At 45.2% G+C, this 72,089-nt stretch overlaps 2 long non-coding RNA genes across 2 annotated transcripts; one reads left to right on the top strand and one right to left on the bottom strand.

Annotated features, from left to right (window-relative positions):
* Positions 1-19,781: 19,781 nt before the first annotated feature.
* LOC119132896 lies at positions 19,782-23,479 on the bottom strand. Its single transcript, XR_005099981.1, has 3 exons — positions 23,440-23,479; positions 22,656-22,657; positions 19,782-20,176 (listed from the first exon to the last, which is right to left on the bottom strand). It is a non-coding gene; the product is annotated as an uncharacterized LOC119132896 (long non-coding RNA).
* A 7,552-nt stretch (positions 23,480-31,031) lies between these two features.
* On the top strand, positions 31,032-49,405 carry LOC119132917. The gene is made up of 3 exons (XR_005100003.1): positions 31,032-31,042; positions 36,346-36,348; positions 49,252-49,405. It is a non-coding gene; the product is annotated as an uncharacterized LOC119132917 (long non-coding RNA).
* Positions 49,406-72,089: the final 22,684 nt, after the last annotated feature.

Raw genomic sequence — 72,089 nt, 5'->3', positions numbered from 1 at the left:
GCAGGATGTCCGGGCTCTCCCTTAGAGATAGGGTGAGAAGTTCGGTCATCCGGGAGAGACTCGGAGTAGAGTCGCTACTCCTCCACGTTGAGAGGAGCCAGATGAGGTGGCTCGGGCATCTCATCAGGATGCCTCCTGGACGCCTCTCTGGGGAGGTGTTCCGGGCATGTCCCACCGGTAGGACACCCCGGGGACGACCCAGGACGCGCTGGAGAGACTATGTCTCTCAGCTGGCCTGGGAACGCCTTGGGATCCCCCGGGATGAGCTAGATGAAGTGACTGGGGAGAGGGAAGTCTGGGAGTCCTTCCTGAAGCTGCTGCCCCCGCGACCCGACCCCGGATAAGCGGAAGAAGATGGATGGATGGATGGATGAATACTGTCTTACACGCATTCGCGACATCGATGAAGCTCTCGAGCGCATGAAACTGGAGTTCGACAGTTTCTATGACCGATTTAAGAGGAAATGCAACGCACTTGGCCTGATAGAGAATAGAAGCGAACAATCAGTCACAAATGAACGAAAACGATTGTTCTGTAACATTATGGACAACATCAGCTGTCAAATGAAGGCCAGATTTGACCATTTCGGTGAGCTGGCTTTCCTTGGTTTGGTGGACTGTACAAAATTCCGAGAAATGTCCCAAAATTTTGATGACATGAAACTGCAGAGCCTGTCAAAATACGCCAATTTTTTTGACTTTGTGAACCTAAAGACGGATCTCGTTGGACCGTACGGCTCATAAACGGTGAGAGACGAATGTAAATCTCCTGGACACCTTCTCAACTTTTTGGTCCAGAAGAAGCTCATTCAAACGGCATGAAAATGAAGAATCGAAAAAGCTCGATTTTTTTTCAACCAGGGCGCAGGGAGTCCTAACCGGGGCGCCGCCCCGGCTCGCCCCGGCTTGGCTACGCCTCTGCTCTCTTCCATCCAATTCACATAGCATGAAAATGGCTTACTCAATCTGCCTGATATTGTCATTTGTTATTGCTTGTCTTTTAATAAAATGTCAACAGACTTCGATGTGTGTGGAGACAGACGGCAAACGGACCCTTTTGGCTGCCCCAAAACATGCCTGACCTAAATTAATGTAACAAAGGACCCCTTTGGCTGCCTAAAACATGCCTTTCTAAACAAACAATACTTTCTAAACAACACGCTTTCAAGGTTAACGAGAGTCAGTATGAAAAAACTTCTATCTTTGAATTTACACGTGTATGCACTTCACTTAACAGATGACAAGTAATAAAAATGTGACTGTTTCTTAGTTTATTGAAATAGTGTACTTATGGATCTAGAAATCAAGTATTGTCAACCGGTGGTCTAGTGGTCTGTGGCGGTATGGCAGGTGGTCCGCGAAATTCGAAATGGAAAATAATTGTAACATTTTTTTAAATAAAATGATTTTATTATTTAGAGTTGATTTATCCATCCATTAATTTTCTGTACCACTTGTCCCCACAGGGTTCGCGGGCGTGCTGGAGCCTATCCCAGTCGTCATCGGGCAGTAGGCAGGGGACACCCTGAACCGGTTGCCAGCCAATCGCAGGGTACACAGAGACGAACAACCATCCGCACTCGCACTCACACCTACGGGCTATTTGGAGTGCTCAATCAGCTTACCATGCATGTTCTTGGGATGTGAAAGGAAACCGGAGTGCCCGGAGAAAACCCATGCAGGCAGGGTGAGAACATGCAAACTCCACACAGGGCGGGCCGGGGATGGAATCGAACCTGCACCCTGTGAGGCGTTCCTGCGAACCAGTGCGTCACCAAGCCGCCAAGTTGACGTATTTTCCAGCTAATTTTGTAACTCACATATCCACTCAAATTATATCAAATGGAGCCGAGCTTCCCAAAATAGACATACAGAGCGCAAATAAATAGCCTGTATAGGTCTATCCTTCATTGGTGCAAAATAAAATAATATTCCGCCAAAGCAGTGATCCCCGGGTTGCTTCTTGGTGCTAATGGTGGTCCCTTGGACTAAACCAGTTGAAAACCCCTGAACTAAATGAATGTTCTCATCTAACTTAGATACCGTTATAGTTACTTACCCCATCTAAACATCATGTGTATGTAATACTTGATTTTTTTGTGAAGCCTCTTGCTATTTCTGCACCTCAAAGTTAGGGTTTAGTTTTGCTCCCATAGTTCATGCACATCCCTGAATTTGATTTTGAAACCCTAAGTATAGTTTGGCCATTATTTAATGCTTATTGTTAGTACCTGTATTGGAGCAGAAACTGATCACTTTGCGCGAAGGGCCCTTTCTGCTCCCCATTCCCTTACAATGACTGCAACCTGATCTGAGGCATATTATTGCCCAGTGATGTCTTTGAGACTCTATGAGTGGTGTGAGTTCATCAGAGCGACAAGCTGGGGAAAGAAGCTGTGTCTGTGTCTGCTGGTTTTGGCGTACAGCGCTCTGTAACGCCGTCCGGAGGGGAGTAGTTCCAACAGACTGTGACCTGGGTGAGAAGGGTCTGTAGAGATGTTACTTGCAGGTTTCCTGGTCTTGGACAGGTGCAAGTCTTGGATAGACTAACAGAACTAACGTATTTTCTGGACTATATGTTGCAGTTTTTTTCAGTTTGGCCAGAGGTGTGATTTATCTTCAGAAGCAACTTATGTGTGAAACTATTAACACATGATAACATCATTTCACATGTTATTTTCACACTAAACCACATGAGAGCCCTCTCGGCCTGTGGAATAATTGGAACTGCAACTGACGATGAGTCTGACATAAGCCACGTAGAAGAGGAAGCGTTGCATCTTCTACCTCCAGAGTTAGCGGAGTTGTTTACAATTGACACAGAGGATGAAGATTTCATTGGTTTTAGGAATTTAGGAATTAAACTTGTTAGCATGTTATTTACGTATATAGATAGATATCTATATAGATATAGATAGATATCTATATATCTATCTATATCTATCTATATATATATCTATCTATATATATATATACTGTATATATATATATATATATATATATATATATATATATATATATATATATATAGATATATATATAGATAGATAGATAGATATCTATCTATATACAGTATATATATATAGTATATATATATATATATAGAGAGAGAGAGAGAGATATCTATCTATCTATCTATCTATCTATCTATCTATCTATCTATCTATATATATAATAGCAGTTTTGGGGCGGCGGGCATCGTGTGTGGCAGCCTTCCAGCAGTTCTCACTCTCTTTTCTAAAAACTTTTAAAAACTGTTATGGGGGCTATTGCTTACTCAAGGGATTTCCTATTTAACCTGAAAGCCCAGTCCGGGTAGGTGTTCCACACTTGCCTGTGGAGCTGAGGAAGCCCTATCGTGGCTGCAGAGCTAAGGGCCAAGTGGCTCGCTGAGAAGTGGCATTTTAAACCTCCTGTACCCTCTGTGATCATGGCGAACGTCATCTCGCTGCAGAACAAGACTGATGAGCTGGCTGCGCTGGTGAAGACTATGAAGTCCTTCAAAGAGTGCAGTTTGCTGTGCTTCTGTGAGATGTGGCTAACAGAGAGCATACCGGATGCTAGCATTGAGCTACCGGGCAACAGAGCCAATAGAGACATCAAGGCCTGTGGAAAGAGTAAAGGTGGTGGTCTCACCCTGTATGTGAATGTTAGATGGTGCCATCCTGGGCATGTGTACATCAAGTCTTCCATCTGCTGCTGTGACATTGAACTTTTAGCAGTGTGCCTGCATCCTTACTATCTGCCCAGGCGGTTCGGACAAGCCATTGCCGTTCTTGTTTACGTTCCTCTGCTTGCCGACATGAACGTAGCATGTGGCGCCACCTACTCCACGGTTGCTGACCTGCAGATGCAGCACCCTGAGGCGCTGCTGCTGATCTCTGGGGACTTTAACCACGTGACTTTGGACAAGAATGTACCTGCCTTCACCCAGTATGTGGATTGTTACACCAGGGAAAACCAGACGATTGACATGCTGTATGTGAATGCTGAGGATGCACACAGTGCCACCCCTCTGCCTGCACCTGGGAAGGGAGATCACAACTTGGTCCTGCTTCAGCCGCGTTACAAGACAAAATGCGGTGATTGATTGACGACGCAAATCTGGGGAGAGAACGCTGGCACTGATTGTTCGCTGCTTCTCCACCAGAATTAGTTTAATTTGAGTGTTTTTTATTTTTTTAGTCATTATTAAACTTTAGTTTTTAGCATCTAGTTTTAGTGTGCAGGCTAAAGCGGTCGGGCCGCAGTTACCAGGACCGCAACGGGCCGTAAGTTGAGCGGAGAGGCCCTGTCGGGCGGAGCTGGCGAGGAACGAGAGGACGGTGTTGGTGAGGCTGGCGCGGTCGGGCCACAGTCGCCTGGACCGCAACAAACCTCCACAATCAGCCGGCTGCCTACTACGGCGCACCCCCCCACCCCCGCCAAGGCATCCTGGCTAGCCTAGCCAACGGCTAACACTCAAGTTCAGTGTTCTCCAACCGGCACTATGTTAACTTACTCCATCCCGTGCTTGCTGGAGCGGAGTAATCACACCATTCCAGGGTGTGTCTCAGTCATCAAACAACTCGGACTTCTCCGCAGACCACATTACATCCACAGAAGCACCCGTCGTAACTTTGTTTTCTCCCAACCCGTCCACTGTAGCATCCATCTGCTCCTCCTCCGCCCGACACCCCGTCGCATGTCCAACACGTCATCAGAGACCTGGCGCACTTGGATCTTATAGTAGCAACCATGCGGGGCTGCAGTACTCCAGGTGGCCTGGAAAACATGGTGTGTTCATGCCTACACGGAGCGGACTACGACACAAGACAGACGGGAAAACACGGAGTGGAGATTTCTCCAATACGGAACGGACTCCAACAGGGAGCGGACCCCGGGTGGCCAGGACAACACGAATTGGGTTTCACTCCAACACAGAGTGGACTGCACTTCATGTGGCACAGAAAACGTGGAGTGGATTTATCTCTACTTCGCCCCCTACCTAAACACAGCCCCACAGGCACAATCAAAATGGATCTCCTCAACATCCAAGCACTCACCCGTAAATCATCATTTATTCACGACCTCATCCTGGACAAAGGCTTCGACATAATGTGCCTGACTGAGACCTGGCAACCACCAGATGTCTATCAATCCCTCAATGAAGCCTGTCCCTCTGGTTATAAATACATAAATAAACCTCGCAGCACTGGCCGGGGCGGTGGCCTGGCTGTACTCCACCGTCTTGATCTAGAGCTGTCCCCCCTCCCTCTACCTGACCACTCCTCATTCGAATCCCTTGCATTCAAATGTAAACCTCCATATCCTACGACAGTTTTACTCATTTACCGCCCTCCTAAACCAAACTCCGCTTTCATTCCAGAACTACACGATCTACTCACTACCCTCTGTACCTCCACTTCCTCCAATCTAACCATACTAGGTGATGTTAACATCCATGTCGACACCCCCTCCCGCCCTCCTGCCTCTGACCTGTTGCAACTATTGGACTGCTCACACCTCACTCAACATGTAAATGTCCCCACTCATGACAAAGGGCATACACTTGACCTTGTTATCTCCTCATCGGCCATAAGCAACCAACAAGTTCACGAGGTCGGTGTGTCTGACCACAAACTTATTCAAATGGATCTGCCTTTCCACCGCCCCCACTCCAAACCCAAGCGGTAAATCTCATTCAGAAATTTCAAAAACATCAACCAAGACACTATAGCACAGGACCTCCAGCTTTTCTCCTCCTCCTCTGCAACCTTTCCATCAGTCAGCAAGGCAGTGGATCATTACAATAGCTCTTTGGCCAAACTTCTAGGTATCCACGCCCCCATAGAAAACAAAACAGTCACTTTTTCACGCTCAGCCCCCTGGTACACCAGTGAGCTGCGTCTGATGAAGTCAACTGGACGCATCCTGGAGCGTCGTCTCAAAGCCTCAGGACTGACCGTGCACAAACAGGCCTACAAAGAACATCAGAAGGCCTACTCAAAAGCCCTTGGGACTGCACGTGCCCAGTTCTACTCCAATATCATAAACAATACCCCTGGAAATTCAAAACAGCTCTTTTCAACCATCAACCACTTTCTCAAACACCAACCCACCACTCTAACAGAATACTCAGAGGTAGTGTGCAATAACTTTATGACCTTCTTTACCGCTAAGGTTGACAACATCCACTCCCACTTCCTCTCCTCTTCTGGCCCCTCCACTTCACCTCCACCCCCCTACCTTCCACCCGGGACAGTCCAGCTTCTCCGCTACTTCTCCCCTATCTTGCAGTCGGAGGTAGAGGACATCATCAAAAAGATGAAACCCTCCACATGTGCCCTGGACCCTCATTAAACAACAAACCTCAGCCATTAGTGTCAAGGTTCGGAGTGGACATGGAGCAGGGCGACCAAATGCAGCTTGGACCAGGGTTTATTGGAGAACTCAAAAGGCAAACTGACACGACTTAACAAAACAATAACTTGAGTGACTGACCGGGACGTGAAACAAGAAGACAGCAGGACATGACGACAGCAACAGGAACCAAAAAGACATCGTGACACTAACACACAACACACACGCACACACGCACAACAACAGACAATGATTCGACAGGGAGTGACACACAGACAGGAATTAAATACAAGACAGGTAACAAGAAGCAGGTGAGAATGATCACACTAATCATGGGCACACAGGAGGGGAGGGGCGAGCACACAGATACACGGACAGAAACCACGGACATGAGCACACAGGAGGGGAGGGGCGAGCACACAGACATGATCGGTCGACCCTACTGGTTTGTGAAATAGCCTGAACCGCGCTCGGCGGCGACTGGGGAAACAACCGCACTCGGCGGCGACTTGGGGGACAGAACTGCACTCAGCGGCGTTCAGGGGCCCAGGGCCACACTCGCGGCACACACTGGGGACCTGAACCGCAATCAGCAGCAACTTGGGGAACAGAACTGCACTCGGGCGGCAACTTGGGGAACAGAACCGCACTCGGGCGGCAACTTGGGGAACAGAACCGCACTCGGGCGCCAACTTGGGGAACAGAACCGCACTCGGGCGCCAAGTTGGGGAACAGAACCGCACTCGGGCGGCAACTCACACAGAACCGCACTCGGGCGGCAACTCACACAGCTATACCTCAAACTCCACCCCCCGCCCACCACAACCCAGCCTCCTCCATCTCCCTCATCCATCCTCTTCCTGTGTCTGGAGGAGATAAAGGCGTGGATGAATCTCAGCTTCCTGCAAGTCAACAGTGACAAAACCCAAGCCATGTTAATTGGCACTCCCCATCAGATCCATACCTGCCCTATAGAGGCTTTGCAGTCACGTGGTTTTATCACGTGATTTTGTGTTATGCCGCCATCTTGGCGGTCAACTAGTCAGCTCGTTCCTACGTGTTTGTATGGATTGTCTGATTTCTGCGCTACGTTTTCACCGATTTCTTCCGAATTATGGCTGATTTGCTATCCAACGAAGTTAGGCATTTGGATGAAGACTCCAAGAATCGTCACAGAGAGAAGTTGAACCTTGTTGGCACAACGGATCCGTACCTTTTACCGAGAAGCATGCTAAAATCGCCCGAGCATTTTGCAACAGCCGACCTGCCTGAACGCTCATATCCAGATATTTATAATTACCTCGTCGATTTGTTTTGTAATGGCATTTCATAACTTGACATATTAAAAAACTGAATAGAGTGAAATCATTCAGATACTGTACCTGTCTGTTCAAGTTGCTACCATTTTTATTATTTGTTTATTTTTGCATGATGCCACATCTGATTGGCTTGAAAACTTAACCAATAAATATAATTCAATATTTACATTGATAACGTTTTCAAGCATCATGAAAAAATAAACACAAAATAAAAACGGGGGGGTGAACTGAAGAAATCATCCCATTCCCTGCCTTGCTGCTCTTGCTGCCTTTCTAAAAATGCACCCAGCATTTTCAACAATCATATTTGTATCATCCCATATTGTATTATTTCACATTTTGTGAAACAAATCAGGGGTGAATAGTTTGTTTACATACCTGATATGAAGTCCTCATTGCATATCCTTGTGTAAATCGTAGGTTTCCATCGTTCACGACGAATATCCGCGATCCATTTATCACGTTTTTTCATGTTCGCCGGAAATCTATAGAAGCTAAGATTTGGTTTATCGCCTCGTCTATTGCTACATCCAACAGCACAGCAGGTATCCGGCATTTTTAAGCTCAAATAGCAGCAGATATAACAAGAAAGCGTGTGTGAGTCGTTGACCGGCACTGAAAAGTTGACCGCCATGATGGCCGCCAAGCTAATGTGGGTAGCTTGATGACGTCAGCTGCAAAGCCTCTATAACAAGCATCTCATTCGCCGGTCACACTATCCCCCTCTCAGCCACTGTCACCAACCTGGGTGTGAAACTGGACCCTTAACTCAACCTAGAGTCACACATAAAACACATCTGCATAACCTCCTTCTTCCACCTCAGGAATATTTCTAAACTCCGCCCCACACTTACCCTGACGGATGCTGAGAAACTTGTCCACGCCTTTGTCTCCTCCAGGCTAGACTATTGTAATGCACTATTGCTGGATCCCTAGCAAGAGCCTCCAGAGGCTACAGTACATCCAAAACAGCACTGCTAGGATCCTGATGAGGGTGCGGAAAAGCGACCACATCACCCCATCCTCCGTTCTCTGCACTGGCTACCCATCAAATTCTGAACTGATTATAAGATCGCCCTCCTCACTCGCCAGTGTATCCTCGGACATGCTCCCCCATACCTCAAAGAACTCCTTGCCCCAAAACCTGCCACCCGAAGCCTCCGCTCATCCTACTCACACCTTCTCCACGTCCCGAAAACCAAGTTGCGCACCATGGGCGACCGGGCCTTCTGCCATGCAGCCCCCACACTGTGGAACTCCCTCCCCGACCACCTAAGAGCACCCCAATCCACTGACTCTTTCAAAACCGGACTTAAAACTCACCTCTTTACGATAGCATTTCCGTAATCCTGTTCTCACATCCTGGTTGTCGTCCAGTTGTTTTATACTTGTCTTTGCTTTGTTTTCTTGTTTTTACTCACCATGTAGCACTTTGAGATTCCTCTGAATGTAATTCAGAATGTATATTTAAAGTTAAAAGTTAAAGTCCCAATGATCGTCACACACACATCTGCGTGTGGTGAAATTTGTCCTCTGCATTAAACCCATCCCCGTGTGATTTTGATCCATCCCCTCAGGGAGCGCAGCAGCGGTACCGCGCTCGGGAATCATTTGGTGATCTAACCCCCCAATTCCAACCCTTAATGCTGAGTGCCAAGCAGGGAGGCAATGGGTCCCATTTTTATAGTCTTTGTTATGACCCGGCCAGGGTTTGAACCCACAACCTTCCAGTCTCAGGGCGGACACTCTACCACTAGGCCACTGAGCTTGACCAAACTCTCCTTTCAAAAACACATTAAGAACATATCGTAATTTCTGGACTATAAGACGCACCTGATTATAAGACACACCAGCAAAAATTTGAGGATTTATTTTTTTCATAAATAAGCCGCACCGTACTAAAAGCCGCATGTGCACGCGAGTTATTTACAAAGAAAGATGGTACACAGAAAGCCTTTTTAAAGTTTTAATAAGATACTTTAACATTTCTTTCCAAACACTGCCTGTGACGCGGCAGTAATACTGCAACAACACGGAAGTAACAGCACTAATAGGGCTGGATAAAAAAACATACCAGTAAAAGTCACTGAGACGCGGTGGTAACAAAGCAGCAACACGGTGGCACAGCACTAACAGGGCTGGTTAAAAAAAATACCAGTAAAAGTCACTGAGAACCGTCTTCATCTTCCTCCTGTGCACTGAAACCATCAAAGTCTTCCTCCTCAGTTTGCGATTGGAATCCTTGGTACTTCGCCACACGCTTTCTCAGTCTCTCTTTCGTTGTCGCTTTTATGCATTTCTTCTAGCATTTTCCATGATGAGGGTCTGTTCATGCTAATTTTATTCATGCACAAAGAGCTAAGTTACATTAAACTAGCAAGCTACACGTATAGCTCCAGAGTAGACGTGACCAGAAAAGAAAAAAAGAAAAGGGTGACGCAACAAGATGTCATCAACAATAGCCCAGTGACCCCTAGTGACTGGAAGAAACCTCTACAATGCATGAGCAGCTGTAGTTCCTACGTTAAGAGCCAAATCGACTGCCTTGAACTTAAAAGTGGCATTATATGCATTTCTTGTGTCCCCCATAATGACGGTTTGTGTATAAAAGCTTCCTTTCTTCAGTATTGTCCGTCTTGATGCCGTTCTGTCTTTTCTTTGTGTGAATTGTACAGCACTATTTGCCTGGCGGATGGACATGCGATCAAGATTCAAGATTCAAGAAGTTTATTGGCCATGTTAGGGCATGCCAAACAAGGAATTTGACTCAAGTAGAGCTCAGCCTTTGTTCAACATTTAGGTGACTAACAACATTCTGGACATGTGTGTAAAATGACAATTACTCTCAAATATCCTGTCATGTCTTTGTAGTCTGTGATAGTGTTGGCTCGTGAGTGAACGATTCATTCAAAAAGAACGAGTCTTTTCAGTGAACGAGAGTGAACGAATCACTTCCTAAAGTGATTCGTTCTTTTTTTCCTTTCATATATAACTTCAACCAGTAGGTGTCAGTAATGCCCATTGAAGCTGGTGCTACCTCGCCGTAAAACAAAACGAAGAAGAAAATGATGTAACTTCCCGTTCACGAACGAGTCGTGAATTGCATTTCCCGTTCACCAACGAACGAATCTGTGAGTGAACGAATCACTCAGTGAGTGAATCACTCACTGAGTGATTCGCATTTCCAGTTCACCGCGAGAACGGATCAGTGAGGGAACGAATCCTGGCTTTCCCGTTCGCGAACGAGTCAATGAGTGAAATGCCTTCTTGTGCATCAACGGATCAGTCAGTGAATATGTTGCGTCTCCTGGCGTGAACTATGGAAGCCAGAATGTAGATTTACGATTTACTTATAGTAGGTTTTAAATAGCGTGTATGCATATATATGCCTAGATGTTGTTATCCAATATATCGACTGCAGTTCCACATCAGATTGCTGGTTTGAGATGTACTTTTATTATTATTATTATTATTATTATTTTAATAAACATTTATGTTATAACTTGTCTGGTGTTTTACTCCTTGTTTTTATATTCGCCAATCAAAGCATAAAAATGAGACATTTGCTTAACTGCTTTATATGACAATATGTATATGTGTTTTACGTTGTTATATGAGTTGGTGTCCCCAAAATTAACAAATGTCGGCAAAACAGTTTTTTTCAACCTTTTATTCAAACACAAACACATTCGATATATAATAACACCATCAACTACAAGCCACCAAAAACAAAATTAAAACATCAATGTCGGCATAAAATGTGTCGGCTGGCAATGGTATAGCGGCAATGCTGTCTGTCACTCACTCGTGAATCTTCGCGAACGACCAATCAGCAGCGCCAGCGAGCGATAGATGGAGGAGGGACTTTACGAGTCAGTGACGTAATTTCCCGTTCATGAACGAGTCAGTGACGCAATTTCCCGTTCACGACCGGGTGAGAGACTGTTGCCAACGGATCAGTGTGTAAGTGTTGTATTATAGAAAGAAATGTGTTAATTACCCGAGCCAATTATTATTATATATAATGATTTGGGGGGGGGGGGGGGGGTTGTGTAGTTGTATTGCTTGATGTGAATGGGTTACAAGTCAGTGTGTGTGTGTGTGGGGGGGGGGTTAGGGGAGATTCATTGAACGATTCGTTTGAACGAATCTTTTGAGTGAACTGATTCTAAAGATTTAGTTCACCTAAAAGAACTGGAATGCACATCACTAATGGGCAATTGGTCAGGACAGGCAGCGTTTGGGCTTGGTCAGTGGACAGGCGATTCATCAGAGCAGGCGGCGTTTGGGCGTAGTCCGTCAGTAAAAGGAACAAGGTCGACAACTGTGAATCAGAACAAGAAGCAAGGTACGAGACACAGGAACATACGGGTGGCATTCGAGGACAAACTGACAAGGAAGTGACAAGTGTGTGGTGTTTAAATAGGAGCTTGCAGGAAAAGGTACAGGTGATTGAGTTGCTGAGTGGCTGTGACTGATAGAGTGTGGTGGAAGGTTACCAGCTGGGTGACATGTAGCACGGCACATGACACTGTTGGATGATAACAGAACCTCCTGAGAACCATATTCAAAACACAATTAGTATATCCAGTACAACCTAACCCAGGGGTGGGCAAACATTTTGACTTCCGGGCCGAATTGGGTTCTAAATTTTGACGGGGGGGGGGGGCCGAACCAGGAGCAGATGAATGTAGTGTTTGTATAAAGTATTATAAATGACATGTAAAGGTCATTGCATAAAATGTTTTTGTCACGGATCGGAATGGAAATGGAGCAGGGCGACCAAGTGCAGCTTGGACCAGGGTTTATTGACGAACACAAACTAACAGACTCGGTAAACTGACATGACTCTCTAACAAAACCAACAACAGAAACTGAACAGAGACGTGAAACAAAACGACAGAGTGACATTGACATTAACAACAATGATCCGACAGCGAGTGACACACAGACAGGACTTAAATACAAGACGGGTAACAAGAGGCAGGTGACTGAGATTACAATGATTGTGAGGTAACACACGAGGGGAGGGGCGACGCGAACAGAAACCATGACAACCTACATAATAGAGCAACCCGGGACGAGTCCTGACAGTTTTGGCCTTTAGTAGGTAGTAAAGCATGGATATTCGAAAAAAAGGTTTTTGAAAACAAATGCATTTATTGACAGCATTAAACAAAATATTTCACCCAAAGACTACTATCAGTGATTCTCATTAAATACGACACTGCTATTATGAATAACAGTTTCCATCACTTCAGCGGCTGCAGGTCAGATTTATGAAAGATGTTTATCTTATGAGGCGAAATCACATACAACGGCAAACATTCTGACCAAATACATCATCATGAAGAATCACTGAAAGAATACATCTAAATAAAGTACTAAAGAATCAAAACGGCAACACGGTGACGGATATCTGAATATCAGAGCAGAGCTTTAACTCACAAACACCTGGTGACAGAGGTGAGGAAACGGGAAACACCTCCTTAAAGTCGGCCTTAAAACCTTTAAAAGTTTAGATTAGTCGCAAACAGGTGGCGCATCAATGTCCTTGAGCATCCTGCATTGTTTGAAAATGAGAATGGTCGCTAGTTTCAATCCCTGCTATTTGTACAATTTATTTTCAAAATGCATTTTTTTTTTACAACAAACTAGAGAAACTCCCCTTCATTTTCAGTGGGAACAGTGTTGTTGGTCTCCCTTTTTTTGGTGGTGCATCATAGTCTGGAGTAAAATTTGTTGTGGCAATTCTTAGGATAGAGCCGAGGTGTTGGTCCGTTAACCTAGATCTGTGACGGGGCTTTGTTGATGTTCACGTGGCTGAACGTCTGCTCACACTCGTCGGTAGAGCCAAATTGTCCACTCTTTTTTAAACACTCGGTCGGCACTCAGTGTCCGCCTTTCTTCTCCTTGGGCCCCTCATTTTAATGGAAGGATTCCAGGGGAAGGTTTGTGCGTGCGTGGCTTTAGCATAAAACTATGAAAAATCAGCGTGCGAATTATGAGAATGCTGACGTCACAGCCCACACTCGAAATTCGGCACTGATAGAAATATAGCGAGGAGTGCGTCGGATCCGTACTACTGAGGACGTACACGCCCTTGTGAGTGTGCTCTGAGCTTTCTGACACGGCTTCCGGGAGTAAATGCGCGGGCGGGCGTTTCCCCATCTACTGGGGAAACACAGTCATTGCAGGGAAAATGAAAAAAAAAAAAAAATCATAATACAATTTATTCAGTTACTTCACTGGTTCTTCTATATCAAACAATTTGTTTTAGGTTCATTTACCTGACATGTTTCGGAAGGATCCGCCGAAACATGTCAGGTAAATGAACCTAAAACAAATTGTTTGATATAGAAGAACCAGTGAAGTAATTGAAAAAGAAAAAACAAGATGAACTTAGTACAACTACAATTTATTCAGGTTTGGCGGGCCGGATTAAACGACCCCGTGGGCCGGATGTGGCCCGCGGGCCGTAGTTTGCCCATGTCTGACCTAACCCTACACATGTCTGAGTTAATCTCCTTTAGCACTGATCTCAGTTTCTCGGCAGTTGACTTGACACAGCACGAATTCTGCAGGAAGGTAGCCTCGTGGACACGCAATGGGATCGGTAGTTTTCATAAAATGTAGCTTATGATTTTTTTCTATCATACCGCTTTGTCACAGCCTTTTATTTTTTGCGGAAAATGTTTTGCGGATAGGAAAATAAATACTGTATTTTCTGCACCATAAGGTGGTTCGAGTTAAAGGTGAAGAATCAATTTCGGGGGCTATTCTGTACTTAATCCACATAGGGAGCACCGCATTGCAGGGCGCATGCATGCCATGTGTGAAAAAAAAAAAGAGAAAACAAAACAAAACGGGAGCAAAACAGTGAGTTCGGTTGTACTTTATTCTACTATTTAACCATGTACTATACTCACATTTTTGTTAATCGATATTCATATGCAAATCCATCAAAGTCCTCATCTTCTGTATCCAAATTTAACAGTTGGGCAAGTTTACCATTGTTAGAGTGGCGCTCACTCCAACTTATTTGCAAGAACCACACAGGAGACAGTGTGTCCTTTTAGCACTTGCAAGTGGAGAAAACGTTCGTCACTGTGCATACAGCGATGTTCGAACAAAGTCTGACTTCCGACTGTTGCAAGAGAGTATTTATTGAGAGAAAGCAGGGTGGGGGTGAGAGTGGACAGGTTTGGTGAACACCCGGCCTCTGGTCAAATTAGAGCAGGGGGTGTTTTACAACGTTGGGGGAAACAGAACAACTTTGATTGTTTCCTCTGCAGCTGGTCAATCAAGCAGAGGATGCAACCACTTTATTTTACTGCGTTGTGAGAACAGGACAAGTTTGGTTAATAATTCTAGTCTACATTCCAACACAATCATACGATCAAAATAATCTATCAACCCTAACAACCATTAAACATGCCAAGTTGCCTCCCGTCATTGTCGGAGTCAAACTCGTTATTCAGTGGGACTCTGTGGCTGTCACGTCACCTAACAGAGGCAGAGATCATTCAGACAATGTATCCGCTTGTCCCCCTCCAGACCTGCAGGGGGCAGAAAAAAAACTGCCACATCACAGTTCACCAAAGCTTCCTGTCAGATGCCAGGGACAATGTTGCCTGTTAGTGAAAGAAAGAAAACTTATAACAGAAAACAAAGAAAATAAAACCAAAGAGACTCCTTAGTTCCTGGTCACATGCCACTGGTAGGAAATAGACTTGAATGCTTTAGTTCTGAGTTTGGTTAATGCTTATTGTTTGAAATGTTTGCTTTGTTTGAAATGTTTGATTTGAGCTATGATACTGTGTTTATCATAACTTTGAGTGGTTCATTCACTTTGTATATTTGTACTATACGTATGTATGCAATTACTGAATTTGGTTAAACTTGTTTTCTTTGTTTAAGGTTATCAACTTAATCACCCTCTAAATAATTGTGCAATAAATTGCTAAAAGAAAAAGAAAAGAGGAAGATCTGAGATGGTCTTGTGTTCTAAGAACCAAGGCCCTTTTTCAAGTTGGGGCAAAGAACTGGAGAAAATCAGAACAACTTGACAGTGGCTGTCTGTCTAGCGTCGTTTACCGGGCACGCAAGTATGGCATCAGATAAAAAGGTTTGCCTGGCTCCGTGTACCACCGGCACCCTTATTTTACAGCGGCTGTTCCTGCTAGAGGGAGGTGTCCGCCAGCTAGAGCAGAACAATCCAATAACCATAGATGTGGTGGACACAAATGTCTAGTTCTCCTGCCAATAGAGACAAACTTTTTTTTTTTTTTGATGAAAGACTCTAATCTTTCCGATGGCGGTTTTGTTTTTTTCATAGTCATAGCAGACGATATTATGTTGGTTTTGAAACATAGGTCAAAATCCCCCAAAACGGCTGGAAGCAAGGAGGTTGGCTTCTCAAAAAAATGGCTGAGTTAAAAAGGGCATTTTCAATGACTTCCGCTACACTGTAACATTCATTCATCAAGCCGTTTCCAAGTCATTTGTAGTGCAGCGTCTGCGTTTCCAACATGGGCTGCTCTAATACGCCTCACATATTCTGACGATTCTTTGCCGAGCCATTTCGACAGCAGATCCAACTCTGCGTTTGCAGTAAAATCTAGGTCTCTAATGGTATTGAGGAAGGATGACCTCCATGCGCTATAGCTTTCTGGTTGGTCATTAACGTGAGACAGGCCAGTGCGCACAAGTTCTTTGCTTGCCAAATACAGTCGTATGCAAAAGTTTGGGCACCCCTGATCATTTTCAAGATTTTTCTTTATAAATCATTGGTTGTTTGGATCAGCAATTTCAGTTAAACATATCATATAGCAGACAAACACAGTGATATTTGAGAAGTGAAATGAAGTTTATAGGATTTGCAGAAAGTGTGCAATCATTACTTAAAGTTTAAGTCTTAAACAAAAGTAGGCAGGTGCATAAATTTGGGCACCCCAACAGAAAAATGACATCAATATTTAGTAGATCCTCCTTTTGCAGAAATAACAGCCTCTAAACACTTCTTATAGCTTCAGATGAGAGTCTGCATTCTGATCAATTTTTGCATTATGCACAGAGAGAGCAACTTCCGAGCATTATTGCATTATGCACAGCAAAGCTTTTACCTGACATCTTTTAGAGACCAAAATATTTTAAAACTGCAAAAGTCATGTCAGTTGCAAGGCATGGTTTTATTTATGCTATACTGTAATTACTGTATATTTTGGGTTTCGTACAACTCAGTTCACATGGATCAGAATTCTGTGTTGTTTTTTAGTTCAATCTTGAGGAGCTCCTATATAGAGTACAGCTTGGTTTTGAAGAATATTGCTGTTGACTATGCACTGTTCTAAGAAGATGAAAAATGTAAATTTGTCATTTCAAATGTAGACTAATTTATTTTTACCCGAGAATTCATAAGAATATCACATTATTTTAGGCAAAATTATTGTGTACGTTTGTGTGATCATGAATAATAGTGAAAATAATGACCAAGAGCATCAGGCATAGATGAGACCCCCATCTGGCTATCCTCAGAGGGGTAAATGATACTAAAGACACTGGCGAGTGCCCCGGCTGTGACCCACACACCCTCACACACACACATCACCCATCCACCAAACCAACCCTCCAACCATTTGTTCGCTTTATAACATTACAAAATGGGCTTTTAATTTAGCTAGGCGGCTGGGGCGTGTGGGACCTGCCAGAATCAATCATCATGAGAAGGCTGTCCCCTGGGTCATCTCAGTGAAGAGGGTGTCAGTACTCAAAAACACACATGCACGCACCCCCCCCATACATGCACACACACACCCTGCTTGCTCAAACAGAAAGTGCTGTGTATCCTGTCAAACATACATGTATGTGTGTGTGCAGATAAAATGTACATATGAACTCATAATCAATAATGCGTTAGTTAACTTCCTTCCACTGAAATGTGTTTTCTTCTCTTCCTTTATGTCATTGTTTTTGCAATCCCTTTTGCATATGTGTTCTCTTTCAATCACAACCCTAACCCTCAGACAATGAGCATGTTGAGGTCATGTTAGATGACAGCAGAAAGCCCGTCTCTACTCGAAACACCATTACCTTGACCACCAAATAAGGTATTTTTTGTATTGTGACTTTATGTTCAAATATTGGGGAAATACAATCTTTTTAAATATTGTGAAAGGCTACCACCTTGCTCACATAAAGTTTCCACGCAAAATATGCCTGTAGCTTTTGATTAATTCTACCATGAAAAAGGAACTAGTTCGAACGATTGGCGCATTTTTCAATGTAAACAAAGATGGCGTCACCCACCGTACTGGTGTAGGGATCACCTACTGGGGTGTCAGATCGGCTGGAGAGGCCTGCGACTGTTAATGATGTCATTCTCCGGCAGCTCCAATTAGACAAACTACACTAAACCCCATTAAATTAGAGTTGGGATGCACATGTGTTTTCTGTATATGTGTCATTCACATCATAATACAGAAAATAACAGTACTATCGACTGCAATAGTATTAATAACTGTAATGTAATATTGTGCCTCAATAAATATGAGTCAGGATGTTTTCATCTTTTGTTTATTAGTGTTTGCTCCTTCAATTCACATCAAGATTAAAAACTAACTGTACTGTAATATTGAGGTGTTCATTTTTTACTTTGAAAGAATTGTACTTAGGTAAGATTCAAGATTCAAGAGTTTTTTATTCGCCATGTTTGAGCGTGCCAAACAAGGAATTTGACTTCGGTAAATCACAGCCTCTGTTCAACATTTAGGTAACTAACAACACTCAGGACATGTGAAAAATGGCAAATATTCTCAAACATCCCCTGATCTTAAACTCCCAAGAGGGCAAGGAAGAACTCAAAACTCCAGCTAGGGGAACTGAGAAACCTTGAGAAGAGACCACAGATGGGAAGGTCCCTTATCCAGGATGACCAGGCTGCAATGGATGCAGAGAGGACACAAAGTACAAACAGTGTAGACAAATTCAAAAAAGGTGTGGAGAGCAGGATGTTATTGCACAGTAATGACTCTGAGACTCTATCTCTATCAATAAAAGCAAAATGTTTTTATTTTGTTGTTTCTTTAAATATTTTTTTTTAATAACAATACTTTGTCTTTACAATACTTTGTCTATTAATAGTGGAAACATATACTGGCAATTTGGGATGATTTGTTTATTGGAATAATTATTAGCTCCATTATTTAGGTTAGTAAAAAATACAGCATTATTGTGGTATCAGGCAATCTCCTACCATTGAGTCAAAACGTTTAACATACAACCCACTAAAGAACCTCACTATAAATTGACACTACCAGCTGTTGTTAGAGTTGTGCTCACTCTAACTTATTTGCAAGAACCACACGGGAGACAGTATGCCCTTTGAGCACTTACAAGTGGAGAAATTGTTCGTCACTGTACATAAATCAAAGTCCCAATGATCGTCACACACACATCTGGGTGTGGTGAAATTTGTCCTCTGCATTTAACCCATCCCCGTGTGATTTTAATCCATCCCCTGGGGGAGAGGGGAGCAGTGAGCAGCAGCGGTGCCGCGCTCGGGAATCATTTGGTGATCTAACCCCCCAATTCCAACCCTTAATGCTGAGTGCCAAGCAGGGAGGCAATGGGTCCCCTTTTTATAGTCTTTGGTATGCCCCGGCCGGGGTTTGAACCCACAACCTTCCAGTCTCAGGGCGGACACTCTACCACTAGGTCACTGAGCTGGTCTACAGTGATGTTCGAACAAAGTCTGCCTTTGGTCTCTTGCAAGAGCATAATTATTGAGAACAAGCAGGGTGGGGGGTGACAGTGGACATGTTTGGTGGTCACCTCAGCAACTGGTTAATCAGTGCGGAGGGTCCCAGCTCATTGTTTTACAAGGTTGTGAAAAACAGAAACTAGTGGAGCATTTTAGATGACTAACTAAGGAAGAATGTTCCCACACCATTTGGAAAGTTTCAACAACTGAATGGTTAAACTTTCCAGAGTCAAGGAAAGCAGAAAGGTTTAAACAAAGTTAATAATTCTAGTCTACATTTCAACATAATCATATGATCAAGATGATTCGTCAACCCTAACATATCCCTCCTGTTTATCACATGATTATGTCAACCCAATCAATCAAACATAAGCAAGAAAATATAAGGAAGAATGAAAAATAAACAAAACAGCAGACAGAAACAGTACATCATTGTATCCATCACTTGCGAGGCATTTTCGACGGTGAAATTATTAAGTTTCTGTCAAACATGTACGGCTAAACAGCATCGTCGCAATCTTCTTTCCACAGCGTGTTATAGTCATCACATTTGACATGTCTGGCATGTTGTATTTGCACTTGTGCTATGGTAGAAGTCACAGATCTTGATACAGCAGACTTCAAACACGGCACAACACAGGTCGCAAATAAGCACAACAACACCAGTACAACAAGGGCAGGAGTCACAAATTTCAACAGCAGTTGCCACCAGTTGCCAGAGAATAGCCATGAAAAGAAATCCCATTGACATGGCCTGCTGTAAGTTCTTCAGTGAGGTCATGGCGTCGTTGATCTTTGTGTCATTTTCTCCTGGTATGTACGTATGTGCAATAATGTGGCACACACCACCTTGTGCTGCAGTCATCAAGTCCAGAACCATCCTGTTTTGTAAGAACATTAGTCTGATAGCCTGAATCTCTCTATTTTGTCCATCATTGACCTGCAGCGAGAGATTCACAAAAGATTGAAAACGATAGTTCAGTGTCTCGATGAAGAGTGATTGTTTTCCAACTCCGATCCAAGGAAAAAGCGCATGAACAACTTTGTCTCCGGCGGACCATATTTTGTGGCCGTCTGGGACATTCGTATCCCAGACAGGGTCATGAGGTTCAAACGTCGTAACAGCCCTGCGTTGACGTTCAGGAGATTTGTGTGCTGCTGACAGCTGATGTTGTTGTATCCTGTAGGTGTGGTCTGTCACCCACACCGGTGCACACACTCCTGTCCAGTTGGCGGGCAGCATCGGATAAAGCCACCAGCCATTCTGTATGAAGTAGGTTCCGTTTGATGGTGCAGCCATGTTGGTAGGAGAGCCCTCACCACTTGAAATGGCTCTCTTATCTTGACACTCAGCGGTGATATCCAAAGCTCCCATCCAGTTTCCTCCTGGAGAGCAGTCGTCGTTAATGCATTTGTGGGTTTCGTTCCCTTGGATGTAACACGTGTAGTTCACTCCAGGTGGCCTCTCTGTATAGGCCACTTGCAGCAATGTTCGTCCTTTAACAGTCACATTGAGATTTGTCCAGAAAAGCTGATCACAGGTACCGTCTGCAAGTCCAGGGCGGAAAGGGTTGGCATCACTGACTGTGACAGCACGGTGTTGATATCCAACTCCCCCCATAGAAGCCATACAGTTCGCTTCAGTGACATTCATTGCTCTGGCCTCCAGGTGAACCTGTGTGGCGGAAGGAGGGAGTTTGGAACACACATCGCATCCCTCCTGTGTGTGGGATCTCACAGTGAACTTTACATACCGGTACCAAGCGTTGGTTTCGTATGGGTTTCCGGGGTCCCATGACCAGTCCTCAAAGTCCTCATCATGTGACCATCTTATACCTCGGTCGACATTGTCAATCGGTCCATTCAGATGAGCCCATACCAGGGGTGTCAAACTCATTTTTTTTGCGGGCCGCATCGTAGTCATAGCTTCTTTCGGAGGGCCATTATGACTGTCAACCCAATATGAGCACCTCATATTATATACAGTAAAAGCTACAAAACAAACTGACAAATAACTCATTTTCAAATCAGACAAGTAAAAACTGGTCAAATATTAAAAAAAAAAGATATTAAAAGTGAAGACAATTTGCAATTCTAGTAATGACACACAAATTTGATGCACAATTTGTCTTCACGGGCCACATAAAATGGTGTGATGGGCCATATCTGGCCCCCGGGCCTTGAGTTTGACACATGTGCCATAGACCAAAGCACGCTCCAACCACAACGCAGCAGAGGATCCACCTGGCATGTGGAGCCCATCACTACTAGGATGGCAGAGACACCGGGACATCCCCTCGCCTGTCAGAGAGGGGATCGTTGAATTCTTCACCAACATTGAGACGCCCCACCCTAAATGATGAAGCCCCTTTGTAGCAGACTTTCCCACCACTCCGAAATTAGGGGTCCAGCACTCTCTGCAACTTGCAGTGGCTGAGGTGAATCCAGCTGGGCCTTTCCGCAATTTTTCACTGCAGTGGGGGTTGGAATGGGACGTCAAACGCTGCGCGTTCGCTTCTCTTCTCGGGGGCGGGGGGTGCTAATGGGACGTCAAATGCTGCGCGTTCGTTTCTCTTCCAGGGGGGGGTGCTAAGGGGACGTCAAACGCTGCGCGTTCGCTTCTCTTCCGGGGGGGGGGGGGGGATCTAAGCTCCTGGAGTATGCAGACGACACAACTCTCATCGGACTGATCCAGGACGGTGATGAGACTGCGTACAGACAGGAGGTGGAGCGGCTGGTCCACTGGTGCAGCCAAAACCACCTGGAGCTGAACCCGCTCAAGACCGTGGAGATGACAGTGGACTTCAGGCGAGACCCTTCACCAATTTAACCCCTCACTATCCACAGTAATACTATTCTCTCCACAGACACCTTCAAGTTCCTGGGAACCACAATCTCTCAGGACCTGAGATGGACCGGCCACATATACTCTGTCCGGAAGAAGGCCCAGCTGTACTTCCTGAGACAGCTCAAGAAGTTCAACCTGCCGCGGGAGCTGCTGAAGACCTTCTACACTGCCATCATTCAGTCTGTCCTCTGCACCTCCATCACTGTCTGGTTTGGATCGGCCTCCAAACAAGACAAGCACAGACTGCAATGGACAATCAGGACTGCAGAAAAGATGATTGGAATCAACCTCCCATCTATCCAAGACTTGTACCTGTCCAGGACCAGGAAACGTGCAAGTAACATCTCTACAGACCCTTCTCACCCAGGTTGCAGTCTGTTTTAACTACTCCCCTCCGGACGGCGTTATAGAGCTCTGTACGCCAAAACCAGCAGACACAGAGACAGCTTCTTCCCCCAGGCTGTTGCTCTGATGAACTCACACCACTCTTAGAGTCTCAGAGTCATCGCTGTGCAATAACATCCTGCTCTCTACACCTTTTTTGAATTGTCTACACTGTTTGTACTTTGTGTCCTCTCTGCATCCATTGCAGCCTGGTCATCCTGGAAGAGGGACTCTCCCATCTGTGGTCTCTTCTCAAGGTTTCTCATTTCCCCAAGCTGGAGTTTTGAGTTTTTCCTTGCCCTCCTGGGAGTTTAAGATCAGGGGATGTTTGAGAATATTTGTCATTTTTCACATGTCCTGAGTGTTGTTAGTCACCTAAATGTTGAACAGAGGCTGTGATGTACCGAAGTCAAATTCCTTGTTTGGCACGCTCAAACATGGCGAATAAAAACTCTTGAATCAACGTAGTCATCACTTGCGAGGCATTTCCGACGGTCAGATTATCACGTTTCTGTGAAAAACGTTCAGCTAATCAGCATTATCGCAATCTTCTGTCTGTAGCGCATTAAAATCATCACATTCAACATACCTGAGATGTTGCATTCGCACTTCAGCTACGGTAGAAGTCACAGATCTTGATACAGCTGACTTCAAACATGAGATAACACGGTTGCAAACGAGCACAACAATACCAGCACAACAAGCATAGGAGTCACAAGTTTCAACAGCAGTTGCCACCAGGCCCTGGAGAATAGTCATGAAAAGAAATCCCCTTCATGAGGGACTTTGTCTTTTGACATGGCCTGCTGCAAGTTCTTCAGTGAGTTCACGGCGTCGTTGACGCGAGTGTCATTAACTCCTGGAATGTATGTGCAACAGGAAGTCCCAATGATGTGGCTCACGCCACCTTGCTCTGCAGTCATCAAGTCCAGAACTATCCTGTTTTCTAAGACCATTAGTTCAATAGCCTGAATCTCTCTGTTTTGTCCATCATTGACTTGCAGCGAGAGAGACTCAGAAAAGATTGGAAACGATAGTTCAGTGTCTCGATGATGAGTGATTGTTTTCCAACTCCGATCCAAGGAAAAAGCGCATGAGCGACTTTGTCTCCGACGGACCACACTTTGTGGCTGTCAGGGACATTCGCACCCCAGACGGGGTAATGTGATTCAAAGGCTGCAACAGCCCTGCGTCGACGTCCAGAAGAGTTGTGTGCTGTCGTCAGCTGATGATGTTGTATCCTGTAGGTGTGGTCGGTCCCCCACACTGGTGCACACACCCGTGTCCAATTGGCGGGCAGCATCGGACAACTCTTGTGACCACAAAGCCACGAGCCATTCTGAATGAAGTAGGTCCCGTCCGATGGTGCAGCCATGTTGGTAGGAGAGCCCTTACGCCTTGAAATGACTCTCCCATCCTGGCACTCAGCGGTGATGTCCAAAGCTCCCATCCAGTTTCCTCCTGGAGAGCAGTCGTTAATGCATTTGTGGGTTTCATTTTCTTGGATGAAACACGTGTAGTCCATTCCAGGTAGCCTTTTTGTTTAGGCCAATTGTGGCATCTGTCGTCCTTCAAAGTCAAGTCAAAGTCAAAGTCAGCTTTATTGTCAATCCCTTCATATGTCAAGACACACAAAGAAACCGAAATTCCGTTTCCTCCATCCCACGGTGACGAGACATACAAGTAGGCGACACAAAACAAAAACAAGAAGGCACAAACCATAAATAATAAATAATAAATAAAATAAAATGAGCGATGAATAAATAACAGAATAAATAACAGTCACATTGAGATTAATCCAAAAGAGTTCGATCACAGGTTATTTTCTGTGAGTCCAGGGCGGTAGGGGTAGCATCACTGACTGTGACAGCACGGTGTTAAAATCCAACAACCCCTCCTACAGAGGCCATGCATTTTGCTTCAGCGACAGTCATTGTTCTGGCCTCCAGGTGAACTTGCGTGGAGGAAGGGGGGGAGTTTGGAACACACAGCATCCCTCCTGTGTGTGGGATCTCACAGTGAACGTCACACACCGGTACCAAGTGTTGGTTTCGTGTGGGTTTCTGGGGTCCCATAAACAGTCCTCAAAGTTCTCATCATGTGACCATCTTTTACCTCGGTCGACATTGTCACTTGGTTTATTCAGATGAGCCCATAGCACGCTTCAACCACAACGCAGCAGAGGATCCACCTGGCATGTGGAGCCCCATTGCTACTAGGTTGGCAGAGACACCGATATTTCCCATTGCCTAGTCAGAGTGGGGATCTTATGGATTCCATTCTTCACCAACATTGAGACGCCCCGCCCTAAACGACGAGGCCCCTGTGTAGTCAGACTTCCCCCCACTCCGAAAATGGGGTACAGCACTCTTCGTAACGTCCAGTGGTTGACCTGAAACTTCGCTGGGCCTTCCAGCAATGTTCAGTGCAGTGGGGGTAGTCAGCAAGACTTGGAATGGCCCCTCCCACCATGGCTGGCCCAGGTTGTCCTTTTTGACGACCTTTATGTCGTCCCAGTCTCCTGGCTTGGAGCGGTTGTTGACCTGTGAGGAAGAAAGATCAGGCGGCAGTAAATTTGGATTTGACACATCTTTCAGTTTGAGTGCTCTGATCATACTATCTACCAAGGTCTGTTCTTCGTCTGTTCTTTGCAACTCTTGTAGTCAATTTTATTGCCCTTTTGAACTGGGCAGATAGGAGTGTTTGCGGGAAGAGTTTGAGCACTTCCTCATGATTCCTCCTAACCAAAGACCATTTATGACAGGGGCTATCCCATTTATTGCCTCCTGTTTTAAAGGAGATTCTCTGATCTTGGTTGGATTTGTACTGGAGTAATGGACGTTAAAAGTCCGACATCAGATGGGCCCTTTGTCCACAGTTTTTCAGGAAGCCCAGCCAATTCCCCCTCCTCCTTTTCATTCAAACAAGTGTTGATTGGCCAGGGAAGCGCATAAACGCGTGCCCTTAACAGCTACACCACTTCCTCATAGCTTATTTAGTCACTTTTCAATCATCTTCCGATTGCTTCAAGCAAAAGTTTGAAAAGCTTGAGAAAATTTTAACTTAATGGTATGATGCCAAATGTATTAGAGAATCCATATGTCGTAAAGTGTTGTATTATTACTATCTTTCACTATCTGTCCTACTCTCTCCCTCCTTCTGAGGCTTGGTAACACCCATGCCTCACACTTTGTCAAACTTTTTTGGAAGATGTGTTCTTTACTACATATGATTCTATCATCATTTAATTTGACTTTCTTTCCAAAACGCTTCTCAATTTCCCAGTTCACACATCTTCTGCATGTGTTACTGGTTCTCCAGTTTTTTCTCTAGTTAACTATCAGTCCAAAAGCAATTTTTTTTTCTCTTAGCATTCAACTTACTCAAAATCACTCTTTCTTCAAAGTCGCTCTACTAATTTTCCATAGTAATCTCCAACAACTTCAACCATTCAACCTGTATTTTCCTTTCATTCAGGCAATCATTCCTCAATGCTCATTTGCATCTCACACACAGTCTCCAAAAAGGAGTCCTTCTATCACATTGGTCCCAATTTATCCAAGCTCTCCTCACAACATTCATATACCATTTTCAACTCAAGGTTCCTGATAGAACAATCCACCAATCCAAAAAAAACTCAACACAAGAAAACTGCTGGCAAATTAATCAGAATGTTTTCTTTGTTCTTAAATTTAAAGAACTCAATCTCTCGGATCTAACTCACATATAGAAGCTTGTATAATCTTATAACACAACCAATCAATTATTCCTATTAAATGTAGCATTGCAATGTCTTAAATTCACAATTTTGGTTCTTCCAATTCCTGAAAGCATGTTCTGTCGTTTTTTTTCGAATTTCTCATGAGGGCTTGACACTAACATGCACTAGTGTGGATCAGTTTCTGCCCGCAAACAGATTTCTCTCTATTCCTCTCTTTTATTTTTTCAAAATTGTTTCTGTTTTGCGGTGCAAATTGAATAGACCAAATCTAGCAAATTTCTTTGCACACAAGTTTAGCCAATTTCATTATTTTAACACATACGCACACACATGCACAGCTCTCGCGCGCGAAAGGTAGGTCCCGGCACCAATGATTCGTCACAGGCTGGCCATTTCCTGCAGTCGATCATGAGCTGGTTCCTGCCCACACACGCGAGGACAGCACATTCTAATTCTTTATTTATCTTTTAGAAGCAAGTTGTATTTCTTTACCACTTGATTTGCAAATTTTAACTTTAGTGTGCACACTTAATTTGATCTCTGGTCATTTGTCATTGGGCATACAAACAGCATTGTCATACTTCTTGTATGGACAGGAGCTCTAATAATCTAAAAAAATTTCTAATAATCTGACAATGACATGTTTTGCTGTATGGACATCTATTATTTCTTTCTCTGTATGAGCATGAGCGGTCAAACGGGAGGAAGCTTGTCATGCTGAAAATTTGACTTTTTCTCTGCCTCCTCCTCCACCCTTTGATTGGTTTTGTTTTACATGACGACACACTCTTGCCAAGTGTCCCCGTTTCCCACAGTTCCAACAGTCCAAATTTGATGTGGAGTTTGAATTGAATGGCGGCCTGCGGCCTTGTTGGCCTCTACCTCTTCCTCTGCCCCTTTGGGAACTTTGGAAGAAGACTGTTGTATCTTCATTTAGATCATTATCATCATCATCTAGATCAGGGGTCACCAACTCCGGTCCTCAAGGGCGCCAATCCAGCCTGTTTTAGATGTATCCCCCCTGCAACACACCTGATTCAAATAATCAGGATCGCTATCAGCCTTAATAGAGCTTGCTGATGAGCTGATCATTTGAATCAGGTGTGTTGTTGCAGGGCTGCACCTAAAACAGGCTGGATTGGCGCCCTTGAGGACCGGAGTTGGTGACCCCTGATCTAGATGAAATACATCAGAACTTTTGCCTTTCTCAATCACTTTGTCAGCGTCTCTGGCCCACTGCATGGTTGTTGTAACACAAGCAGTGTCCACTTCCACCAAGTGTTTCCTCACCCAGTTGCCTCATTCAAGGGGGAAACCAGTGAGGAGCGCATTTTTAAGATTTTGCTGATAAGCACTCTCAGCTGCATCATTGAATGGGATGCCACTGTGCAACCTGAATTCTTTTTCAAATCTTAATTGAATGGTGGCCTCATCACCTTTTATCTTTCTATTTTTTGTCTTTTGAATTTGTTCTCTTCTCTCTTGTGAAGCTTTCAACCACACTCTAGCACAATGCACCTCTCTCTTTTCTTTCCTTTCCCAATCCCTTTGGCTTCCTAGCCACACTCTCCTCCAAAATGTCTACCACTACGTTCCACATTTCAACTTTCAACTTTCCTTGTGCTCCATACTTTTTCTTCCACTTCGGCATGTATTGCATACGATTAAGAAATCTACTCGCCATGTACTTCTCATCTCCTTCAAGAGCTAGAGATTTACCATTTTTATTTCTCATCTTAATTTTAGTAGTTTTAATTTTTCCAATTTTTTTTCAAGTTTATTTTTCTTTGAGGATCCTCAATGCAGGTTTAAATTGACCTTTCAACAAACTACTAGCCTGTGTTATTGCCGTGGATCAATGCCAGAACTGCTTTTTGTCAATTTATCCTACCAGTCACACTCTCAACAGTACAACTTTCAGGCAAACAGCTTGGAAAAACGGACAAAAAAGAATCTACGCCCTTCTTCAATGAAGAAAAATAAGCTCTGTTTTTCTTAACCTGTTCCTTCCACTGGGTCTTGGACCCAAGCTGTTTCTTGGCTCGGAAAAAACAAAGCCGTATCTCATAGCTCGGACAAACCAAAGCCGTATCTCATGGCTCGGACAAACCAAAGCCGTATCTCATGGCTCGGACAAACCAAAGCCGTATCTCGTGCACTTTTAACTTTAGGGCTTTTACTTACTTGTCCCCTAGTTTGTTGCACTTCCGGATCCCGTCAATCCACTGCTGTCAGACGAAGGCAGACCTAAGATGCTTGCCCAGCCAAGAATTTTCTTCCCAGGTCTTTCTTTTACAGGTCCTCCTAATGGAGGCTTGTCGACAATGCAGCACGTCGTCCTCCGTCCACCAGCAGCAGGTATGTGAGGGATCCGGGTCACGGCACCAAAATGGCAACTTATTTTGCAAGAACCCCACGGGAGACAGTATGCCCTTTTAAACACTTGCAAGTGGAGAGTCATTCGTCGCTGTGCATACAGCGATGATCGAATGAGGTCTGATTCAGGCCTCTTGCAAGCGCATTTTTATTGAGAGAAACAGGGTGGGGGTGAGAGTGGAGGTGAGAGTGGACAGGATGGGGTTGAAAACCCCTGGCCTCTGGTCAAAGCATAGCAGGGGGTCTTTTATGACGTTGTGTAAACAGAACAACTTTGATTGCTTCCTCTGCAGCTGGTCAATCAGTTCAAAAGATCTTAGCACTTTGTTCTACTACTTTTGTTAAGACAGGACAAGCTAGGTTAATTATTACAGGTTACATTCCAACATAATCATAGCATCAAACTAATCTATCAACCCTAACAAAGGTGTACAGCCATGTTCTGTACAACTTGGTTCACAAAGTGTGGACCATTGTCACTGTAAATGATTTCTGGGATGCCATGAGCTGGTATGATGGCTTTGCAAATGGCTTTTGCCACTGTTAAGGCATCTGCCCGTTTAGATGGAACTATTTCCACCCATTTGGAAAATGCATCAATCATCACTAGGCAGTATTTGTGAGGTCCAGTTTGTGTGAGTTCAATAAAATCCATGTGCATGGTTTGAAATGGGTAAGAAGGTTTTGGAAATGAGCCTCTCTTAGGTCTCAGGTTTCCTTGTGGATTATGTTTCACACAAACAGGACATGCTTTACAAAGCATTTTTAAGTAAGCATCTAAATAAAAAGTATCTTCTGTTTTATTCCTGCTAAATGACCATAATTTGCTCGTCCTTGAAATATAGTTCTCACTCTCTGCACAAGATCATTTCATTGTGCTGCATACTCCCCTCTCAATTGATTTCCCTCAATGGGATAGGGGAAAGGCCCTTGATGTTTTTTCTACCTGTATAATTCCCTCTAACCTTTGCCCAGTCTTTTCCCAAAAAGACATTGCATCTTCTCCTGCCTCATGGCCATTCAATCTGTAGGAATGTATGATTCCAGCCATGTCTTCTGCCCATTTATCTGGGTCTTCTGCAACAGGGGTAACCCCTTCTACTGCTTTTCTTGCCTCTTCCAAAGTCCAAGGCCGAAATACACATGTATGTGGAGGGTAGCCTTCCCCTGCAATAGGGTTTGGCACCTGTATCATTGGGTACACATCAACATTGTCTAAATTTGGGGAAAATCTAGCAGCATTGGTCATACTTCTTGTTTGTACAGGAGTTCTGATAATCTGACCATGATCCTTTTTGCTATTATATGGGGCAGGGTTCAGGTCAGTTAAATTTGGATACAAGTTTTGTTTAGGAGCGGAAAGCTCCTTCTGTCCCTCTGCTTGGGCTGCACCTTGAGCTGCGGCTTGAGCTGCGGCTTGAGCTGCGGCTTGAGCTGCGGCTTGAGCTGCGGCTTGAGCTGCGGCTTGAGCTGCGGCTTGAGCTACAGCGCGTCTGTGCACTGGGGCCTCATTGTCCTCCGGCCTAACAAACATACTTGCGGCCTCATCATCCTTCATCTTTCTATTTTTTGTCTCTAATATGTGTTCTCTTCTCTCTTGTGAAGCTCTCAACCATACTGTAGCACATTTCAATTCTCTCTCTTTTCTTTCCTTTCTCAGTCCCTTTGTCTTCCTAGCCACACTCTCCTCTAAAACCTCAACCACTATCTTCCACATTTCAACTTTCAACTTCCCTTCTACTCCATACTTTTTCTTCCACAAGAAGCTCTGTTTTTTTTAGCCCGTTCCTTCCACTGGGACTCGAACCCAAGCTGTTCTTTGGCTCGGAAAAACGGACAAAGAGAAATCTAAGCTCTTCTTTGATTAACAAAAATGAAGCTCTGTGTTTCTTAGCACATTCCTTCCACTGGGACTCTAACCCAAGCCAGATCCCATAGCTTGGACAAACAGACAAAGAAGAATCTACGCACTCCTTCGATGAACGAAAACGAAGCTCTGCTTTTCTTAGCCAGTTCCTTCCACTGGGACTTGAACCCAAGCTATATCTCATGCACTTTTCACTCTTACGCGTTTCACATCAGCATAACCACACAACTTTAGGGCTTTAACTTACTTGTCCCCTGGTTCGTTGCACTTCCGGATGCCGTCAATCCGCCGCTATTCAGACAAAGGCAGACCTAAGATGCTGGCCCAGCGAAGAATTTCCTTCCCAGGTCTTTCTTTACCAGGTCCGGCTAATGGACGCTGGCCCGTCGACGGAGTGCAGCACGTCGTCCTCCGTCGTTCAGCAGTAGGTATGTTGGGATCCGGGTCCCGGCACAAAAATGTAAGAGTTGTGCTCACTCTAACTTATTTGCAAGAACCACACAGGAGACAGTATGCCCTTTGAGCACTTGCAAGTGGAGAAATTGTTCGTCACTCTACATACAGTGATGTTCGGTCTCTTGCAAGAACATATTTATTGAGAACAAGCAGGGTGGGGGTGACAGTGGACATGTTTGGTGGTCACCTCAGCAACTGGTTAATCAGTGCGGAGGGTCCCAGCTCATTGTTTTACAAGGTTGTGAAAAACAGAAACTAGTGGAGCATTTTAGATGACTAACTAAGCAAGAATGTTTCCAGATCATTTGGAAAGTTTCAACAACTGAATGGTTAAACTTTCCAGAGTCAAGGAAAGCAGAAAGGTTTAAACAAAATTAATAATTCTAGTCTACGTTCCAACATAATCATACGATCAAGATAATTTATCAATCCTAACAGCTGTGGTTGCAAATTTTGCATTTTTCTTTTGAAACGTCTCAAGCATCAATAAATCAAATAAGTGCACATTGTCAATACCAAGAATAGCAAGATGCTGTATATACAGTGGAGCCTCCGTTTTCGATTTCGGTTCTCCGTTCATTATTACGTTCTCGTTACTCTGAGGATTGCATCAACTCTAATCATGCCTCCAAAGGAAGCAAGTGGGAGCAGTAAAGCCATCCTCAAACACAAAGACGCTCCATAATTGTGGACTCTTACAAGTACCTGGGTGTTCACCTGAACAATAAACTGGACTGGACTGTTAACACTCAGGCCCTATACAGGAAGGGCCAAAGCAGACTCCACCTGCTGCGCAGACTGAGGTCCTTCGGAGTGAGGGACGGCCTCCTGAGGACCTTCTACGACTCTGTGGTGGCGTCCGCCATTTTTTATGGGGTGGTCTGCTGGAGCAGCGGCATCACTGCAGCGGAGAGGAAGAGGCTGGACAAGGTGGTGAAGAAAGCCAGCTCTGTCCTGGGCTGCAGTCTGGACCGGGTGGAGGTGGTGGGGGAGAGGAGGATGGTGGCTAAGCTGTCCTCCATCATGGACAATGTCTCCCAGCCCCTTCATGAGACTGTCCTGGAGAGCTCCATCAGTGACCGGCTTCGTCACCCACGATGCACCACCGAGAGGCATCGCAGGTCCTTCCTCCCTGCTGCCATCAGACTGTACAACCAGTAGCTAACGGACAATAATAACATGCAATAATAACGTGCAATAACCATATGTGCAATCATATGTGCAATATCTGTCTACCTCACACTCTTTTTACCTGCTTTTTTTTGCACTGTTTTTCTTCCTTTGCACTATTTTTTTATCTAATATTTTTTATCTCCACTGTATATTGTGTATTGTGTATATTCTGTCCATATTTTTTAATTATATATATCTTTTACTTTTTAAATCTTTTACCCCCTTCCCCGCATGCGTGTGTGTATATGTGAAGTGTACTGCTCCTAACACAGGAGTTTCCCCATTGAGGGAATAATAAAGGATTATCTTATCTTATCTTATAAGCAATGCGACACTGAGCGGCCGGCTCGCTGCGGTTGCGCGATCGGACCAAATTAAGCTACATGCACACTGAGGTCCACTTAAATTTTGGAAAGTACAGCAGGACTTTAAAAATATTTTCTAAATTTCAGCGACGGCTCTGTCACAATAATGCGACCAGCATGGTGCAGTTGCGCGGTCGGCGACGCGCTACGGTTGCGCGTTCGGCGGTGCGCTGCCGTTGCGCGATTGGACAAAAATGCGCAAATGAAAAAATGCTTAAACAAGGCGTTTTTGTTTGGCTTGGAACGGATTCATTTTTGTTCCATTATTTGTAATGGGAAAATATGATTCGGAATTCGAACGCTTCACTTCTCGAATAGCCTTCTGGAACGGATTGTGTTTGAAAACCGAGGCTCCACTGTACTACTATACTAGTTATCAACATCAAAAAGTTCTATTACGGGCATTTCAGTCACAGACATTTTGTGGTTGTCTCTGATATCAGCCAGCACGATCCTTGCAGGACATGCAAATTCCAGCCATGCATTTGCCACATACAGCAGTGGTCCCCAACCCCCGGTCTGCGGACCGATACCGGTCCGTGGGTCACTTGGTACCGGGCCGCCAAGCCGCACAGGAAAAAAGAAAAATATATATATAGACTTTTTTTATCGACGATCAATTCATTCTGGTCAAGATGCTCGTCCCGGTCACGTGATATGTTTTCCCAGTCGAGTCCGCAAAGCTAGCAAAAATGAGTAAGAATTTATTTTGAAAAATGTAAAACATTTGGCAATTATCTCCCAATTACATCCGTCGCTGTGTCTCTTGACACAAGACGCTCGTCTCGGTCACGTGACATGTCACCCCAGTCGAGCCCGCCAGGCAAGCAAAAATGAGCAAGAAACAGAGTAGTTTGGAAAGCTTCTTTGGAAAGGGAAACAAGCCCAATGAAGAGACTGAAGAAGAAGAGGCTACCACTTCTAAGAAAAGGAAAGCTGCATTTAAAAGAACATTTCTGGAGTCCGACTTAAAATATGGATTTATCGCCACAGGTGAATCTGACGCGCCAAGCACTCAGCACATGTGGCAACAGGCGAGCTAACGAGGAAATTAAGCCTTCAAAACTGCTTCGGCACATGAAGACCAAGCATCCTGCATTAAAAGACAAACCTTAACCACTTCGGGTGTCATTGTTTCCGATTACGCCTAGATGGGACCGGCTTGTTTCTGAGAAACAAGCTCGGTGCTCCCAATAATTCAACGTAATGGTGAATTTTATTTTTATGTGCTTTATATTTGTTTTTACGCCAGTCGTATCATTTTATTTCATCGTATTTATATATTTATAAATGTATTATTTATTTATATAAATTTATTATTTATTTATATCAAGGCCGGTCCGCAAAAATATTTCTGACGCGTAACCGGTCCGTGGCGCAAAAAAGGTTGGGGACCACTGACATACAGGACGTTTGTCGTTTGTCGACGTTTGTTTGGACGCAAACATCACATACGGTTACGGTTCTGTTGCGGCTACACCCCACTTATCTGACAATTGGCCAGTAATATAGTATATATATGTTGGCTTCTTCTTGCCATCTGTCTGGCACAGAACCTTTGTGCAGAGCTGATAACAGTACAACAGTTTTAGAGGGCTTTGACTGATATTTGACCAAGCGCACTGACCATGCTTGGAACCTCTCTTCTGTTCCATCAAAAAGTACCAACTATTGATTTGTTTTTCCATAAGCTTCAGTGCCAGATCTTTGCTCGTAAAAAAGTTGTCAGTGTTGATGTTGTAGCCACGCCCAAAGTACAGCTCCATAAGTGTCATCCCTATATGTGTCCCCAATTTATTGACTCTGCTCATTATTTCCCAGATACGGCTTCGTTCCAACTTCAGCTAGGATCCAAAACTTGATTCCAAACGTGTCGGTTGTATTAGGCATGTATTGCATGAACCTACGGCGAGTTTTGTTCGGAAACAGCTGTTCATTCACTGTAAGTGAATCATGTGGAATAAGTTGTCTGGCTCTTCTCAACAAATCTATTCAAAACCTATGACAACAAAATTTGACAACAATGTTTTTTCACTCACTCTTCAGGAGTAGAACGCACATCAAAATGATGGACTGTTTTATTTTTCTGGATTTCACAAGGCATTTCTAGATGAAAGGCTTGTCATTCATATTTTTCTGACCACAGAAAATCTAGTGGAAAGGTATTGGCATTCATACACCCTCTCAAGTACAACAACCCAATAAATGCATCAGGCTCATCATTTTAGACATAGACTCAACTTCATTCATCTCTTGGGATTGCTCCCTCAGGAAATTCTGGTTCCAGTAGCTCACACAGAAAGTACAAAAGAGAACATTGCACGACTAACAAAGTGGAGAGTAATACATAAAGTGCAGCGCAATAAATAAAGTGTTGAGTAATAAATAAGTAAATAAATAAACAAACAATATCAATACATAATAGTCGGCAAGTAACCAGCTCAGTGGCCTAGTGGTAGAGTGTCCGCCCTGAGACTGGAAGGTTGTGGGTTCAAACCCCGGCCGGGTCATACCAAAGACTATAAAAATGGGACCCATTGCCTCCCTGCTTGGCACTCAGCATTAAGGGTTGGAATTGGGGGGTTAGATCACCAAATGATTCCCGAGCGCGCCGCCGCTGCTGCTCATTGCTCCCCTCTCCCCCAGGGGATGGATCAAAATCACACGGGGATGGGTCAAATGCAGAGGGCAAGTTTCACCACACCCAGATGTGTGTGTGACGATCATTGGGACTTTAACTTTAACTTTTTTTAATAAAGTACAGGGGGTCTTCGGTTTACGACGTTGATCCAGTAGTCTCTTTTGAAGGCTGACTTTGAGCGCTACTTTGACTTTGTTCTCTTCATGTTGATACTAAAAAGGCAATTACAACTCGTCACAACGTCACTCCGCCAGGATATCGTCACTTGGTAACGTTCTCCCTACCAACCCGGGACGTACGCGCTAACATGACGTGCGCGTTAACATGACGTGCTTGCTAGCATGACACACGCTAACAACATGCACGCTAATATGTGAAGTGCGACAGTAACGTGTTGCATCGATGGAGCGTCAATTGACGCAAGCCGCCGTTAGTGGTAGATAAAGAAAAACAAAAAAAAAAAAACGCTGTTCAAGTGCACTCTTTCCCAGATAGAGAAAATGAAAGGGGAGATTATTAAGTTTTCAAAGACTGCATTGTATTACAATTAAGACTTGATTTTAACGCAGACTTTGGGGTCCAGAATTTGGGAATCCCGTTCACGCAGAAAGCGCGTCATTTAGAAAGTCTTGGAAGGGGAAAAAAATTCAGAGCCATGCATACGAGTGTATCGGAAAATTCATTCGGGAAATACGTACTAAGATACACGTGTTTGCATTTGGGGAATAACATTATTGTTCTGGGTGAAAATTAATATAATATCATTCACCATGTATTTTATGTTGTGTCATGACCCTTCCCCTGCTTACTGCCGGTGGCTTTGTTCCATTGTGCTAATGTACAACCTTTATGTTATTGCTGATTTCCCTTTAGGAGAAATGGACAACGGGTTGACGGTAGTTTCGCAGCACCATGTTACTGAGGAACACAGAAGGAGAAAAAGAATAAACGACACGCCGTTGCGGAGTCAAAAGTAGAAACTGCGTATTGTCTTCTTTTTTCTACGATTACATCCATTTAAAATGAAATATGATGAAAAAAATGGTGTTCATGACCAAACCGCGTTAGACAGAAAGTCGTGTAGCATCAAAGTGCGTAAAATTGAGGCCACATTATTTGGCTTTTTCTTCATTGGCTACTATTCTATTTTGTCTTCCTAGGCATGTGTCATGAGATGAACTCACACAAGTTTGATCAGAAAGGGTTATGTTCCTCCCTTCTTTTCACTTCTGCCTGCATCAAAAACAGTGCCGATGCTTGCTGTCCATGCTTCAGACAGGGACAGTGTGTCAGTGCGCCAGGCAGTACAGATGGAAACAGTTCAAGCATGAGCTGTTGCAAAACACATTGCGGGTATGAAGGGGTGTGTGAATAGATGAATGAGACTTGGTAAAGGGCTTTGACAATCATGGTGTCAAAAAAAAGAACTATATAAGTGAAATCCATTTGCCGTTTATCATTCTTATGTTGTTAAGCAAACAAATAATAAAAGCATGATAATGCCACCCTCAAAAAACTGCGAAACAGCAAGACCACAAAAGGTGAACCGCATTATAGCGAGGGAACACTGTATACATTATCAATCTTATTAAATGGCTAATCATCAGTAAAATAAGACAGAGATGCTGTACTTAGCAAGTTCTGAGTGACGTCACACTGGTCATTACTCAAATATTGCCCTGATTCCTAAATGCCGCGATGCACAGGGGCCAACCAAAAATCTTTCAGTGGTGTGGCCAAGGTGACACAACGCCACCATGAAGGGTGCCGGTGCAGGGTTTGATTCTGGCTCTGGGCATCCTGTGTGGAGTTTGTATGTATGTTCTCGCTGTGCCTACATGGGTTTTCTTGGGTACCTCGGTTTCCTCCCACATTCCAAAAACAAACATGAATCCATTCCAAACACTTCATCTGTATTGTTACTACTCGATCTTAGTGCTGCCTTCGACACTGTAGACTTCGATATTTTATTAGGGCGTCTTAAAAGTTGTGTTGGTATTTCAGGGTCAGCACTAGGCTGGTTCCATTCCTATCTATCAGACAGGACGCACCGAGTGGTCCATGGCATACGTCCTCTGAGCTCTATAATGTTACGTGTGATGTCCCACAGGGATCGGTACTCGGACCAATTCTATTTAATATTTATATGATTCCGCTTGGGGACATAATACGTAAATATAATATTAGTTTTCAATGCTACGCGGATGACACCCAATTATATATGCCTTTATCGATGACAGATCCGCGGGATTGTTGTAATCTTGAGGCGTGCAAGCAATGGATGTCTCTCAACTTCCTTCGTCTTAACCCAGATAAAACTGAGATGTTGATAATTGGTCCAACTCGTTATCAACACTTATTTAAGGAAACCACTATAACTATAGATAACCGTACTATCACTCAGAGCGATACTGTAACTAATCTCGGGGTAATATTTGACCAAACGCTCTCCTTTCAAAAGCACATTAAGAATATAACCAGAATTGCGTTTTTTCACCTTCGTAATATTGCAAAGATTCGTCCGATCCTCTCGACCGGTGATGCGGAAACTATTATGACTTCATATGATGGCGCCGCGGATGGCAGCCACGGTGAGTCGCTCTCTGTTTCTTTGTCTTATTTTGTGTGTTTTCTGTGTCCTCTGCTGTCCATCCCGGATCACTTTTGCCAGAGAAGCGCTGGTAAACATCGGACAGTCTTCTTCTGGTATTTTCTCTCCTGTTCTCTCTGATTCAGACTGTTTGTCGGAGATTCTAGCCGGAGCGGCGGTGCTATACAAGCTAGCGCGACGACGGCGGCGCGGAAAACTCGTAAAGCTGAGGCAGAGAGGGTTCCGTTCTGCCCTACCGTCAATTCATCTGGCGAATGACCGCTCCCTGGCGAACAAGATGGACGAACTGCTGCTCCTCACTTCAAGGAACACGGACTTCAGCAGATCCGCCGCACTGTGCTTTGTTGAAACGTGGCTCAGCGAACGAACCCCCCACCACCCCGTGGAGCTAGCGGGGTTTCGGCTAACGCGTGCAGATCGCAGCGCGGAGCTCTCCGGAAAATCAAAGGGAGGTGGTCTCTGTTTCTACATTAATGAACAGTAGAAGTACTAATGTACTGATGTCACGGTGTTGAAAGAGTTTTGCAGCCCTCTCCTAGAAACACTTTTCATAAACTACCGGCCGTTCTATTCACCACGGGAGTTCTCCTCGATCGTCATGGCGGCTGTTTACATTCCACCACACGCACGTGCGAGTGAAGCCACGCAGATGCTGGCTGACCAGGTAACAGACAAGGAGAAACTTCTACCAAATTCACAAATCATTGTTCTGGGTGATCTTAACAGGGCGAACCTCGCACACGAACTCCCCAGATACAGACAGCACGTAACGTGTCCCACCAGAGGGGCACAGACTCTGGACCACTGCTACACCGTGATCAAGGATGCATACCACTCTGCGGCTCGTGCAGCTTTAGGACTCTCGGACCACTGTCTAGTTCATCTGATCCCGGCCTACAGGCAGAAACTAAAAACTTCTAAGCCTGTGGTGAGGACTGTGAGGAAGTGGACAGTGGAGTCAAGGCAGGACCTCCAAGCCTGCTTTGACTGCACCGATTGGGGAGTTTTCGAAGCTGCAACTTCAGACTTGCATGAACTCACTGACACTGTCACATCATACATCAGTTTTTGTGAGGATCTGTGTGTGCAGACTAAGACCTTCTGCACGTACAACAACGACAAACCTTGGTTTACACCGAACCTCAGGAGGCTGCGCAAAGTCAAGGAGGAGGCCTACAGGAGCGGCGACCGCGACCTGTTCAAGCAGACCAGAAACGCACTGAACCGAGAGGTCAGGAAAGCCAGGAGGTGTTACGGGGAGTACCTGAAGAGACACCTCTCTGCCAATCCTGATCCCTCAACAGTGTGGAAAGGTCTGCAGAGCATCACGGGCTTCAAGAAACGAACCCCCCGTCCTGTGGAGAGCCCAAGGCTTGCTAACCAGCTAAACAGGTTCTACTGCAGGTTTGATCGGTCCTCCCACACAACGGGACTTCCTGCAGCACAATCTACATACTCACCTCTCCCCACAACTGCTCCGTCCACACCTCTATCAACGTTGTCACCCACTCTCTCTCTTGCAGAGGCCGCGCCCGCACTCCAGATACGCGAGGAGGAAGTGCGCCAGATGTTCCGGAGACAAAAGACCAGGAAGGCACCGGGCCCAGACGGCGTGTCACCTTCCTGCTTGAAAGTCTGCGCTGAGCAGCTGGCGCCCACCTTTGCACGGATCTTCAACCGTTCTCTGGAGCTGTGTGAGGTGCCCTCGTGCTTCAAGAGCTCCACCATCGTTCCAGTGGCCAAGAAGCCCACCATCACAGGTTTGAATGACTATAGACCTGTCGCACTGACATCTGTGGTCATGAAATCCTTCGAGAGGTTAGTACTGAACCACCTGAAGGATGTCACGGGCCCCCTGCTTGACCCCCTCCAGTTTGCCTAACGGGCAAACAGGTCAGTGGATGATGCGGTCAACATGGGACTGCACTACATCCTGCACCACCTGGACTCCCCAGGAACGTACGCTAGGATCCTGTTCGTGGACTTCAGCTCGGCGTTCAACACCATCGCTCCTGACATCCTCCAACAGAAGCTCATCCAGCTTGCGGTGCCTGCCTCCACCTGTCAGTGGATCACCAGCTTCCTGACCAACAGGAGACAGCGTGTGAGGCTGGGGGGCATCACATCTGACACCCGGACCACCAATACTGGAGCCCCTCAGGGGTGCGTTCTCTCCCCACTGCTCTTCTCTCTCTACACCAACGATTTCTCCTCAAGTGACTCTCCTGTGAAGCTCCTGAAGTATGCTGACGACACCACTCTCATCGGACTGATCCAGGACGGTGATGAGACTGCGTACAGACAGGAGGTGGAGCGGCTGGTCCACTGGTGCAGCCAAAACCACCTGGAGCTGAACCCGCTCAAGACCGTGGAGATGACAGTGGACTTCAGGCGAGACCCTTCACCACCTTTACCCCTCACTATCCGCAGTAATACTATTCTCTCCACGGACACCTTCAAGTTCCTGGGAACCACAATCTCTCGGGACCTGAAATGGACCGGCCACATAGACTCTGTCCGGAAGAAGGCCCAGCAGAGGCTGTACTTCCTGAGACAGCTCAAGAAGTTCAACCTGCCGCGAGAGCTTCTGAAGACCTTCTACACTGCCATCATCCAGTCTGTCCTCTGCACCTCCATCACTGTCTGGTTTGGATCGGCCTCCAAAGGAGGCCGATCCAAACCAGACAAGCACAGACTGCAACGGACAATCAGGACTGCAGAAAAGATAATTGGAATCAACCTCCCATCTATCCAAGACTTGTACCTCTCCAGGACCAGGAAACGTGCAAGGAACATCTCTACAGACCCTTCCCACCCAGGTTGCAGTCTGTTTGAACTACTCCCCTCCGGACGGCGTTATAGAGCTCGGTACGCCAAAACCAGCAGACACAGAGACAGCTTCTTCACCCAGGCTGTTGCTCTGATGAACTCACACCACTCTTAGAGTCTCAGAGTCATTACTGTGCAATAACATCCTGCTCTCCACACCTTTTTTGAATTTGTCTACACTGTTTGTACTTTGTGTCCTCTCTGCATCCATTGCAGCCTGGTCATCCTGGATAAGGGACCTTCCCATCTGTGGTCTCTTCTCAAGGTTTCTCAGTTCCCCTAGCTGGAGTTTTGAGTTCTTCCTTGCCCTCTTGGGAGTTTAAGATCAGGGGATGTTTGAGAATATTTGCCATTTTTCACATGTCCTGAGTGTTGTTAGTCACCTAAATGTTGAACAGAGGCTGTGATTTACCGAAGTCAAATTCCTTGTTTGGCACGCTCAAACATGGCGAATAAAAAACTCTTGAATCTTGAATCTTGAATTATACATGCGTTCGTCACGTCGCGCCTGGACTACTGTAATGTATTATTCTCTGGTCTTCCTAAGTCCCGCATCAAAAGTCTACAGTTAGTACAAAATGCTGCTGCAAGGCTGCTCTCACGGACAAGAAAATTTGATCACATTACCCCAATATTAGCCAACTTACATTGGCTCCCGGTCCATTTAAGATGTGACTTCAAGGTTCTTCTATTAACCTATAAATCACTGCATGGCTTAGCGCCTTCATATCTCGTCGACCTAGTTGTTCCTTATGTTCCGTCTCGTAACCTTCGTTCGCAAAACGCTAGTCTTTTAGCGACACCGAGTGCCAAGAAAATGTCTGCAGGGTCTAGAGCAGTGGTTCCCAAACTTTTGCAGGCTGGCGCCCCCTTTGGCTCCCCAGTGAATTCCTAGCGCCCCCCCCAAGGCACATAGGGAAACAAACACCTTTTCTTGATATTTGGTTTGCTGCAATTTGAAAAGAGAAAGGTTAAACACAAATGTGTATTTCACAAATAAAACCCAATTTAGTATTTAGTAAACCAATTTATTTTTTAGCAGTTTTAACTGTTTCAGCAACATAGAATCGTAAATAAACATTCCACCAGTAACCTTCATTGTCTCACACGTAATATTAATGGGATGGATGTGCTTGGTGCAGGGACATAAGCTTCTCAACATCAGGCTGGAACTCACTAAGAAGAAGTCGTAGATCCCCGCGGTCAGTTATTTTCAGTCGGTTTCTTTGCTTGGAAAGAAGTGACCCACGGACCGGTACCGGTCCGCGGCCCGGTGGTTGGGGACCACTGCCCTAACCAGCTCAACACAACACAACACGGCGCGTTCTGGCGAGTCCCCAATTTCATGTTGACTTGAACTCAAGATGATGTTGACCGCCAGAATGCGGTTTTTATTATAAGATAAAATTCTGAACATTACAAGCTTGAAATTACAAACCTGAGCTTTTGCTTTTGTAGTCTATGCTGTCGGATCTGACTGGGCCAGAGCGGCGTGTTGTGTACAAATCGACTGCCGCCCCCCTACCGCCCCCCTACCGCCCCTTTCTTCCTCACCGCCCCCCCAGATCTTTCCACCGCCCCCAGGGGGCGGTACCGCCAACTTTGGGAACCACTGGTCTAGAGCATTTTCTATTCGGGCTCCAGAGCTTTGGAATGCCCTACCAATGGATATTAGAACTGCTACCTCAGTAGAAACATTTAAGACACGTTTAAAGACACATTTCTATGATATGGCCTTTAATTAACCTGTAGTGGCCGATTCGGCTGGAGTTTGTTTTCTCTCCCTCTCCCCCCACCCCTCCCCGGCCGGGGGTGGTTAGGTGGCACCCAAGCTGACAGCGGCTATCTGGATTCTCGTGGGCCAATTCAGGATGGGGGAACTGCAGCTCAACCTCCTCGAAGACACTGCCAGGACAATTGAGGGCTCCTCCGGCAGCCCTTCGCTCTGACTTGGACATCCACTTTTTTCATTGATTTTCATATTATGTATTATTTGTGCCCTCTCTGCATCCATTGCAGCCTGGTGATCCTGAAAGGGGGATCCTTCCATCTGTGGTCCCTTCTCAAGGTTTCTCATTTTCCCCTGGCAGGGTTTTTTTGAGTTTTTCCTTGCCCTTTTGGGAGCTTAAGATCAGGGGATGCTTTGAGAATAATTGTCAAATTTTTGTCTATGTGAAGCCCTTTGAGACTGCTTGTGATTTAGGGCTGTACAAATAAACTTGACTTGACTTGACATGGTAGGACAATCAACCACTCCGAATTATCCGTAGGTGATTGTGAGTGTGAATGGTTGTTCGATGATATACTATGTGCCCTGTGATTGGTTTCAGCCAATTCAGGGTGTACCCCTCTACCGTCCAAAGACTGCTGATATAGGCTCAAGCACCCCAGAGACCCTCATGAGAATAAGAGGTAGGCAAGATAAGTGAATAAATGATAATCAAGCAGATACACATCTAAGTAAAAAGCAACATATTACTTAGCTTATTATAATGCCATTTTTGTGCAGTGGGTTTGTTTTCACATTCATATTCTCCTTCTATCTCATGGACTGATTCACAAGATACCAGCTAATCAGTGATCGATTGTTACAAACAGCCAACACCATTTTGCACACTACGATCAATGGCTCATTCAAATCATATCTAAAAGGTACAATGAAACATACCGTTTTTTTCCGTGTATAATACGCAAAATTTAACTGATTTATTGTCCTAAAATCTGGGGTGCGCATTATACATGGGTACAAATGTTTTTTAAATTTTTTTTTTTTTTTTTTTTTTTTTTTTTTTTTAAATCAGGGTACTGGTACGAGTATTGATTTATGTATTGTTCTCTTCTTGTCATGTTGTGAAAGAATGTGGGTTGAATAAATACCGAAAGAACAATAGTGTGTTTGTACTGTGCTCTGGTCATTTCGTCAAAGAAGGGATAATAGTCCTCTTCTCTTCTTGACTGACAATGAATGTGATAGTTTAATACAATCAGCAAATAACAAAATGCGTATTACAGGTAATATTTTATTTCACAACACTTTGCCTTGTTCCTTTCGTCTCTGCTGTTCACTTCAAACACGCTCCATACGAACGGAGTGCTCTCGTATCAGACGCTTGCTCGATCACCTGCTCGTTTGCTGTCACAATGTACCCTACACAAATCCGAAACATTTGTTGCGGCTCCGAGTCACGACGAGGGGCAAGTTTTGGTTTCCAAGGGTGTTTCTATTCCTCTTCAACGTCTCTCCCATACAGAGCCGCCTTTTTCACACGTCCGCACGTCACTTTCCTCTCTTTTCATCTGATCGCGGTGGTGCCTTTAGGGGCAGTCGGAGAAATCAACGCCAACAAAAAAACAAAAAAAAATACATCCAGCCTAGTTAAGACCATACCAAAGACTATAAAAATGGGACCCATTGCCTCCCTGCGTGTGTGACGATCATTGGGACTTAAAAAAAAAAAAAAAAAAAAAAAAAAAATGGGTGCGTATTATACATGGGTACAGGCTTTTTTCCAGCATCAACATGCCATTTTTAGGGTGCGTATTATACATGGGGGCGTATTATACACGGAAAAAAACGGTAAGTCTCTTACTTCTGCACAATTCTAAATGTTGCTTTTTACTTAGGTTCATTCTTGCTTGTAGTATCAGTGACTGTGCAAAAATGCTGCTTGCTATGTGTGAATATTATTTCATGAAACCATGACTGTGGATGGTATGATAAGCAATCACTTCTCAGCCATGTTGTTTACTTGCCGTGATGTAAAAGTAATTATTTTGATTGATGTTGACTGTAAAAATGGATTGTTGTTTATTATTTTGGAGTTTGCATATTCAGATCAATTGCATGTTTATTCTTTAAATATGTAGTAAATACAAAAAAATATATGGAAGTGCACCAGGGATCTAGGTATACTGCATCCAAGTGAAAAGAACAAAAAAATCACATATATAAGATATTTCACTTAGGTAAAGCCTACCTTACCTAAAAATTAACTTTTTTCCTTAATTATTTTATACTTGTTTCATGCAGATTTTCTTTTTAAATCAAAATACAAAGTCAGTCTATATATCTACGTCACTATTGTGAAGTATCGATTGTGCGTAAAGACGATCATATTTGATTTTACTGTAGTAAACAAGGTCACTTCATTTTGAATTGTCCAGGATTGCAAAAGAGGGAGCAGGACCACTTGGGGCAACACAGAAAAAGAGCGTTGGCCTAATAAATAACTACTTCCATCCCAAGGGAGGAAACTGTCAATAAATGTTTAAAACCAGAGGCGTAGCCAGGATTTTTTCCAGTAGGGGCGCACGCCCACAGGAAAAAAAATCGAACATCACCCACGCCGTTCGCTGATCGCTAAAACAACATCCGGGTCCGGGAGGCAAACGGTGAATGGATAACATCGCGCACATAGAATAGCGCAAGCACATTCGCGCAAGACCGAAAGAAAAAAACGGCATGAAAATGAAGAATCGAAAAAGCCCGATTTTTTTCAACCGGGGCGCAGGGAGTCCTAACCGGGGCGCCGCCCCGGCTCGCCCCGGCTTGGCTACGCCTCTGTTTCAAATCATTTACATACAATAGTTTGGTTTTACTATCAGCGAAGCAAAATGACCAAAAGTTGATAAGAAATTTTGCTTTACACTGCCTGCTCCCAATCGATTATCCTTGCTGACACTCTGTCCTTTTCAGGTGACTCGCCCTGTGATTATAGTACTGTTAGAGCACAGGTGTCAAACTCAAGGCCCGGGTCCAGATATGGCCCGCCACATCATTTTATGTGGCCCGTGAAGACAAATCGTGCATCAAATTCGTGTGTCATTACTAGAATTGGCAATTGTCTTCACTTTTAATAATATATTTTTTTAAAATATTTGACCAGTTTTTACTCGTCTGCTTTGAAAACGAGTTATTTGTCAGTTTGTTTTGGAGCTTTTACTGTATATAATATGAGGTGCTCATACATTTATTTGGGTTGACAGTCATAATGGCACTCCGAAAGAAGCTATGACTACAATGCGGCCCGTGAATTAGCGGATTGTGATTTTCAAATAGCAGCATTTTTTGTAGTATTCCCACAAAATATCATGAGTCGTAACAGCAGAGTACACGCTGAACTGGTCGCCAGCCAATCACAGGGCACATGTAGACAAATACACTCATTCTATTTCAATCTGTACATGTTTTTGGAACGTGGGAAGAAATTGGATTTCCTGGAGACAACCCACACAGGCATGGGTAGGCAAATTCCTTGTGGAAGTCAGTCAGAGACATTGGAAATGTTTGCCCCTATTTTTGTCGAGATACACTATGTAGAGTAATTACAAATAAGCAGTCATCCGGCAAATGGCATGTTAGGCCTCTCAGCCAGCTGCTACAGACTGTCATTGAATTCAGAATTTTAGCCTCTTTCATTTCTCTCACCGGACCAACGACAGTTTTTGTTTGCAGACTGTGTAAGAGCTCCAAGATTAGCTGTCGACTAGGAATGAACCCAATTCTCTTGCACACTTTATTCCCTTGTGATTTGGATACACATTTGCAACAGAGACCACCGCTGGAGTGCCACCGTTCATCCCGTTGTGCTACTTTTCCTCGACTGTTTGCCCAGCCTGTCACAAGCCCAGAGACGCGTACTGCCACTGGGGAAGGACCAATGCAACTCGCCTCTCCCAGCAGGAACGCACCCTCTATCTTGCTGTCTTTTGTAGAAATCTTTGTACTTATTTCAATGGCTTTAAACTTGTTTGTTTCTATTTCGGTCTAAATCTGTATTATAGCAAGTGTGTCAAGGTGAAGTTTGAAAGGGTTCATGTGTGTGCGTGACAGTTATGTATGTTGGGGGGGGGGGGGGGTTATAATTAGTGTAGGTATTGAAAAGTAATAATATGGATTAATGTGGGAGAGATGGACTGGGGTGCATCATTGAGTGAGACAAATCCAATGCAGGAATTGGCAGAAAAAACAAGAGAAAGTCAATAGGGATTATGTGATCTGTCCCACTTTGGGAGAGGAATCTAGGATGTGGGGTAAGAGCACACCAGTGGGTCTTGATGGTGCCAGTGGTAGCATTTGGATAAGCATCAATGCACAATCCAGCAGTTGACGTAGCTTTGCAATCAACAACGTCTCGATTTAATGCATACCTACATATATCAGAATTGACTCGAGGATGGGATTGAGGCAAAGTAACAGTGAGGTGGTAGTTTGGTCTCCTCATGTCAGCTCCTCAGCCATTTCCCTAACTCAAGGCTACGGAGTTTAGTACATTTTAGGAGCTGGCACATTGGTGCTGTAAGAAGCAAAGTCTTTGCCAGCTGAGCAAATAGTTTGCCTGTTGACATTGACACCTCACAGAGAAGGCACAGTCAGACAAACTACGAAATACGAGATGGCCTGTAACCCGTCTTTTAAGTTTTTGTAGCAATTGTTTGTTGAAAGCACTTTCAAATGGAATTTTTGTTTATTTAAAGGCATTCATCAGCCATAAAATGCCCAAAAAAGTGAAAAAAAACATATATAAGTCGCTCCCGAGTATAAGTCGCATTTTGGGGGGCAATTTAATCGACAAAATCCAACACCAAGAACAGTCATGAACGAGCAACAACAGGCTAAACGATAGGTATGCTAACGTGACATAAACACAAACTAAGAGCTGAGAACGGCCCTGACGTAAAATTCAGAGTTATTCAAAAAACTATTACATAAATAACACGTTAATAAAACCATCTGTGTCACTCCAATTCATTAAATCCATCAATCGTCCTTTGTCAACAATGCGTGCGCGCCGCTGACGGCTCTTGCACTTCAAAATATTCCACAGGCCCATATAACGATATATAAATTATATATCAAATAACTATTATATAAGCAATAATGTTATCAAACCATCTGTGCACTCTAAATCATTAAATCCATCGATCAAATTCCTCGTCCATAGTCAACAACGCCGCGCGTGCGTGCGCCCTGACGTCAGCCTCGTCGTTATTCCACAGATCTACTATATAACTATATTGTAGCGTTAACAAAGTTCAAGGAAAGACGTGGGTTTGGTAAATGGCTCTTTATTTAACAAAACAAACTTCCAGGCGTGTGGCGGCGTGGACTTCCAGCCACGGAAATGGAAGAGAGCTCCATAGAATAGGACCGGGCGTGCGTAAAAGCCATGACCGAGCCCAATCCACCGTCCCCGGACAGCCACCCGGCCGAGCGCCGGCCCCCGACTTCTATCCACGGAGGTGAAAGAGACCTCCGTAGAGTAGGACCGGGCGTGCGTAAAAGCCATGTCCGAGCCCCATCCACCGTCCCTGGACAGCCACCCGGCCGAGCGCCGGCCCCCGACTTCAATCCACGGAAGTGAAAGAGAGCTCCGTCGAGTCAATCTTTGTCCTTTATGTAAACAACCGCCGCGCTGCTGACGTCACTTGAAATTCAAATTACAGTAATCCCTTGCTACATTGCGGTTCGTTTATCGCGGTTTCACTTTTTTTTTTTTTATTGAAAATTTTTGAAAAAAAACATATAAATCGCTCCTTATTATAAGTCGCCCCCCCACCCAAACTATGAAAAAAACCGCGACTTATAGTCCGAAAATTACGGTACATGCTATTGCACATATTTTGTAACGTTGCAGTTCAATGCAGTGCAATGCAGTTTAATAAATATAATGGAAATTAATTCAACACTTTTTTATTACAAATGCACTATTTAAAAATTGCAAGTCAAATACATATTGAGACAAATAGAAATGTGTTTGGCGAACAAATGTATCTGTAAGGATGTGGATTAGTGGTTAGGGATGGAGCACTATGGACGAGTCCGGTCAGAGAATCTTGCATCAACTTTATTCTCAACAGCAGTGAGTATACAGGTTTCCAGGAGTGTATGTTGGTGGGTTTGAGTGTGTACTTGTGTGTGTGTGTGTGTGTGTGTGTGTGTGTGTGTGTGTGTGTGTGTGTGTGTGTGTGTGTGTGTGTGTGGTCTGGGGTTTCATAAACGCACACAAATGTCACGGGAAAAAGGGGTTTCGTAAGTCCATTTTCCTCCCTAAGCGCGAGACCAACCAAGGAGCGCGCAGCGTTCTCATAAGTGTCCCGCTTTCTGAGGAGGCATTCAAGTGCACCTCGGAAAAGTCGGTGTCGGATCAATAGACTTTCGGACAAAGCCGCCCCCAACTGTCCACGTGGCAGTTGAATGAATGGGAGAAAGTCTATTTGGTTGTCCCTTCTTCGTCCTTGTCGTCAACAGCTGGAAAAAGAATGAGTCTGGCGACAGGACGAACATAGATGCGGTCTTTTACCTGAACCGTGGCAGTCCGAATGCGTCCATCTGCTCCTGAATGCGTCAGGGTAATCCGGCCTACGGGCCATGATGCGCGGGGGAGTTGAGGATCCACGATTAGGACAACGTCGCCTATGGAGAGTGCCTTACCATCTTTCCTCCACTTACTACGCTCTTGGAGCCCTGGAAGGTAGTGACTGATGAAGGATGCCCAGAAACGATCGGCGATGAATTGACTGTGCCTCCATCGTCTCCTTCCTAGGTCACTAGACAGCTCAATCTACCACCGACTCTCAGCAGCTCTGTGGTTTTGTCGTATTCTGGTGACAGGGATATAAGACGACTGTTTAACGGAAGCGCACGTCCAACTTTGAGGGCTCTCAATTCATCAGCAAAGCAGTCTTCTTGGGCCTTTTGAAGCATAAGCTTCTCTGCTTGAACGAAATCTGTTGCTGAACACTTTACTGTGGTGTTAGTGTTGGCCGCCCCATGAAGGGAGCTAGCGGTTTCCTGAAGAAGCTCTTGCCAAGTGGAGAACTTACTCAGGTCAGGATGTTGTGTGGGCAAGGCGCTGGAGACTGCTCCCACGAAGGCTGACTTCCTTAACTCGGTAGTGTCTGGTTCTGCCTCAGATGAGGGCATGATGGGCCACTCTCTCTCTGGCAAAAGGAGGAAATGTGGACCTTTGTTCCAGCGGTGATCCTGCACCATCTCTTTCAAGGTGAGTCCTCGGGTTATGTCATCTGCGGGATTGTGTAGACTACCAACATACCGCCATTGAGATGGACTGGTAAGATTCTGGTTTTCTGCTACACGTGTTCCAACAAATACTTTGTAGCGGCAGGATTCGGATTTAATCCAGTACAGCACTGTTGTGGAGTCAGACCAAAGAGTGATGTGCTCAGGCGTTACTGTGAGCTCAGTCTCGATCACTTTTGCCAGCTGTGCCCCTGTAAGTGCGGCGCTGAGCTCGAGACGCGGGATGGACAGCTGCTTACGCGGCGCAACTCTCGATCTGGCAAACACAAAGGAAACGAAGACTTGTTGTCTGTCATCCGTTATTTGCATGTAAGCTACTGATCCGTAGGCGCGCTCTGAAGCATCACAGAAGATGTGAATATGACGGGCTGCATTGCCGGTATTTCCACTGGCTGGTGAATAGGGACGATGTAACTTGAGTTGCTGCAGAGTAGGAATTTCCTGCACCCAACTCAACCATTTTCCGAGAAGTTCAGATGGTTGAATCTTGTCATCCCAGCCAATGTTAGCCTTCCACATGTCCTGGACAAGCACTTTACATCTTGTGGTAAATGGCACAATGTAGCCCAATGGGTCGTAAAGCTTGGCAAGGACGCTGTAGACGTTACGTAGAGTGGCAGCTAGAGGCTCGTTAGAGCGATGCTTATAACTCAACGTGTCGCTCAAACAATCCCAGCACAGTCCAAGTGTGGGCTCTTGAAGGTTGTCACTGGCCTTGGACAGCCATAGCTCACTGCTAGTCGATTGTGCTTCAGGGGGTAGGTGTGCGACAACTTCAGGCACATTACTGGCCCATTGTCTGATCTCAAAACCTCCCTTCATCAGAAGTGCTCGCAAGTCATCGACCAAAGCCTTGGCATCTTCTGGTTTACTTACACTGTGGAGGCAATTGTCGACATAGAAGGACTGGTCGATCACATGCGTGAGGGGGGAATCTGGAGGTTCGTGGTCTCTGATGTGCTGCTGCAGGGCGAAGACGGCGCAACAGGGGCTACACGTTGTTCCAAATGGTAACACCTCCCATTGGTATATCCGTGGTTCAGACGTTCTTTGCATGTCCCGCCACAGGAAACGTAGGAGAGGTTTGTCTTTTGGCATCAAGCGGATCTGATGGAACATTGACTTGATATCTCCGCTGATGGCGACGGCATGACATCGAAACCGCATCAGGACACCAATCATGGTTGGACCAAGCGTCGGTCCCGGGAGGAGTTGGTCATTCAATGAGAGGCCATTGAAGGAGAAGGAACAATTGAAGACAACTCTGTCCTTTCCATTGTGGTGCACCATATGGTGTGGTACATACCACGATTCGGTGAAAGTTGCGGCCTCTTCCGTAGAGATCTCTGAAACGTAGCCGGCCTGAAGTAGTTTGTCCATCTCCGTACAGTATGAAGCCGCTCGAGCTGTGTCCTTGGCTAGCCGGCGTTCAGTGCAACGTAGGTTGGGCATCACAGCAGCCGGCGAAGCACAAAGTGGGATGGCTGGCTGACGCCTCAACAGTGGAGTAGCATAGCGCTGAGTACCGTCAGTAGCTACGCGTTCAGAGGCTGTCTGTAGGAGGGTGAGAGCCCGCTGGTCTTGCTTAGAACGGGTTGCAGTCTTCTCACTGATATAAGGAACTGTATCGATATGCCAAAGGCGTTCCACATTCCTGATAAGTTCTGTATATGGTGATTCAGTGGCGATGTGAAAACAGTAAGGCTGGTGAGAAGCAACTGGAATGATGTCCGACGGACCTTGCAAGGACCAACCGAGCCTTGTACAGGCTGCCATGGGACTGCCAGATGGGCCTGATCGGACGGGCTGTGTTGGTGAGAGCAGATGGGCCATATCTGAGCCGATGAGGAGTAGAGGTTGTGCTCTGTGAATAGGCGTCAAGGGAAGTCCTTTGAGGTGCTCATAGCGCTTCTGGAGAGCTGCTACTGGGTACGTGTGCTCAGACAAGCTAAGACTATCTGCGGTGAACGCATGTCGAATGCAAAACTTCTGGTTTGGCTTGAAGACAGGGGATACATGAACGCTGACGCAGGAACCTTTCAGCTCCTTCACCTCTTGCTGGACGGTCCTAAGATGTAGCGTCTCTGGGTGTTGTGAGAGTTGTAGTTGTTCTACAGCAGTGGTTCCCAAACTTTTGCAGGCTGGCGCCCCCTTTGGCTCCCCAGTGAATTCCTAGCGCCCCCCCCCCCCCCAAGGACCGCCATTTATATAAATAAATAATACATTTATATAAATAAATAAATAAATAATACATTTATAATATCATTACCATTACATTGAATTAGTGGGAGCACTGAGTTTATCAGAAACGAGCCGGTCCCATCTAGACGTAATCGGAGACAATGACACCCGAAGTGATTTAAGGTTTGTCTTTTATTGCAGGATGCTTGGTCTCCATGTGTTGAAGCAGTTTTGAATGCTTCACTGCCTGGTTAGTTAGCCTGTCGCCACATATTAGCTTTGCGGGCTCGACTGGGGAAACATGTCACGTGACCGGGACGAGTGTCTTGACCTGAATTAATTGATCGTCGATAAAAAAAAAATTCTGTGCGGCTTGGCGGCCCGGTACCAAGTGACCCACGGACCGGTACCGGTCCGCGGCCCGGTGGTTGGGGACCACTGCCCTAACCAGCTCAACACAACACAACACGGCGCGTTCTGGCGAGTCCCCAATTTCATGTTGACTTGAACTCAAGATGATGTTGACCGCCAGAATGCGGTTTTTATTATAAGATAAAATTCTGAACATTACAAGCTTGAAATTACAAACCTGAGCTTTTGCTTTTGTAGTCTATGCTGTCGGATCTGACTGGGCCAGAGCGGCGTGTTGTGTACAAATCGACTGCCGCCCCCCTACCGCCCCTTTCTTCCTCACCGCCCCCCCAGATCTTTCCACCGCCCCCAGGGGGGCGGTACCGCCCACTTTGGGAACCACTGTTCTACAGCTTGAGGGAGGATAATCGTTCTCTCTGAACCATCATCAAGCACTGCAAATGTCTCAAGGACGCGATCGCCATGATGTAGAAGCACTTTGACAACTTTCAGTAGCACTCTTTGAGGGCTTCTGGGCTGTTCGATGTAGATAGTGGGTGTTGGATTACTAACCAGCAGCACTGTCTGCGAAGACTCTTGGATGGCATCATGCAGAACTGTAAGGTGTTTCTCTTTGCATGTCTTACACGGCCGTTTAAGCGTGCAGGCTGTAGCTTTGTGTGCCCGGCCGCACCTCCAACATCGGTCACCTTCCTGGATCCACTTCTTAATCTCAGCAGGGGACAGTTTCTTGAAGTCGAGACATGAGTTGAGATAGTGCTCCTTATTGTTACAGAATGGGCAATAAGGGCTGAATTTGAAGGCTTGAGGCTTCGGCCGAGTGGTCTCTTTGGTGGCTGTCTCCCTTGTACAGAGGAAGACTGATGCGGTCTTATCTCTGGGCTTTGCACGAAACTGTTCTCTCTTAGGTGTAGAAGGCCCGGTAGAGTTATAGAGAAGGGTAGCTCGACTGGCCAGACGCTTTGCTTGAGCCTTCATCTGGAGCCATGCGGCAAAGTCAGGCAGGGAGTAGGTGAGCTCTGAACCGGGCTGCAGGATGCCGCGAACGAGGCAATATTCCACAAATCCATCTCTCTGGGATGGAGACAGTTTGCTTAACAGGCGGTCAACATGGGAACCGCACCGGAGCTCGTAACCTACAGGTCCCTCTAGCGTGCGCAGCATACCGACCAGTGACTGGACCGAGAGGGCAAAGGAGTCGAATGCATCAGCGTCTCCAGATTTGATGGCTGGGGAGTTGAGTATTGCCCCTAATTCACTTTGGACCAGTTGTCTCGGTTGTCCGTATTTGTCTTGCAGAGCTCCCACTGCGGCTGTGTATGGTGCCGGGTCATACATGTATGATTTGGCCAACTGCAGAGCACTCGGGAGCTTGAGCTGACCCAGGAGCACTTGATATTTATAGTGTTCGCTGAGATGAGTGTGACTGTTCATCAAGTTGTCGAGTGCCATCTTCAAAAGTGCAAAGTCGCTTTCTTTACCACTCTCAAAGAAGGGAAGTGTTGGTTTGGGAATGCCATAGGATGTAGCAATCAAGGTCTCCATGCCTGGGTAGATCCAAGGCGGTGCAGCGGGGACGGGTGTTGCAGTTGGTGTAATGGGTTGAGCAAATGGCATTGTAGGAGGTGGTGGCATCACTGAAGTTGCCAGTGGTGGTGTTGTGAAGCTTGTACTGGTAGCAGAAACACCTGGATATTGAGATGGGAGACTTGTAATCGGTAGCGTTCCAACTGCATGGCTTGTCACCGTGGGGAGGACGGGCGAGGATGATACACGTCCAGGTGGAAATGCAGCTACTGTTGCTGCAATGGGTGGTGCGCTGACAGGAACACTAGCTTGGGCACTTGTGATGAGATTAGCGGGTGGTGCTACTATCTGTCCAGGGACAGTAGCTGGAGGTGGTATTTGAACGGGCGCTGGAGGTGGCGGTTGTACAGGTGGATGCTGGGTGAGAACGAAGGGCACCCGCGGTGGCTGTGATCGCAGGGACGGCTTGGAGAATGTAGCGGGAGCTGATGAAGTGGACAAGGCATCATCGTTCGTCTCTGATAGGTAGATCTTCACAAGACTGGCAATTTGTACCTCTTTCTCCAGCTTCTTCAAGCGCCTGCGTCTCCCCATCTCTTTAGCTAGTCTCTCTTTAGCCAAATGTGCCTCTTCTTGTAGCCGTTGTCCTTCCCTGGCTTGGGCATCCAATGCTGCAGCCTCCAAGTCAGCCTTTCTTTCCTCTTCTATTTCCTGTTGTAGGTCTGCAAACTCCAAACCCTTTATCTCCTCTTCCAATGCAGCTGCATGTATATCTGATGTGCTTTGACGCAGACTGAGACTGTTTGACCTCTGAGAGGATCGTCGTGAATGTGCAGCTGACCGGTAACTTGTCAAACTCCTTGCTCTGGTTGACAGAACCTGGCCTAGTTGTCCTACAGGTGTAGAGGAGGCTTGGGCTACAGGTTGTTGAGAGGGCAAAAGAGTAACTTCATATGGGTCCAAATGTGCAGGTGGACGAGGATCTCTCTTGGGTCGGTCCGATGACTCCCGCTGCTGACAATCAGTTGTTGATTCCATAGTGTCGGGGGAACCCTAATCCGGCTCGAAGGACCATGTAAGGATGTGGATTAGTGGTTAGGGATGGAGCACTATGGACGAGTCCGGTCAGAGAATCTTGCATCAACTTTATTCTCAACAGCAGTGAGTATACAGGTTTCCAGGAGTGTATGTTAGTGGGTTTGAGTGTGTACGTGTGTGTGTGTGTGTGTGTGTGTGTGTGTGTGTGTGTGTGTGTGTGTGTATGTGTGTGTGTGTGTGTGTGTGTGTGTGCGTGTGCGTGTGCGTGTGCGTGTGCGTGTGCGTGTGTGTGTGTGTGTGTGTGTGTGTGGTCTGGGGTTTCATAAACGCACACAAATGTCACGGGAAAAAGGGGTTTCGTAAGTCCGTTTTCCTCCCTAAGCGCGAGACCAACCAAGGAGCGCGCAGCGTTCTCATAAGTGTCCCGCTTTCTGAGGAGGCATTCAAGTGCACCTCGGAAAAGTCGGTGTCGGATCAATAGACTTTCGGACAGTATCATTATGCATAAATTAAAGTTGTATCAATAATTGTTTTTTAATCGAATTGTAGCCCCTGAATTGTAATTAAATCATGAGATTCCCACCCCTACTTGATATGCGAAGTGTTTTGTTCTAAATGATAGCCAAATATGTGAAATAATTGTATTTATAATAATTTAAATAATATAATAAATAAATATATATATATACTATATAGATTATATATACTCTATGTATTATATATTATATATATAATAATATTAATATATATATATATATATATATATTTAAATAATAATAATAATTTCTAATATATACCACATATATTTGCAAAAATCTGTGTTGATGTTCTCCTTGCGCCCTCATCACCTTCTCCCGATCAAGTAGGCTCAGGCTGCTGTTTTCTTTACATTGCAAGTTGAGAGGGGCATCATGATTAGCGCATCCCAGCAATTGTATTGGACACAAACTGTAATCATGCTTTTATTGACATTTTTATGACAAAAAGGCAGTCAAAGTTGTCAGGAGCACAGAAAAGGAAGAGGAGTTTATAAATCAGGCCCAAAGTAGAGGTACGGTGAGCAATAATGAACGTAGCATGACTTCATTTGGACACAACAACTTGTTGGCTAATAATAATGGGGAAACTAAATGCAGTTATTTTATGAATCAACTTGAATTAGATGTCAATTACCTCCACCTCCTTCTGCAATACGCATGGATGACAGAAGATTAAACTAGTTTATATATGTAATTACTGTAATAGCTAATTAACATTCAAAGTGAAGTTTAGTATATTCCGATATGGTCGATATAATAATCCTTTGAATGAGAAGTAAACATGTAATGTATTGAAATTTACTGCTACTACATAGAGCAGCGCTTCTCAAATAGTGGGCCGGTGCGATGCTGTTGTGGGTTGGCACCCCAAGAACATATAATTAGGCTACTATTCAGAGGTGGAACTATTTTCATAATATCTATAGTTCAGAGTTTATCAGAGTTTATCAGAGTCAGCTTTATTGTCAATTCCTTCATGCTAAGACACACGAAGAAACCGTTCCCCCTATCCCACGGTGACGAGACACAGTACACGATTAACACACAAGTAAAACAACGGGGAGAGAGTTCAGGACCCCAACAGCCTGGAGATCACAAACTTCGCCAGTGGCGAGCAGTGCTGGCATCCCACAACAGAGTCCCGGCACCATTCGTCACGGATGTAGACGCACAGTCCACCTCCTCGCGATGTTCCCCCTCGTACAATGGCCCGGTCCGCCCGATAGCACGCCATCCGCTCCAGATGCACAGCAGCTACGCACTGTCCGGTCCGCAGAACTCAGCAGGCATGTTGATGTCCAGCGATCGAACGTTCGCCAGAAGAATGGAAGGCACGGCCGGGCGAGCTGGGTTGGCCGCCAGCCAGGCCCGGACGCCCAACCGGGGGAGGAATAGCAGGCGAGTCCGGCGACGCTCCAGGACGGAGCAGACCGAGCGCCTTTAATGTCCCCGCTTCAAAGTCCAGACCACTACAAAACTCGCTTTCGCCGATGTCGAGCAGAACCAGCCCGCCGCACTTGTAGCACAACCCGGTACGACGAGACGAACACACAAAACTGGCGGACAAACCCACATTAAACGACAAAACAAAACACCGTTCGGGACAGAGAGAGGCCGCTGCGTGTGCACGCGCCGCCATCTTACTTCCGATGTAAGATGTAGTTACTGAGTAGCGTTGGTCGGGCGTGAAATATCTTTCTTCTTCCTTGCTGAGTTCATTAGGGGGGCCACATTGCACATTTTTACATAGATAAGGCACCGATTGCTGAGCAGGATCACACAAGTTGCACAATTTATCCCGACTGACAACTGAAGGCAAACGAGGCAAGGCAATCAAGTTTGCCGTTTAGGGACCAAAATAAGATAGTAATGTATTTAAAAGTATGTCTATCACAATAACATAATTCACGATGGAATATTTAGTAATGACCAGTGTTGGGCTTCCCATGGGCTCACCACCTGTGGGAGGGGCCAAAGGGGTCGGGTGCAGTGCAAGCTGGGCGGCGGCCAAAGGCAGGGACCTTGGCGGTCTGATCCCCGGCTGCAGAAGCTGGCTCTTGGGACATGGAATGTCACCTCTCTGGCTGGGAAGGAGCCCGAGCTGGTGTGCGAAGCAGAAAAGTTCCGACTAGATATAGTCGGACTTGCCTCCACGCACAGTTTGGGTTCTGATTCAAGCCCTCTCGAGAGGGGCTGGACTCTCTTCCACTCTGGAGTTGCCCACGGTGAGAGGCGTCGAGCAGGTGTGGGTATACTTATTGCCCCCCGGCTGGGCGCCTGCACATTGGGGTTCACCCCGGTGAACGAGAGGGTAGCCTCCCTCCGCCTTCGGGTGGGGGGACGGGTTCTGACTGTTGTTTGTGTCTATGCACCAAACGGCAGCTCAGAGTACCCACCCTTCTTGGAGTCCCTGGAGGAAGTGCTGGAGAGCGCTCCTTCTGGGGACTCCATCGTTCTACTGGGTGACTTCAATGCTCACGTGGGCAATGACAGTGAGACCTGGAAGGGCGTGATTGGGAGGAACGGCCCCCCCGATCTGAACCCGAGCGGTGTTCTATTATTGGACTTCTGTGCTCGACACGGATTTTCTATAATGAACACCATGTTCAAACATAAGGGTGTCCATGTGTGCACTTGGCACCAGGACACCCTAGGCCGCAGTTCGATGATCGACTTTGTAGTTGTGTCATCGGATTTGCGGCCGCATGTTTTGGACACTCGGGCGAAGAGAGGGGCGGAGCTGTCAACTGATCACCACCTGGTGGTGGGTTGGCTCCGATGGTGGGGGAAGATGCCGGTCCGACCTGGCAGACCCAAACGCTCTGTGAGGGTCTGCTGGGAACGTCTGGCGGAATCCCCTGTCCGGAAGAGCTTCAACTCCCACCTCCGGCAGAGCTTTTCCCACGTCCCGGGGGAGGCGGGGGACATTGAGTCCGAGTGGACCTTGTTCCACGCCTCCATTGTTGAGGCGGCCGACCGGAGCTGTGGCCGTAAGGTCATTGGTGCCTGTCGTGGCGGCAATCCCCGAATCCGCTGGTGGACACCGGCGGTAAGGGATGCCGTCAAGCTGAAGAAGGAGTCCTATCGGGCCGTTTTGGCCTGCGGGACTCCGGAGGCAGCTGACAGGTACCGGATGGCCAAGCGGAACGCAGCTTCGGCGGTTGCTGAGGCAAAAACCCGGACGTGGGAGGAGTTTGGCGAGGCCATGGAGAATGACTTCCGGACGGCTTCGAGGAAATTCTGGTCCACCATCCGGCGTCTCAGGAGGGGGAAGCAGTGCAACGTCAACACTGTTTACAGTGGAGATGGCGTGCTGCTGACCTCGACTCGGGACGTCGTGTGTCGGTGGGGAGAATACTTCGAAGACCTCCTCAATTCCACCGACACGCCTTCCATTGTGGAAGCAAGGCCTGGGGACTCTGAGGCGGACTCTCCAATCTCTGGGGTCGAAGTCACTGAGGTAGTTAAAAAACTCCTCGGTGGCAAGGCCCCGGGGGTGGATGAGATCCGCCCGGATTTCTTAAGGGCTCTGGATGTTGTGGGGCTGTCATGGCTGACACGTCTCTACAACATCGCGTGGACATCGGGGACAGTGCCTCTGGATTGGCAGACTAGGGTGGTGGTTCCCCTCTTTAAGAAGGGGGACCGGAGGGTGTGTTCCAATTACAGGGGAATTACACTCCTCAGCCTCCCTGGTAAGGTCTATTCAGGGGTGCTGGAGAGGAGGGTCCGTCGGGAGGTCGAACCTCGGATTCAGGAGGAACAGTGTGGCTTTCGTCCTGGCCGTGGAACAGTGGACCAGCTCTTCACCCTCAGCAGGATCCTCGAGGGTGCATGGGAGTTCGCCCAACCAGTCCACATGTGTTTTGTGGACTTGGAGAAGGCGTTCGACCGTGTCCCTCGGGAGGTTCTGTGGGGGGTGCTTCGGGAGTACGGGGTACCGAGCCAACTGATAAGGGCGGTTCGGTCCCTGTATCACCGATGCCAGAGTTTGGTCCGCATTTCCGGCAGTAAGTCGGATTCGTTCCCAGTGAGGGTTGGACACCGCCAAGGCTGCCCTTTGTCACCGATTCTGTTCATAATTTTTATGGACAGAATTTCTAGGCGCAGCCGAGGCGTTGAGGGTGTCCGGTTTGGGGACCTCAGCATCGCGTCTCTGCTTTTTGCAGACGACGTGGTGCTGTTGGCTTCTTCAGGCCGTGATCTCCAGCTCTCACTGGAGCGGTTCGCAGCCGAGTGTGAAGCGGTCGGGATGAGGGTCAGCACCTCCAAATCCGAGTCCATGGTCCTCGATCGGAAAAGGGTGGAATGCCCTCTCCGGATCGGGGATGAGATCCTGCCCCAAGTGGAGGAGTTTAAGTATCTTGGGGTCTTGTTCACGAGTGAGGGGAGGATGGAGCGCGAGATCGACAGGCGGATCGGTGCAGCGTCGGCAGTAATGTGGACTCTGTACCGGTCCGTCGTGGTAAAGAGAGAGCTGAGCCAAAAGGCAAAGCTCTCAATTTACCGGTCGATTTACGCTCCTACCCTCACCTATGGTCACGAGCTATGGGTCGTGACCGAAAGAACGAGATCCCGGATACAAGCGGCCGAAATGAGTTTTCTCCGCAGGATGTCCGGGCTCTCCCTTAGAGATAGGGTGAGAAGTTCGGTCATCCGGGAGAGACTCGGAGTAGAGTCGCTGCTCCTCCACGTTGAGAGGAGCCAGATGAGGTGGCTCGGGCATCTCATCAGGATGCCTCCTGGACGCCTCCCTGGGGAGGTGTTCCGGGCATGTCCCACCGGTAGGAGACCCCGGGGACGACCCAGGACGCGCTGGAGAGACTATGTCTCTCAGCTGGCCTGGGAACGCCTTGGGATCCCCCGGGATGAGCTAGATGAAGTGGCTGGGGAGAGGGAAGTCTGGGAGTCCCTCCTGAAGCTGCTGCCCCCGCGACCCGACCCCGGATAAGCGGAAGAAGATGGATGGATGGATGGACAGTGTTGGGCAAGTTACTTCCAAAATGTAATATATTACATATTGCTACTTGCTTGCATTAGAAAGTAGTACGTTTATTTACAATATGACTATTTTTGTCGCGTAATGAGTGACTCTTGTTTAAGTTACTTATAAATTACTTTTTGTTAAGTCGCAGATTGATTTAATAATAATTTTGACACACAAAAAGAAAATGTGAAGTCTGCGACCATAATGTTGATGGTAAAATTGACTTATAATGAGGATCTTTACTAAAAAGTGTTGGGTATAATGTTATATGTTTAGATTCTATGGTGCGGATTGATAAGATTTATTTTTTTACTATACAATAAATAGTGGAACCAATTTTGATACTGAGTTAATATTGATATTATCAATATTTGGATTGATCAACCCATCAGTCTTCCAGTCCACTACCCTCTGATATGCAGATTCACCTTTGTTGGCACACCAGATGAGTAAGTGAAGTCAATTTGACAGCTGGGTGTATACTTGTAGAAAGAATTGAAGAGAGGACACATCCGTTGGTGCTGATGATGTGATGTGATGTTTAATGAAGTGATAAAATAACAAAAGATCTCTCAAGGCACTTTTCATATAAAGCTGGTTTTAAAAATTATGCGCTTTACACTTTACAGAAAAACAACTTAACCCGACATGAGAGAGAGAAAGAGAGCAAGAGAAAGAAAGAGTAGAAGGAAGAAGCAGGAAAGGAAAGAGTAAAATATTGAAGAATGAACATCCGGATGAAGAATCGTTATCAATTTTTGGAACCGCCTTTTTGCTCTGGGCTGATGAAAAACTGAAAATTTAACAAGGGACTAAATAAACATAAAATGGTTTCTTAAAATATCCTCATATCAGGTTTCTACTCTCATATTTGAGGCCTTCATACTTACAAAATAGTCTCATTTCTACTTTATATTATGCAATGTCAACAGATGGAATTCTATGATAATTTCGATGTTTTTGGTTAGTATTAAAGGTGTAACACAATCAGAACTTCGATAGCCAAGATCAGATTGTACAGTATAGCGGGGGTCCCGACCCCCGGGCCGTGGACCGGTAAGGTCCGTGGATCATTTGGTATAGGGCCGGACAAAAAATGAATAATAACTTGCATTATTTCGGTTTTATAAATCTGAGTCTGAACGATCTTTTATTTAGAAAAATGGACCGGATTCTCTCCTACACCTCAGTGACATGAACATAACATTATTCATGTTATGTTGTTGGCGCGATATTATGAGGACGCTGCTAGTAAAGTTGCATAGGAATACACAGTGGATTCACGTTTATTATTACATTATACTGTGATGTTTGCATCCATAATCCCCCATGGAACTAAGGGTTGAAGGGTGTGTTGCGAACATGGTGTTTGTGTGGTAACGCACTTCTGTTCTTTCTATTCCTTGTTTTACGAGAATATTCAGTAAAAGTCTGCAACACACTTCTCGAGACTCCTTTCCTTCGACACCACAATATCATTGTTTTTATGCCGGTCATATCATTTTATTTTATTGTATTTATCGGCCACACCTTAAAAGCCGGTGTAGGTACCACATCCACTCGGTGGTCAGATCGGCTCGAGATCTTCCTAACTATTACTTTTGAAGACGTCACGCTATATGATTGGCCGGATAGTACGTTGACGTTTAAGATTTTAGTTCGTCTGTTTTGCGGAAACGGGGTTATAGTTCAAACAAGGACAATTTTTGCTTCGAAAACAATGAATGAAAAACAATGGGCAGTCTGTGATTATTTGACTTATTATTACTTTTGACATTTTTGATTTTTAATTTTTTTTAGGACTTTTTGAGAAGTTTTCCTCATATAAATCGCAATGTTATCGAACATCGGTCCATGAAAATATTGTCTGATAATAATCCGATCCGTGGTGCTAAAAGGGTTGTTGACCACTGCAGTAAAAAGGACTCAGTGCTCATGCAGTTTTATATTAAAAGCAATTGTCATTGTTCAAGACACTGGCGTTGACGTGACGAAAAGGGCTGGACAACCACTTGCAGCACAAGACTGTTTTTATTGAAATGTATTCATTTATTTATTGATTTATTGTTTTTATTGAAAACAGTATTGAAGGGGGAGCAGGAGGCTGGATCGCAGACGAAGCAGGTGCAGCGATGGAGGGAAGTGGATGCCAGCTGGTGACTGAAGTGGAACTGCAGCCGGAAGCTGGCCACGGAGCGACAAACTTGTATGCGGAAGGCTCAAACCTGGCGGAGAGAGTGACAGATGAAACACGCTGGGAAGCAGGGCGGGGCGCAGGTGTGGTAGATTGGATCGAGCACTCAGTGCTCGACTGTGTTTGTCTGTCAGTACTGGAGGTTCAGTGATCGTGTGGTCAGGTCTGTGTGTGGAGTTGGGAGGGGCGAGTGAGCACCCAGTAAAGATTGGCTCGTACTGCATCCTTGCCTCCGTGTGTTATGGTTTAAGCAATCAATAAGCAACCTACTATACAACACTACAATAGTTCATCAGAGCATAAAGCTACAACAGCAGGGATGTAGTCAGGGAGAAGCGAGTGGTCAGGCAGGGCGGCGTTCAGGACGTGGTCAGGGGCCAGCAGATGATCAGGACGGGCAGCATTCAGAGCGAGATGGGTCAGTAAAAGCAAAGTCAGCAATAGGAGTCAGTCTCGGAGAGCGCGAGCAGTGAGCGTACGGGTAGCATCAGGGACAAACTGACAATGAGGTGGCAGGATGGGTGTGTGAATGTTGTCTGAGACTTGAGACCTGCATTCAAATAACAGTGCTTGTCTGGAGAGAAAAGACCCCTGCTTACCACTACCAATACAACACCCTAGAAAAAGGACAGAATGAGTGGACAATATGTGTGTGGATAATTTGGTATGATCATGTAACTGAATCCACAACCTTGAATATTCTTGAATACAAAACATGACAGACTTGGTAAAGTGAGTTGTTTTTGTTGGGTCAAGTGTGCCTTGACAAAACTATCCTCTGATGACACTCCCCTCACTGCTCAATCACTTTAGATTACACACACCTCAAAGTAGTTGATCCTCACAGAAAGATAATGCATCTTAAAACTCAAAGCTCTAGTGTTGCCATGGGAATGGCTCATTGTATGACCATAATATACAATTTTGTCTGCACTGATCATTTGAAATGCAATTGCAAATATCCATCTTCAGTTTCACATTTTATCAATTTTTATCTGTCATTTTTATCAGTACACATTTGATCATTAATTAGGCACCCAGTACACCACACACATACTCGGAAAATGTGTTTCAGAAGCCATACATAAACATCTATGCAATCTAAATTTATACGAGTCACACCAAATATTCATGCCATGGTAAAAGGTCTTTCACTTGTATCACGCTTTTCCATCTGTCAAGGCCCTCAAAGCGTGTCACACTGAATTCACAGTCACCCACTGATGACACAGCATCAGGAGCAACTGGGGTTTCAGTATCTTGCTCAAGGATGGTTCAACATGGTTACAAAAGCTGGGGACCGAGACCCCAAACTCTGGGTTGGAAGACAACCACTCTACCACTGAGTTACAGCAGGTTCACCTTTCTGCCTTCTCTTGTCTCATTCTCTTATGCATATCCTTTACATACAGTGAGTTTACTGCACAGTGTGTCATTGAAAAACTGACTGATGTATTTTTATCTTTGCTGCATAAGTTATCAAGTACAGCATATTTGTAACCAAATTGAGAGAGAGAAAGAGAGAGAGTGAGAGAGAGAGATGCTTGCCCCTATACGTATACATAAAATAGTAGCAGGAATAGCTATGAATCAGAACCAGTTCTAATTCACCTGGGAGTCATTGCTGGGAATACATGCAGTAGCATGCTAAAGTTACTTTGCAATGTAATAGATATATTGTCGTTGACAAAGATTTTAGCCTGTGTTTAAGTCAAATCAACAAAACATGAAACAGAAATAAGTGTGATTTTCATTTGCGGGCCCAGCAATAATGAAGAAAGGTAGCATAATTAGAAAGAGACTTAATCAGGGGAAGTTAGTTACTGAAATACAATTCCTGCATCGTGTCATTTAAATCCAATGATAATGGAAATGTATTTCAACTGGGATTATTGGCTTCATTAGGCCATGAAAGTCTCAGCTCCTTACTAGTCTGTGTTAGGATAATAGGGATGGTTAGATTTCAGAGAATGGGAGAATGCACACAGCCAGAGAAGTATACACCTTTTCTGACTTTAGCATGTGGGAAAATATGGCCCACAGATAATGGCCCTGTCACGACTCATCCTCGGTAGCTGTATTGTGTCTTTATGTTACCATGGTTTCTGTTCGCGTTGCCCCTCCCCTCCTGTGTTACCTCAATCAATGTAACCAGTCACCTGCCTCGTGTTTCGTGTTTTGTACTTAAGTCCTGTCTGCCCCTCACTCCGTTGTCGGATCATTGTTGTCGTCATGTCTTAATGTCGTCACGTATGTTGTCTTCTTGTCTCACGTCCCAGTCAGTCAGTCCAGTTATTGTTTTGTTAAGTCATGTCAGTTTGTCGATTTTGTTAGTTTGTTCCCTTCTATAAACCCTGGTCCAAGCTGCACTTGGTCGCCCTGCTCCATCCGATCCGTGACAGGCCCATTGTCATCTGTATGGGTGATTTACTGCATCCTCTATGACGATGGGAGAGAATACATTATCAACTGGTCACCTGTCAATTGGCAGGGCACACACAGTCAAACAACTATCCACAGTCACATCTGTGGACAATTTATGGTGTTTTAACATGCATGATCAGGGAATATGGGAGGAAACTGGTGTACCTTAGGGAAAATCCATGTCAGCACAGCAAGATTGCACAAACACCACACAGGAAAGCTGGAGCTGAGATTCAAACCAAGAATCTCAGCACTTAGGGTATACCTGAGGCTCCTCAAGAAAATCATCTCACTGTTAAGGCTGTGTGTTACAAAGTGCAAACAGTTAAGATAGGGGCCTGAAAGTGAAAGTTTCTTTCATGCCAAGAAAGCAGCTTTTAAATACACACTGAGCACCAAATGTACTGTAATTGTTGATGTTCAACACATTTTCTACACTGTAATACACACAATTTAGGGAAATTAAAAATGGCTTATGACTAAAAATTGTGTCCCCTTTACCTTTCGGACACCATATTGATTTCTGCAGTTAGTCGGTTCTTGCGAATGTGACTCTTCTTCCAAGCTATGTAAAATGTTGGGTTCGTCATTTTTATGTTGAGCATTATCCATGTGGAACTCATTTTACGATGAAGGCATATTTACGTATATATTATGACATTTAGCTGCAACCAGAGGTCAGACATTTGAGAAGCTGACAGCCTGACGCCAAGTTAGTTAGGAAATGGAACATAGACATCATAATCCTTGTCTCTGCAATAGTCAAGCTTTCCTCTTTCTCCCAAAATGCAGTATTGCTCTTTATTTTGTCCGCATGATTCTATTCTTCTTCAAGAGCCACCCAAGCCTAGTTTGTCTGCCGTACCAACTGTCTGATTAAAAACATAAAACAAGGGGAAGATGTACATGTATTTATCTGCCCACATTCACAACAAACGATAGAGCCTGCATTTTCAGGTGCAATAACCCCCTTCCCTTGTTAGAGTAGCAAGTATACTGAGGCTTTTCATCATTTCTTGCAGCTAACCCTTGGGACAAAAGGGGTTGTCTGAACAAAGCTACAACGGAAAAAACACAACAAAAGTGGAGAGAACTATGTATCAATGCTTCATTTCAAAACCTGCAAGGATGTTCTTTTAGCATGGAATAGTCAAAAGCATTCCATTTAGTTTGAATAGTAAAAGTCGGGTACATGAAATGGAGATTAAAGACAGAACCTATCAAAGTAAACTTGATACCTTCTGTGTTTAATCATGACAATTACTGAGGTGTTTTACTGATGCAGTATTTATTTATTAATTTATTTATTTATCTATTTATTTATTTTGAATAAACTCTTTTGAGCCGCTAGCCATGTCAAAATGCTGTTCTCACCAAAAACACACCCCAAAGTTTCGTCCATTTACCCGCCTTGGAGTATTCCTTCTCATTCATGCCATTTTGGAAAGGGGGCACGTGCTTGTCATTCCTGTAGCGTAGAGCACTGACTATCAAACGCACTGAACTTCTCTGTTATTGGTGACTTACTGACTTCAGAATGGCTAAAAATGGCTGTGTTGCGTGCTGTAATGCCAGAATATTTGATGCCGCATCAGCAGTTCTCCACTTTGTGAGCCCTCGTGAGCCGTCACCTTATCATGGTGGAGGGTTTTGCATGTCTCATTGATCCTAAGAGCAAAGTTGGCTGAGGCTATATGCCCCTGGCAGGGTCACCCATGGCAAACAGATCCTAGGTCAGTGTTCCTTAACCCGGGTTCGATCGAACCCGAGGGGTTCAGTGAGTCGGTCTCAGGGGTTCGGCAGAGCCTCCACTGCAGAGGTCCGAACACACCTGATTTATAAATTTGTGATAACACTTATCTGAACTGCTCTCGCAAAGGCAACAGCAGAAGTCACACTGATTTGCAGGTATGTAATTTGTTGTGAATTCATGCATTGTGTTGGTTTTGTTCTTTGAACAAGGGGGTGTTCATGCACGGCTCATTTTGTGCACCAGTAAAAAACATCTACATATGTCTTGAATTTAAAAAATATATATATACTATATTTTTCACTAAAGAGGAGTTCGGTGAATGCGCCTATGAAACTGGTGGGGTTCTTTACAAGGTTAAGAACCACTGTCCTAGGTGAAGGTACAGACAAAGCACGGCTCAAAGAACCCTTATGATCATAAAAAATATTTGTCCACAAGTTCCAAGATTTTCTAAACAACGGGCTTTTGGGGGTTAACACGATTGTACATGAGTAGTGGATAAAACAGTTTATTGTTTGTCTGGCTCGTACCATATTGGCCCGAATATAAGATGACCCTGATTATAAGCCGACCCCGTTTTTTCAAGACTCAAGTTTGAAAAAATGCTTTTTGAACACCAAATTTAATTTTTATACAGAAAATAATTACAGTACATCTGAAACAAATGATTATAACAATATATTCGAGAAAAAAGCATGTTATTTTGCCTCATTCAAATCATGCAAAAACTGTCTATCACATCTTAATATCTCAACATTTAAATATGTAAACTAAAGTGCAATCACATTTGTAAATTAATGGCTTCTGGTTTTTGAAATGTAAATAAACCAATCTACTGTGATAAAACAACCAAATTGCAATAACTGCATTAACCATCAGTGAAGTCTAACTGTAACTGTAGTCTTGAAACAAATCTGAATAAGGAAAAACATTGCAATAAAATAATGCAAACTGCTACCGCTATTGTTGGGGAGTCTGAGGACTGTATAGGCGGTTGGCTCAGATAGTTATGCTCTTTTCGTCCCAGGGTGTCGGTCAGAACACAGGAGGGAAGACATGGTTCAGTTTTGATTGCTTTACTGAATTATTGGCAAAAACGTAACAGGCACTGTGGCTCATAGGGGCATACAGGCAAACTGGCAAAAGGGTATAGGCACATGTTTGGTCGTAAGGATGTGAGAGCAGGTGTGTGTAGTGTACAAGGGTGAGTCTTTGGGTGTGTGAATGTGATTCTTGTGTGTATGATTATTGTATGGAGCGTGTGAAGGGTGTATGGAGTGAGTGTGTATGTGTGTGTGTGTAGTGTGTGGTTCTGCAACAGACAGAAATACACCACGTAAGTCAATGCTCAACTTCTGATGTCACACAACACTAGTAGACGGCACACATTACATAACTAACTGCGCGTAACGGTTCCGCTATACTAAATAACCATAAATTAAATACTCTCGGCAACACACCAAACATAAGTCATCAAAACAACAAAATAAATTTGCTGGCGACCGTTAGTCACCATGCCGCTGCGTAACGGCAACTCGTATGATGCGAGACTTAAGGCGCGGTGACGTAACTTTCCAACATTTCAACATCAACATAGGAACCTTTCTAACAGCTATTTTTATTTTCATTCTTTGTGACAGGGGTTTGCTTTGGCCTGGGGAGTTAAGTTCAGCATTCGCTTTAAAGATATCTGGCGTCATCTAGCGTTGTGAATGGGTATAATGTCTAGACCCCGAATGTAAGACGACCCCCACTTTTCCAGTCTTATTTCAATGCAAAAAACACGGTCTTATATTCGGGCCAATACGGTAATATTTGTATCCTTCCTTGCCAAGTTGGAGAGCCGACATCAGGAAGACGATTGATTAAAGGTACAACTTTCCACATTTTTGCTGGAATTTAAATGCATCAGCAGTTACATCACAACATAATTTATGCAGGCTCCATGCCCGTCCCGATCGAAGAGGAACATTAGTCCTACATGACTTTTTTGGTCAATTTAAGAGCGTGCGACATGCCCCTCCCCCCTCCTCCATCCCCAGTGCCATCTGCGCCTATGCCTCCTCCCATTCTTGGCTCAGCTGCATGTCCTAAACTGAGGTCAAGGTGGGTATTGGTCTTTTAAACCACATCTGACCATTAGCCTGCCAAACTGGCTAATTTACAGCTTGCCCTCCTCCACACATCCATCCAAGAACACCCTAACCCTCACTCACTTGCTCTTTCCATGTAGATGATGCCAGCAACACGCTCCAGTGGAGACAAATCAGACGTTCTCAACCCTACCATCGTAAAACATCTCCCAGGAAGGTTGTGACCTTTTCTTCCTTTCAACGACTCTGCAGGCATCGGAAGTCATTGGAGAAGAATGGTTTGCCATGACGTGGCATAACTAGCTTGTCTGTATGAGCAGAGGAGATGAGGAGAATCATATGAATTCAGTGGAACACATAATTAAGATTTAAAACTCCTCAATGATCATAATATCAGTATTATGTCCTGTTTTAAGGATCACACCACATCATTCCAATGAAGAAAATTCTAAGACAAAATTGTAGGTAAGATAAAATATTGGTTTGTACTCATCAGATCTTGTCTAACCATCAAGTAAATATCCAGCCGTTTTCTGTATGACTTTTTCCCGAAATTAAACCGTTTTTTTTATTTATGTATTTATTTTGTCATTGAGTTTGTTTAGACGTCCAATTCGTGTAAGCAAACAAAGTTAATTTCTCGGACATAATTGATTGCTTGGTGAAATTGTCAACGTAAAGATGCCAAGACTAGTGTCACTAGTGTGGCGTGCTTGATATTTAATTCCGGTCTCACAAGATCCTGTGAGATGTTGAAGTTTTTGTACGGCAACAATACATGAAAAGATTTCAAATTTTATTAGGTCATAATGAGCATATTAAGATAAGATAAGATAGAACTTGCCATATTAACTTGCACGCACGTACGCACACACACACACATATATATATATATATATATATATATATATATATATATATATACATACAGTTTTTTTCCATGTATAATGCGCCCCCATGTATAATACGCACCCTAAAAATGGCATGTTGATGCTGGAAAAAAGCCTGTACAATACGCACCCAAATTTCTTTTTTTTTTTTTTTTTTTAAGTCCCAATGATCGTCACACACGCATCTGGGTGTGGTGAAATGTGTCCTCTGCATTTGACCCATCCCCGTGTGATTTTGATCCATCCCCTGGGGGAGAGGGGAGCAGTGAGCAGCAGCGGCGCCGCGCTCGGGAATCATTTGGTGATCTAACCCCCCAATTCCAACCCTTAATGCTGAGTGCCAAGCAGGGAGGCAATGGGTCCCATTTTTATAGTCTTTGGTATGACCCGGCCGGGGTTTGAACCCACAACCTTCCAGTCTCAGGGCGGACACTCTACCACTAGGCCACTGAGCTGGTTCTCGGCCACTGAGCTGGTTCAACTGAAACAAACAAATCAACTGAAATATTGCAAGCCTTTTATTATTTTAATATTGCTGATTATGGCATACAGCTTAAGAAAACTCAAATATCATATCTCAAAATATTAGAATATCATGAAAAAGTATACTAGTAGGGTATTCAAGTTATCACTTGAATCGTCTAATTAACTCGAAACACCTGCAAGGGTTTCCTCAGCCTTGAAAAACACTCAGCTTGGTTCAGTAAACTAACACACAAGTATGGGGAAGACTGCTGATCTGACTGTTGTCCAGAGGACCATCATTGACACCCTCCATCAGGAGGGTAAGACACAAAAAGAAATTTCTCAAAGAGCAAGCTGTTCACAGAGTGCAGTTTCAAAGCACATCCACAAAAAGTCTGTTGGGAGGGGGAAATGTGGCAGGAAACATTGCACAACTAAGAGAGATGACCGCAGCCTTAACAGCATTGTGAAGAAGAGTCACTTCCCGAATTTGGGGGAGCTTCAAAGACAGTGGACTGAAGCTGGAGTCCAGGTATCAAAAGCCACTGTTCACAGACGTGTCCGGGAAATGGGCTAGAATAGCCTTATTCCCATGGTCAAGCCACTTCTGAACTCAAGACAACGGAAGAAGCGTCTGACTTGGGCTATGGAAAAGAAGCACTGGACAGTTGCAGAGTGGTCCAAAGTCCTCTTTTCAGACGAAAGCAAGTTTTGTATCTCATTTGGAAGTCAAGGCGCCAGAGTTTGGAGAAAGGCTGGAGAGAAGCAAAATCCAAGTTGTTTGAAATCCAGTGTGAACTTCCCACAGTCAGCGATGGTTTGGGAAGCCATGTCAGCGGCTGGTGTTGGTCCACTGTGTTTCATCAAGTCCAGCGTAAATGCAGCTGTGTACCAAGAGATTTTAGAGCACTAGATGCTTCCGCATGCTGAAAAGCTCTATGGAGATGATGATTTCATTTTCCAGCATGATCTGGCACCTGCCCACAGTGCCAAAACCACCAGTAAATGGTGTACTGACCACGGCATCACTGTCCTCGATTGGCCTGCCAATTCCCCTGACCTGAACCCCATAGAGAATTTGTGGGGTATTGTGAAGAAGAAGCTGAAAGACACCAGACCCAACAATGCAAATGAGCTAAAGGCCGCTATTGAAGCATCCTGGGCATCCATAACACCTCAGCAATGCCACAGGCTGATTGCCTCCATGCCACGCCGCATTGGTTGCAGTAATCCGTGCAAAAGGATTCCCAACCAAGTATTGAGTGCATGGGGCAATGGATCAGCGTTCTCGTCGCGCCCCCTGTCAGTACCCGGGCTTGCCCAGGGAAGCAAATGATCCTACCAGCAGATTAAATTTCAAGAGACGACGCTTGAGAGCCAAGTCAAAGAATCCTAGTCACAGTCCCAAAGCCGATAGTAAACAACTTCAAGAGCACCTCGCGCGGTGGGACCTGCCCTTCGAATACTACAACTAAATGTCGAAGGTCTTTCTGCAGCCAAGCGAAGCCTTATTGAAGTCCTCACCTTCCAACACTCGTTTGACGTTATCTGCCTCCAAAAGACTCACATTGCCACTGAGGCTTCACCATCAAAGGCTTTGACCTCCTGTGCCACACCCCACATGCCAAACATGGACGGGCCACCTATGTGCGCTCTGACATAGTTGAAGCAAACCACTTGAAAACAACACATTTCTCTGACACCATAACTATCGGTGGTTTCAATATTGTCAATGTGTACAAGCTCCCAGTCATAAACAGCCCAAGGAAGATGCGCTGGAACTTCCGCAAAGCCAACTGGAAGAAATACAGTGAAACTCTCGATAGGAGTGTTGTCACCATCCCACTCCACACCATCACTGTCGATGAAGCCTACAACCGCTTCTGCAAC

The sequence above is a fragment of the Syngnathus acus genome, chromosome 13 (assembly GCF_901709675.1).
Source record: "Syngnathus acus chromosome 13, fSynAcu1.2, whole genome shotgun sequence".
NCBI classification, from domain to species: domain Eukaryota; kingdom Metazoa; phylum Chordata; class Actinopteri; order Syngnathiformes; family Syngnathidae; genus Syngnathus; species Syngnathus acus.
This window is presented reverse-complemented; position numbering and strand designations above follow the sequence as displayed.